Genomic DNA, 72089 nt, shown 5'->3' with positions numbered 1-72089 from the left:
CTATCTCCTTCAGTACTCTGGGGTGTAATTCATCTGGACCTGGAGACTTGAATTCATTTAGGTTAGCTAAGTGTTTCCTCACTATCTTTCTGTTTATAGATATCCTGGATTCTTCTATTCCCTTAATAGGACAGTGAAGAACAGTTGATGTTACATTTCCTTTCTTAGAGAAAACAGATGCAAAATAGGAATTTATAAGTTTGGCCTTCTCAACATCCTGTCTTACCATTTCATCATTTTCATCCTGTAAGAATCCTATAGCATCTTTGACTTTTCTTTTACGTTTGTCATATCCCCAAAATCCTTTTTTATTGCTTTTGACGTCTCTTGCAAGCCTCAATTTATTGTCAGCTTTAGTAATGTGCCCTGCAGATTCTGCAGACAGCATTATATTCTTCTTTAGATATGCCTCTCTCTTTCCATTTTATAAACATTTCTTTCTTCCTTTTTAGCATATGCTTAAGTTCTGTGTTCATCCATCCTGGTTTCCCTAAATGCTTCCTATTCTTCCCTCTTTTCAGAATTGTTAACAATTGTGATTTGAGAATTTCATTTTTCAAGATTTCCCATCCTTCCCGGACATTTTTGTCTTTAAGGATATCCAGCCATTGGATCCCTCCAATTCTCTTTCTGAATCCCTTAAAATCTGCCTTTCTGAAATCTAACCTTGACGTCTGAGTCTTCACAGATCTTCCTCCTCTAGTTATCCAAAATTCTAAAATAGCATGGTCGCTACCTCCTAGATTCCCAGCCACTTTTACCTCCTCAACCATTTCCTCCCTGTTTATAAGGATTAGATCCAAGGTAGCAGATCCCCTTGTTTTCTGCCCTACCTTTTGGAAGATAAAGTTGTCAGCAAAAGAGGATAAGAATTTCCTTGACCTGTTAGTTTTGCCTGAGAGAGATTCCCAACAAATGTCTGGATAGTTGAAATCTCACATGACAACTATGTCATTTTTTTGGAGAACTTGGCCATTTGATGCATAAAGAGTTCATCCATATCTTCAGCTTGCACAGGCGACCTGTAGTAAATGCCTACAATGGTGTCCTTTCCATTGTTCTGTCCTTGTATTCTAACCAAACAGTTTCCACAGAACTCCCAGTCTCTGAAGCTTCAATCTCTGTGCAGATATACGCGTTTCTAACATACAATGTGACACCTCCTCCTCGTTTATCAAGTCTGTTTCTTGCAAATAAGTTGTATCCTTCTAGCCTTGTATTCCAATCATGTGTATCATCCCACCAAGTTTCAGTGATTCCAATGACATCATATTTCTTTTCCTGTGTTAGTAGTTCCAATTCTCCTTGTTTGTTGCCCATGCTTTGGGCATTAGTATAGAAACATTTTAGTTTGTGATTGGTTTCTCTTTCTCCAATATTTTTATTATTTAGTTTCTTTTGTCTTTGTTCTTAATATCAGATCACAACTCTATACTTAGCCTTTACTGGCTATTAAAATGGGTGACCTTAAAAAAATGACATATGGCTCCCCTGTAATTAATAACCAGCAAAGGCTATGCAGACAGATGCAGGCTGATATTAAATGCCTAGGAAGAGGCCATGGATAATGCCCACTCCGTGCTAAAACATCAGCTCTCAGCCAACCCAGAAAAGGTGTATCTCTAAGATGTGTGTCACGCTTACCGCCTCCGCTGGCTCCACGCTCACCGCCCCCACCTCATGTTCGGCTCCTGCTGTCGCCTCCCTATCGGGCTCCGCGTCGCCCGTGGCCTCCGGGAGCGCCCGCCGCCTTCGGCGCGCTCCTGCAGCAGGCTCGCGCTCACCTGCACTCCTGCCCCTTGGCCCGCGTTCAGTCCCGGTGGTCTACCCGAGGCGCATGCGCGCCTTGCGCCTCAGATCCCAGTACATCAACAAGTATATCGTGGCACTACTGCGTTGGTGCACAAAAGAAGGTTCCCACACCAGTGTAAATAATGAAAGAAATTTTTGGCACTCAACTTGTCGCAAAGTGAAGATTTTATTTGCAGTCTCAAATTTAGACGTTTCGGCTTATACAAACAAGCCTTCATCAGTATGCTGCAAATCAGATACAGGTATAGAATACAAGTCAGATGCTACATAATGTACAATCAATATGGTTCAAACATCAAGTAAATACCAAAATAAATATTCAAAAAAGTGCAATAGTGATGGGAGGGATGGGTTGAGGTATGAGGGATTAGGGAAAAAGAAAAAAAAAGGGAAAAAGGCGGAAGTATTGTAACCTACCCAGACTGCTCTCTTGGAAAGATTTGCAATGTATCTAGAGTAAACAGTATATATATGTGAGATAATCGTATCAATTGTGTAGACGAGAAAGCGTAAACTAATCTTAGATTTGTTACTACTCACTTAATATCTAGTCACCACTATATTGATGGTGGGGATAGTGCGATCCTTTTTAAAGATTATCCTTGCGTTTATCTTGAAAAGATATAATGAAATAAAATAAAAACAAAGAAAAATGTCCACAATAAAGTGCTGCCATATGGTTGCACCTTGATAAAGTGCTAAGTGTATGTAAGATACCAACCGGCAATAATTTGTGGATGGGCTAGCAGGAAGTAATTCCATAAGAGGTTTAAATAAGAGGTCTGTAGATCAAAACAAAGGATGAGAGGAATTCACTCAATATGCTCAGAAATACATGATCATCATATCCCATATGTACCCACTCACTTGGTGTTAAGTCTGTTGTCGCTTAGGACTCAATGCTGCATAGGATCAGGTATGTCACTCTGAGTGATGTAGCTGTATGGGACGATATATATAGTGCATGAGGGGTTAAGTCTCCCTGTAAACTATTTACATGCCTGAATGCACGCAGAGGAGATGTGCTTACCGTTAGTGGGTGGCGGCGTAATGTGTCCTGGAAAACGCGGTATCCACCGCTTGTAGCCTGGGTGTACAAGGCCCATGATGTGATTGCTAAATAGGCGGTGGGCGGGACAGCCTCAGATTGACTGGGCCGCGTCACCGGAAGTGACGTTGCCGCCCATGTGAACGTGAGATCAGGCATAAAGAAACAGAGGGGCGTGTTGTGGGCGGTAACGCTGGACTGTACAGCGATTAACCATGTGTGTAACAGCTTTCATGCTGTCAGGGTTCCTATATTGGGAGGGAGCTTGTAGGAAAAAGAGAAGAGGGAACGCTCATGTATCAATCAGATTGAGTGGAGGCTATGTGTGAAAGACATGAACTGTGTATGAAATAATGGTAAATAACTAATTAATTAGTCATTGGGGATGATATGAAAGTGTCACACATGTATTGTACAATGATTAGACCAGTGGTGAAGGGGAATAAATTAAAGCTTCCTGTTACAAAGTGAGGAGGGATATATCTATTGATATTATAGAAAAAAAAAGGAAAAAGGACACAATTGAATACAGGAATCAAAAGGTAGTCTAGATATGCTGATAAGTAAAAGAATTAGCTTGAAGGAGGCGGGGAGGGAGAGTCCGAGGGAGAAACAAGGACAATCGGTGACAATTGCGTGTAGTTCAAAATCGACGACTCTGTAAAATTAAGAAAATATGTTAGTAATCCTGTAATGATAACATGACTCATTGACAAAAATAATGACCATCTAATTTCACCAAAATTGTGAAGAAGTATAGTCTTAGACCCATCATATGAAAGATAATAAATCATACTCTCTATTGAGACCTCTCGGTGTAAGAGTTTGTAATTCATGTATCCAGAAGGCCTCTCTTCTTTTCAAGAGTTGGATACGATTACCACCCCTCCGAGGAAAGGGTACGTGCTCAATAACACAAAATTTCAATTGAGGGATGGTGTTCCCAGCTGTAATAAAATGATATGGTAGGGGTAATAGTGTATTGCCACACCTGATTGTGGATTTATGCTTGCTTATGCGGTCCCTGATAGACTGGGTGGTTTCACCAATGTACAAAAGACCGCAAGGGCATTTGATCGGGTATACCACATGCGATGTATCGCAAGTGGAGTAGTCTTTAATTTTGTACCGTTTACCAGAGTGTGGGTGGTGAAAATAATCCCCTTTTAATACATTGCTGCATTGATTGCAATGAAGGCACTGATAAGTCCCTGTTTTGGGTGTGGAAAGAAATCTTTGTGTTGTTGACCTCACTCCTGGGCCTATATCTGCTTTAATCAGGGTGTCCCTAATGTTTCTGGGGCGTTCATAGCATGGTAGAAAGTTATGCTGAAATTCTGTGACCTCTGGATGAGCCTCCTTAAGGATGCCCCAATGTCTCCATATGGAACGGTGTAAAATCTGTACATATGGGTGATATGTATGAACGAAGGGTAGACGTCCTGAGACTCCACTGCGGTTTGGGGCCGGGGGTTGTCGTGCTTGATCAAGTAAACTTGAAGGATAGCCCCTCGAGCGAAATTTCTTATGCATTTCATTTAACCTAATGTGGCTAACTGACGGATCAGAAACAATCCGTTCAACCCTCTTGAATTGTGATATTCGTATGGATTTCTTGGTGGAGGGAGGGTGTAAGCTCTTGTAGTGCAACAGACTATTCCGGTCTGTGGTTTTGATGTGTAGGTCAGTACTCAAATATCCCTCCACACTCTTGATGACCTTAGTGTCCAAGAAACTCACCACCTGTAAATCCCTAGTCATGGTAAAGGCTAGGCCTGGCCAGGCCATGTTCAATTTATTATAGAATATGTCTAATGTATCAGCCGACCCTGTCCAAATGCAAAAAATGTCATCTATTAATCTTTTCCATAGTCTACAGTGGGTTTTAAAAAGAGGGTCAGAGTAGACAATATCCTCTTCAAATGTTGCCATAAATGTATTTGCATAAGGGGGCGCGACATTAGACCCCATCGCAGTCCCCTTGGTCTGTAGATAGAATGTATCGCCAGAGAGGAAATAATTTCTGGTGAGAACGAGGGTCAATAATTCAATACAGAAGTCAATCATGTCCCTATCCAACTCAGATCTCAGTAAGCATCTCTTTACGCAATCAATCCCCAATTCATGTGGAATTGATGTGTATAAATCTTTTACATCAAAGGAGACTAGAAAAGAGTCCCCAGGGACAGGACCCAAATTTCGTAGAGTTTTAAGAAAATCCCCTGTGTCTAATAGAAAAGAAGATGCTTGTCTAGTGAGAGGGGTTAGAATTTTTTCCAAAAGTATGGATAGTGGTGATAAAATGGAATCTGTTGACGCCACTATGGGTCGGCCCAGAGGACACTCCAATCTCTTATGAATTTTCAGAAGGATGTAAAATACTGGAGTGATGGGATCTGTTTTGATCAAAAAGTCACGTGTCTTAATATCAATTATGCATCGTGTAGTGTAATCTGTGACTACAGAATATATGCAGTCCCTGATTCTCCTCATTGGATCATGAGGAAGGACTGCATAAACAGAGCTGTCATTTAATTGGCGCAACACTTCATGCATGTAATCCTTTTTGTCCATTACAACTATTGCTCCCCCTTTATCAGCAGGTTTAATGATGATATTGGGATCTTGACAAAGTGCCTCCAAAGCCTGGAAGTCCACGTGTCAAGATTGGGGGAGACATGAAGATCGCCTCTCTCAATGCCTTGACGTAATTTTAGGAATGCCTTATCGATAAATTCAATAAAAGATTCGACCGCATGCGAGGCCGATAGTGGCCAATAGGTGCTCTTGTTACGAAGTCCCAAGCGATCAATTGAAATAAGGCATGGAGTCATGGGTTGAGGTCTGGGTATCTCCTTGTCCTTATTTGCAAAATGAACCAGTAGTCTGATGCAGCGGTAGAATCGCTGCAGATCCATGTCCATTTGAAATGTACTGAATTTGAAAGAAGGGCAGTAGGACAAACCCCTCTGGAGCAGATTATTTTCTGCTATGCTAAGGGACCTGGAGGAGATGTTGACCACTAGGGATTCCATACCTGGGATCTCGTTATCCTGTTCGTATCTGGATCTCTTCCTCCGTTGGCTGCGGCGAACTCTCTTCTGCGTGGACGTCTTCTTCGCTGGTCTAAAAAATACGAGGAGCGGTATTCCCTTCTATCGGTTTCAGAACCCCATGTGGATGGATCATTCGAGGATTGTTGCTCAAGCCTAGAGGAGGTGGAACGAGAGGTACTGTTATAACGCCAGTGATAAACCCTATTGTTATTGTAGTCATCTGTGTCCCTTTGGAACTTAATCCTCTTTCACTTTTCGGTGTCTCGTTTATGTTGGTCAATAATCCCTTTAAGTTTATCCTTAAGGGAGGTGAGTTCTTCGGATGTACTAGAAGAAGCCAATTGTGACTCTATATTTTTTATATTGTCACGGCTCTTGTTAATGGATGTTTGCAGGTGCTCGACAGTAAGAGTCATCAAATCAAAGGAGCATTTGTTTAATATCTGCTCGAATTTCTGGCAGAAGTCAGCGGAATCACTAAAAAGTGTCGGCCTTAACGGGACCCGTAGTCCTCTTGGAATGCGTTGGACTCGGAGATACTCTGATAGTGTTGCACAGTGTAGCTCAAGTTTCGTCTGGTGTCTTAATTCACGCTCAAGGTCTTTCCCTCTCGTCTCCTTGGGTGGGACTTTGAGAAAATCACTAGAAAAACTAAGCTTGGACAAAATTGCATTAGTTTCTTCTTGGTTGTATGAGAAGGTAAGGGAGGACATAGTAGCCAGCGTGCACACGTAAGGGTGAGTAAATCAACAAGTATATCGTGGCACTACTGCGTTGGTGCAAAAAAGAAGGTTCCCACACCAGTGTAAATAATGAAAGAAATTTTTGGCACTCAACTTGTCGCAAAGTGAAGATTTTATTTGCAGTCTCAAATTTAGACGTTTCGGCTTATACAAACAAGCCTTCATCAGTATGCTGCAAATCAGATACAGGTATAGAATACAAGTCAGATGCTACATAATGTACAATCAATATGGTTCAAACATCAAGTAAATACCAAAATAAATATTCAAAAAAGTGCAATAGTGATGGGAGAGATGGGTTGAGGTATGAGGGATTAGGGAAAAAAAAAAAAAAAGGGAAAAAGGCGGAAGTATTGTAACCTACCCAGACTGCTCTCTTGGAAAGATTTGCAATGTATCTAGAGTAAACAGTATATATATGTGAGATAATCGTATCAATTGTGTAGACGAGAAAGCGTAAACTAATCTTAGATTTGTTACTACTCACTTAATATCTAGTCACCACTATATTGATGGTGGGGATAGTGCGATCCTTTTTAAAGATTATCCTTGCGTTTATCTTGAAAAGATATAATGAAATAAAATAAAAACAAAGAAAAATGTCCACAATAAAGTGCTGCCATATGGTTGCACCTTGATAAAGTGCTAAGTGTATGTAAGATACCAACCGGCAATAATTTGTGGCTGGGCTAGCAGGAAGTAATTCCATAAGAGGTTTAAATAAGAGGTCTGTAGATCAAAACAAAGGATGAGAGGAATTCACTCAATATGCTCAGAAATACATGATCATCATATCCCATATGTACCCACTCACTTGGTGTTAAGTCTGTTGTCGCTTAGGACTCAATGCTGCATAGGATCAGGTATGTCACTCTGAGTGATGTAGCTGTATGGGACGATATATATAGTGCATGAGGGGTTAAGTCTCCCTGTAAACTATTTACATGCCTGAATGCACACAGAGGAGATGTGCTTACCGTTAGTGGGTGGCGGCGTAATGTGTCCTGGAAAACGCGGTATCCACCGCTTGTAGCCTGGGTGTACAAGGCCCATGATGTGATTGCTAAATAGGCGGTGGGCGGGACAGCCTCAGATTGACTGGGCCGCGTCACCGGAAGTGACGTTGCCGCCCATGTGAACGTGAGATCAGGCATAAAGAAACAGAGGGGCGTGTTGTGGGAGGTAACGCTGGACTGCACAGCGATTAACCATGTGTGTAACAGCTTTCATGCTGTCAGGGTTCCTATATTGGGAGGGAGCTTGTAGGAAAAAGAGAAGAGGGAACGCTCATGTATCAATCAGATTGAGTGGAGGCTATGTGTGAAAGACATGAACTGTGTATGAAATAATGGTAAATAACTAATTAATTAGTCATTGGGGATGATATGAAAGTGTCACACATGTATTGTACAATGATTAGACCAGTGGTGAAGGGGAATATATTAAAGCTTCCTGTTACAAAGTGAGGAGGGATATATCTATTGATATTATAGAAAAAAAAGGAAAAAGGACACAATTGAATACAGGAATCAAAAGGTAGTCTAGATATGCTGATAAGTCAAAGAATTAGCTTGAAGGAGGCTGGGAGGGAGAGTCCGAGGGAGAAACAAGGACAATCGGTGACAATTGCGTGTAGTTCAAAATCGACGACTCTGTAAAATTAAGAAAATATGTTAGTAATCCTGTAATGATAACATGACTCATTGACAAAAATAATGACCATCTAATTTCTACAAAATTGTGAAGAAGTATAGTCTTAGACCCATCATATGAAAGATAATAAATCATACTCTCTATTGAGACCTCTCGGTGTGAGAGTTTGTAATTCATGTATCCAGAAGGCCTCTCTTCTTTTCAAGAGTTGGATACGATTACCACCCCTCCGAGGAAAGGGTACGTGCTCAATAACACAAAATTTCAATTGAGGGATGGTGTTCCCAGCTGTAATAAAATGATATGGTAGGGGTAAGGCTACTTTCACACATCAGGTTTTCGGCGTCAGGCGCGATCCGGCGTCGTGCCGGAATGCCAGATCCGGCAAATGTTTTGTAAAACCTGAAGTGCCGGATCCGGTTTTCTGCTGGATCCGTCTTGTTCTTGACAGACAAAACCGGATCCGTCTCATCCGGTTCATCCGTTTTTCTATCCGTTTTTCGACGGATTACGCCGGATCCGGTTTTTAAAATTGACCCTTGTGGCCTTCCGAACGGGATTGGCTACTGGAAAACTAGATATAGCATGTTCCTACAGCCCTTCTTTGACAGGTTGTAGAGAAGAAAGTGCAGGTTGGAGAGAAGAGCAAGTTACTGGCGAAGATGGATGTTGTCATTGGAAATATTACCACTAGAAGTTCTGTGACGGTTTCAGGGACAATTTTCCAGTATACTTTATGTCACCTCAAGGCAGAGTACACTGGGATGACAGAGTGTGAAAGATTTGTGCCCTAAACTTGTGTACCTTCTGGACCAACAGTATATACCTTTGCCAACCAAAGTTGGCTATCTTGTCATGGTCTTACTATTTTTACCTTTAGGCCACAGGTGTGTACCTGGTTGTGTTTTATGCAAAGTATTTCACCTTTTAACAAAAGTTGTGTACATTGGTAGGAAATCACCAACAATAAACACAACTTTTTAGGTGAAATACTTTGCTTCAAACACAACCAGGAACACAACTGTGGCAAAAAGCTAAAATTTACCCACAGTTATATACCTGGTTTTGAATACCTTTTTACCTTTGAAATACCCTGTATTTAACCTTTTTTTAAAACATAGTTCGCCGCAGAAAGAAATGACAGACAACCATTGTGAAACGATAATTTAACTTTTATTTAAATTTTTTTTTTTTTTTGTAAAATGTTTTTAAAGTGCAAAAAACTTTTTTAATAAAGGTTTTAAACCCAATGGGCATTTTTATTACAAAAAACACACATTACAAATCTGTGTACTGTGGGGTGGAAATACTGCTGGAGGGGCTGCGGGACACTTCGACACTGGGTGTGTGGAGAGAGGACTGGGATCGTGGTGGGGAAGGAACAGTTAGAGGTGAAGGTGTGGAAAAAGCTACAGAATGGGTGGACATGTGGGAGGCAGAAGAGGTGGTGGGCGGTGGAGTGGAGGGTTGGGCAGGGACTGTAGGAGCAGATGATGTTGATGGAAAGTTGTATGGGGAAGGAGTTTGGTACGGGGAAGGAGTTTGGTACGGGGCAGGTTGCTGGAAGTGGGGAGATGTCTGGTACTGGGGAGGTTGCTGGTACTGGTGAGGTTGCTGGTATGTAATAGGAGGGGGAGGATGGAAAGTGGCTGGAGGGGGTGCAGATGTAATAGGAGGGGGAGGATGGAAAGTGGCTGGAGGGGGTGCAGATGTAATAGGAGGGGGAGGATGGAAAGTGGCTGGAGGGGGTGCAGGTGGAGGAACTACAGTGGTGGGAGGTGGAGGTTGGGAGGTAACCTGCTGTAGAGCACCGTGGCACGAATGCATTACATGCATCTGCTGGGTAGGAGATAGTGTTGCCATGCGCTCCACAACAGACCTGAAAAAGGTGTGGTTTGGAGAAGATCTTGCTTCTGAATGCATGGTTTGCAGAAGTGTCTTCACCTCAAGAATGCTGGAGTTTATCTGCTGAAAGCCTGCGGAGATTTGCTCTGACAAGACTTTGAGACAGTTCTGGAAAGATGCATTCAGATGCAAGAACTCTTGCGCATAACTCTTTTCCTGACCCCTCTGCCGCTGCCGCCCAGTACCCGCAGGTGTACTAGAGGTGGCAGGGGCAGAAGGGTGGGGTAAAGGGAAAGCGATCTCCTCACCAGCAGCTTCATGTAATGTAGGCGGCCACGATGCTCCTGTGCTGGTGGATGGGACAGATGGGTCGAATGTGTGGGAAGGCTGGGAAGGTGCAGATGTACCAGGGCGGTCGAAGTGTCCCTCGGTGCCGGTCTCCTCAGGGATCGCCTCAGAAGGGTCCAATCGTGCAGGCTCCCGAGTGCTGCTCACCGTGCTGTGTAATAAAGAGAAAAAAAACAATTAAAATACTGACATGGTATGGCCCTGGCTGAAAAAAAAAAAAGTTACATCTAACATTTTTTTCACATGTGGTGTGTAATATTTACCTTCTGGTGAGCATTGTTTCCCGGAGGAACGACAGGGCTTGTGCGTACTTGTACTTGCTCCTGCGTCCTCCAGATCCACTCGGGGCCCGCATCTCTTTATTGAACTCCTTCTTGAAACGATCCCTCACAGACCGCCACCGATTCACAATTCTGTTCCCTGAAACGAGAAAGGAGTGGTTAGTATACAACATCAGTGTTTCACAAACTCCAGTCCTCATGGTCCCCAGGGGTCATGTTTTCAGGATTTCCATAGTAAATAGAAATCCTGAACACATGATCCGTGGGGACCACGAGGACTGGAGTTCGGAAAACACTGGTTTACATCAAGCAACCGGTACTGTATATACTTACGCTCTTTAATCTGGGCCCGAGCTTCGAGGTCCTCCCAGCGGCCCACAAGGAGAGAACAGATTTCCTCCCAGAGTCGTCGGGTAACGATCAGGTCAGCGTGGCGGCGGTCAGCCATATTCCAGAGCGGCTCCCTTTCTCTGACGAGATCGATGAGGCGGTCCACATCAATCCCTCCATCCTCACCGTCAGAGTCGGGAGCACGCTGTGAAGGCTGTTAAAGAAAAAGACAAAAATAACATAATTAGCCTCCACAAAAGAAATGAAATAAAAAGTGCAAAAAAACAAAGCAAAAATATTTATACTTACACGCTGGTGACCGCCGCGTTGCTGTCGCCGACGACCCTGGGAGGCACTGCGAGGACCTCTTGGCCGAGCACCAGATTGGGAAGACTAGAGAAGAAAACAAAAAATGTTATGTCTTTGGATGTAGGCATTTGTTTGCTGTGTGTGGTCTGCAGAACATTGTTTTCTATGTGTTGTGTGTAGTGTGATGTTGTGTTTCTGCGTTTGATGCAAAAAACTTACCAATTGTGAGCCCACTCCAGGTGTCTGTCCACCCCTTCCTTCTTCTTCTGGGAGCTCCTCTTCATCTTGTGATTCCTGTTTTGAAATAAAAGTCAATGAATAGACATATATTACAGAGATGATGGATTTTGGAAATAAAAACTTACCGTCAAACGCTGACGATGCGAGGGAGGGCTCCCAGAAGAAGATGTGCTGTCCTGTTGATGGCCAGACTCCATGGCTGTGGGTATTGCTGCTGCTGTTGCTTCTGCCAGTGATGCCATTTCTGCTGCTGCTGCTGCATCTCTTTGGCGGCTGTTGAATAAAGAGAAACAAAGGGCCAATGAATATCTTGATATTCCATGGCCCTAGTTTGGAGGAATGGGGGATTTGATAATTACCGTCTCTCATCTGCTGCTGGACTCCCCTCCTCAGCATGTTCCATTTGCTGCTCCATTTGGGGTGGTGCTGATGGTGCTGCTGCTGCAGATGTCTGCTGCCTTCTCCTGCTCCTGGTTCTTGGCTTGGGTGGCATGTTGGGTGTGGCTGAGGGTCCCATTGTCTTGCTTTTATATATCTCCTGTGGGCAGAGCTACTGAGCATGCTCAGACCAAAAAACTGGATCCGGCGCATTGCGGCGCTCATAGGCTTTCATTGTGTGAAAAAGTCGGACGCGACGGATCCGGCGTGTCCGGCTTTTTCGCCGGAGACAAAAAACGTTACAGTAGACGTTTTTTCCAGACGCTGGATCGCGACACATTGCCGGATCCGGCGAAAACCGGATGAAACGCATGGCCATCCGGCGCGATCCGGCGCAAATGCAAGTCAATGGGGGGGAAACCGGATCCGGCATTGCATTTCGCCGGATCCGGTTTCTGTCAAAAGCGCCGGATCGCGCCTGACGGCGAAAACCTGATGTGTGAAAGAGGCCTAATAGTGTATTGCCACACCTGATTGTGGATTTATGCTTGCTTATGCGGTCCCTGATAGACTGGGTGGTTTCACCAATGTACAAAAGACCGCAAGGGCATTTGATCAGGTATACCACATGCGATGTATCGCAAGTGGAGTAGTCTTTAATTTTGTACAGTTTACCAGAGTGTGGGTGGTGAAAATAATCCCCTTTTAATACATTGCTGCATTGATTGCAATGAAGGCACGGATAAGTCCCTGTTTTGGGTGTGGAAAGAAATCTTTGTGTTGTTGACCTCACTCCTGGGCCTATATCTGCTTTAATCATGGTGTCCCTAATGTTTCTGGGGCGTTTATAGCATGGTAGAAAGTTATGCTGAAATTCTGTGACCTCTGGATGAGCCTCCTTAAGGATGCCCCAATGTCTCCGTATGGAACGGTGTAAAATCTGTACATACGGGTGATATGTATGAACGAAGGGTAGACGTCCTGAGACTCCACTGCGGTTTGGGGCCGGGGGTTGTCGTGCTTGATCAAGTAAACTTGAAGGATAGCCCCTCGAGCGAAATTTCTTATGCATCTCATTTAACCTAATGTGGCTAACTGACGGATCAGAAACAATCCATTCAACCCTCTTGAATTGTGATATTGGTATGGATTTCTTGGTGGAGGGAGGGTGTAAGCTCTTGTAGTGCAACAGACTATTCCGGTCTGTGGTTTTGATGTGTAGGTCAGTGCTCAAATATCCCTCCACACTCTTGATGACCTTAGTGTCCAAGAAACTCACCACCTGTAAATCCCTAGTCATGGTAAAGGCTAGACCTGGCCAGGCCATATTCAATTTATTATAGAATATGTCTAATGTATCAGCCGACCCTGTCCAAATGCAAAAAATGTCATCTATAAATCTTTTCCATAGTCTACAGTGGGTTTTAAAAAGAGGGTCAGAGTAGACAATATCCTCTTCAAATGTTGCCATAAATGTATGTGCATAAGGGGGCGCGACATTAGACCCCATCTCAGTCCCCTTGGTCTGTAGATAGAATGTATCGCCAAAGAGGAAATAATTTCTGGTGAGAACGAGGGTCAATAATTCAATACAGAAGTCAATCCCCAATGACTAATTAATTAGTTATTTACCATTATTTCATACACAGTTCATGTCTTTCACACATAGCCTCCACTCAATCTGATTGATACATGAGCGTTCCCTCTTCTCTTTTTCCTACAAGCTCCCTCCCAATATAGGAACCCTGACAGCATGAAAGCTGTTACACACATGGTTAATCGCTGTGCAGTCCAGCGTTACCTCCCACAACACGCCCCTCTGTTTCTTTATGCCTGATCTCACGTTCACATGGACGGCAACGTCACTTCCGGTGACGCGGCCCAGTCAATCTGAGGCTGTCCCGCCCACCGCCTATTTAGCAATCACATCATGGGCCTTGTACACCCAGGCTACAAGCGGTGGATACCGCGTTTTCCAGGACACATTACGCCGCCACCCACTAATGGTAAGCACATCTCCTCTGCGTGCATTCAGGCATGTAAATAGTTTACAGGGAGACTTAACCCCTCATGCACTATATATATCGTCCCATACAGCTACATCACTCAGAGTGACATACCTGATCCTATGCAGCATTGAGTCCTAAGCGACAACAGACTTAACACCAAGTGAGTGGGTACATATGGGATATGATGATCATGTATTTCTGAGCATATTGAGTGAATTCCTCTCATCCTTTGTTTTGATCTACAGACCTCTTATTTAAACCTCTTATGGAATTACTTCCTGCTAGCCCAGCCACAAATTATTGCCGGTTGGTATCTTACATACACTTAGCACTTTATCAAGGTGCAACCATATGGCAGCACTTTATTGTGGACATTTTTCTTTGTTTTTATTTTATTTCATTATATCTTTTCAAGATAAACGCAAGGATAATCTTTAAAAAGGATCACACTATCTCCACCATCAATATAGTGGTGACTAGATATTAAGTGAGTAGTAACAAATCTAAGATTAGTTTACGCTTTCTCGTCTACACAATTGATACGATTATCTCACATATATATACTGTTTACTCTAGATACATTGCAAATCTTTCCAAGAGAGCAGTCTGGGTAGGTTACAATACTTCCGCCTTTTTCCCTTTTTTTTTTTTTTCCCTAATCCCTCGTACCTCAACCCATCCCTCCCATCACTATTGCACTTTTTTGAATATTTATTTTGGTATTTACTTGATGTTTGAACCATATTGATTGTACATTATGTAGCATCTGACTTGTATTCTATACCTGTATCTGATTTGCAGCATACTGATGAAGGCTTGTTTGTATAAGCCGAAACGTCTAAATTTGAGACTGCAAATAAAATCTTCACTTTGCGACAAGTTGAGTGCCAAAAATTTCTTTCATTATTTACACTGGTGTGGGAACCTTCTTTTGTGCACCAACGCAGTAGTGCCACGATATACTTGTTGATTTACTCACCCTTACGTGTGCACGCTGGCTACTATGTCCTCCCTTACCTTCTCATACAACCAAGAAGAAACTAATGCAATTTTGTCCAAGCTTAGTTTTTCTAGTGATTTTCTCAAAGTCCCACCCAAGGAGATGAGAGGGAAAGACCTTGAGTGTGAAGTAAGACACCAAGCGAATCTTGAGCTACACTGTGCAACACTATCAGAGTATCTCCGAGTCCAACGCATTCCAAGAGGACTACGGGTCCCGTTAAGGCCGACACTTTTTAGTGATTCCGCTGACTTCTGCCAGAAATTCGAGCAGATATTAAACAAATGCTCCTTTGATTTGATGACTATTACTGTCGAGCACCTGCAGACATCCATTAACAAGAGCCGTGACAATATAAAAAATATAGAGTCACAATTGGCTTCTTCTAGTACATCCGAAGAACTCACCTCCCTTAAGGATAAACTTAAAGGGATTATTGACCAACATAAACGAGACTCCGAACAGAGAAAGAGGATTAAGTTCCAAAGGGACACAGATGACTACAATAACAATAGGGTTTATCACTGGCGTTATAACAGTACCTCTCGTTCCACCTCCTCTAGGCTTGAGCAACAATCCTCGATTGATCCATCCACATCGGGTTCTGAAACCGATAGAAGGGAATACCGCTCTTCGTATTTTTTAAGACCAGCGAAGAAGACGTCCACGCAGAAGAGAGTTCGCCGCAGCCAACGGAGGAAGAGATCCAGATACGAACAGGATAACGAGATCCCAGGTATGGAATCCCTAGTGGTCAACATCTCCTCCAGGTCCCTTAGCATAGCAGAAAATAATCTGCTCCAGAGGGGTTTGTCCTACTGCCCTTCTTTCAAATTCAGTACATTTCAAATGGACATGGATCTGCAGCGATTCTACCGCCGCATCAGACTACTGGTTCATTTTGCAAATAAGGACAAGGAGATACCCAGACCTCAACCCATGACTCCATGCCTTATTTCAATTGATCGCTTGGGACTTCGTAACAAGAGCACCTATCGGCCACCATCGGCCTCGCATGCGGTCGAATCTTTTATTGAATTTATCGATAAGGCATTCCTAAAATTACGTCAAGGCATTGAGAGAGGCGATCTTCACGTCTCCCCCAATCTTGACACGGTGGACTTCCAGGCTTTGGAGGCACTTTGTCAAGATCCCAATATCATCATTAAACCTGCTGATAAAGGGGGAGCAATAGTTGTAATGGACAAACAGGATTACATGCATGAAGTGTTGCGCCAATTAAATGACAGCTCTGTTTATGCAGTCCTTCCTCATAATCCAATGAGGAGTATCAGGGACTGCATATATTCTGTAGTCACAGATTACACTACACGAGGCATAATTGATATTAAGACATGTGACTTTTTGATCAAAACAGATCCCATCACTCCAGTATTTTACATCCTTCCGAAAATTCATAAGAGATTGGAGTGTCCTCCGGGCCGACCCATAGTGGCGTCAACAGATTCCATTTTATCACCACTATCCATACTTTTGGAAAAAATTCTAACCCCTCTCACTAGACAAGCATCTTCTTTTCTATTAGACACAGGGGATTTTCTTAAAACTCTACGAAATTTGGGTCCTGTCCCTGGGGACTCTTTTCTAGTCTCCTTTGATGTAAAAGATTTATACACATCAATTCCACATGAATTGGGGATTGATTGCGTAAAGAGACGCTTACTGAGATCTGAGTTGGATAGGGACATGATTGACTTCTGTATTGAATTATTGACCCTCGTTCTCACCAGAAATTATTTCCTCTTTGGCGATACATTCTATCTACAGACCAAGGGGACTGCGATGGGGTCTAATGTCGCGCCCCCTTATGCAAATACATTTATGGCAACATTTGAAGAGGATATTGTCTACTCTGACCCTCTTTTTAAAACCCACTGTAGACTATGGAAAAGATTTATAGATGACATTTTTTGCATTTGGACAGGGTCGGCTGATACATTAGACATATTCTATAATAAATTGAATATGGCCTGGCCAGGTCTAGCCTTTACCATGACTAGGGATTTACAGGTGGTGAGTTTCTTGGACACTAAGGTCATCAAGAGTGTGGAGGGATATTTGAGCACTGACCTACACATCAAAACCACAGACCGGAATAGTCTGTTGCACTACAAGAGCTTACACCCTCCCTCCACCAAGAAATCCATACCAATATCACAATTCAAGAGGGTTGAACGGATTGTTTCTGATCCGTCAGTTAGCCACATTAGGTTAAATGAGATGCATAAGAAATTTCGCTCGAGGGGCTATCCTTCAAGTTTACTTGATCAAGCACGACAACCCCCGGCCCCAAACCGCAGTGGAGTCTCAGGACGTCTACCCTTCGTTCATACATATCACCCGTATGTACAGATTTTACACCGTTCCATACGGAGACATCGGGGCATCCTTAAGGAGGCTCATCCAGAGGTGACAGAATTTCAGCATAACTTTCTACCATGCTATAAACGCCCCAGAAACATTAGGGACACCCTGATTAAAGCAGATATAGGCCCAGGAGTGAGGTCAACAACACAAAGATTTCTTTCCACACCCAAAACAGGGACTTATCAGTGCCTTCATTGCAATCAATGCAGCAATGTATTAAAAGGGGATTATTTTCACCACCCACACTCTGGTAAACGATACAAAATTAAAGACTACTCCACTTGCGATACATCGCATGTGGTATACCTGATCAAATGCCCTTGCGGTCTTTTGTACATTGGTGAAACCACCCAGTCTATCAGGGACCGCATAAGCAAGCATAAATCCACAATCAGGTGTGGCAATACACTATTACCCCTACCATATCATTTTATTACAGCTGGGCACACCATCCCTCAATTGAAATTTTGTGTTATTGAGCACGTACCCTTTCCTCGGAATGGTGGTAATCGTATCCAACTCTTGAAAAGAAGAGAGGCCTTCTGGATACATGAATTACAAACTCTCACACCGAGAGGTCTCAATAGAGAGTATGATTTATTATCTTTCATATGATGGGTCTAAGACTATACTTCTTCACAATTTTGTAGAAATTAGATGGTCATTATTTTTGTCAATGAGTCATGTTATCATTACAGGATTACTAACATATTTTCTTAATTTTACAGAGTCGTCGATTTTGAACTGCACGCAATTGTCACCGATTGTCCTTGTTTCTCCCTCGGACTCTCCCTCCCCGCCTCCTTCAAGCTAATTCTTTTACTTATCAGCATATCTAGACTACCTTTTGATTCCTGTATTCAATTGTGTCCTTTTTCCTTTTTTTTCTATAATATCAATAGATATATCCCTCCTCACTTTGTAACAGGAAGCTTTAATTTATTCCCCTTCACCACTGGTCTAATCATTGTACAATACATGTGTGACACTTTCATATCATCCCCAATGACTAATTAATTAGTTATTTACCATTATTTCATACACAGTTCATGTCTTTCACACATAGCCTCCACTCAATCTGATTGATACATGAGCGTTCCCTCTTCTCTTTTTCCTACAAGCTCCCTCTCAATATAGGAACCCTGACAGCATGAAAGCTGTTACACACATGGTTAATCGCTGTGCAGTCCAGCGTTACCTCCCACAACACGCCCCTCTGTTTCTTTATGCCTGATCTCACGTTCACATGGGCGGCAACGTCACTTCCGGTGACGCGGCCCAGTCAATCTGAGGCTGTCCCGCCCACCGCCTATTTAGCAATCACATCATGGGCCTTGTACACCCAGGCTACAAGCGGTGGATACCGCGTTTTCCAGGACACATTACGCCGCCACCCACTAACGGTAAGCACATCTCCTCTGTGTGCATTCAGGCATGTAAATAGTTTACAGGGAGACTTAACCCCTCATGCACTATATATATCGTCCCATACAGCTACATCACTCAGAGTGACATACCTGATCCTATGCAGCATTGAGTCCTAAGCGACAACAGACTTAACACCAAGTGAGTGGGTACATATGGGATATGATGATCATGTATTTCTGAGCATATTGAGTGAATTCCTCTCATCCTTTGTTTTGATCTACAGACCTCTTATTTAAACCTCTTATGGAATTACTTCCTGCTAGCCCAGCCACAAATTATTGCCGGTTGGTATCTTACATACACTTAGCACTTTATCAAGGTGCAACCATATGGCAGCACTTTATTGTGGACATTTTTCTTTGTTTTTATTTTATTTCATTATATCTTTTCAAGATAAACGCAAGGATAATCTTTAAAAAGGATCGCACTATCCCCACCATCAATATAGTGGTGACTAGATATTAAGTGAGTAGTAACAAATCTAAGATTAGTTTACGCTTTCTCGTCTACACAATTGATACGATTATCTCACATATATATACTGTTTACTCTAGATACATTGCAAATCTTTCCAAGAGAGCAGTCTGGGTAGGTTACAATACTTCCGCCTTTTTCCCTTTTTTTTTTTTTTTCCCTAATCCCTCGTACCTCAACCCATCCCTCCCATCACTATTGCACTTTTTTGAATATTTATTTTGGTATTTACTTGATGTTTGAACCATATTGATTGTACATTATGTAGCATCTGACTTGTATTCTATACCTGTATCTGATTTGCAGCATACTGATGAAGGCTTGTTTGTATAAGCCGAAACGTCTAAATTTGAGACTGCAAATAAAATCTTCACTTTGCGACAAGTTGAGTGCCAAAAATTTCTTTCATTATTTACACTGGTGTGGGAACCTTCTTTTGTGCACCAACGCAGTAGTGCCACGATATACTTGTTGATTTACTCACCCTTACGTGTGCACGCTGGCTACTATGTCCTCCCTTACCTTCTCATACAACCAAGAAGAAACTAATGCAATTTTGTCCAAGCTTAGTTTTTCTAGTGATTTTCTCAAAGTCCCACCCAAGGAGATGAGAGGGAAAGACCTTGAGTGTGAAGTAAGACACCAAGCGAATCTTGAGCTACACTGTGCAACACTATCAGAGTATCTCCGAGTCCAACGCATTCCAAGAGGACTACGGGTCCCGTTAAGGCCGACACTTTTTAGTGATTCCGCTGACTTCTGCCAGAAATTCGAGCAGATATTAAACAAATGCTCCTTTGATTTGATGACTATTACTGTCGAGCACCTGCAGACATCCATTAACAAGAGCCGTGACAATATAAAAAATATAGAGTCACAATTGGCTTCTTCTAGTACATCCGAAGAACTCACCTCCCTTAAGGATAAACTTAAAGGGATTATTGACCAACATAAACGAGACTCCGAACAGAGAAAGAGGATTAAGTTCCAAAGGGACACAGATGACTACAATAACAATAGGGTTTATCACTGGCGTTATAACAGTACCTCTCGTTCCACCTCCTCTAGGCTTGAGCAACAATCCTCGATTGATCCATCCACATCGGGTTCTGAAACCGATAGAAGGGAATACCGCTCTTCGTATTTTTTAAGACCAGCGAAGAAGACGTCCACGCAGAAGAGAGTTCGCCGCAGCCAACGGAGGAAGAGATCCAGATACGAACAGGATAACGAGATCCCAGGTATGGAATCCCTAGTGGTCAACATCTCCTCCAGGTCCCTTAGCATAGCAGAAAATAATCTGCTCCAGAGGGGTTTGTCCTACTGCCCTTCTTTCAAATTCAGTACATTTCAAATGGACATGGATCTGCAGCGATTCTACCGCCGCATCAGACTACTGGTTCATTTTGCAAATAAGGACAAGGAGATACCCAGACCTCAACCCATGACTCCATGCCTTATTTCAATTGATCGCTTGGGACTTCGTAACAAGAGCACCTATCGGCCACCATCGGCCTCGCATGCGGTCGAATCTTTTATTGAATTTATCGATAAGGCATTCCTAAAATTACGTCAAGGCATTGAGAGAGGCGATCTTCACGTCTCCCCCAATCTTGACACGGTGGACTTCCAGGCTTTGGAGGCACTTTGTCAAGATCCCAATATCATCATTAAACCTGCTGATAAAGGGGGAGCAATAGTTGTAATGGACAAACAGGATTACATGCATGAAGTGTTGCGCCAATTAAATGACAGCTCTGTTTATGCAGTCCTTCCTCATAATCCAATGAGGAGTATCAGGGACTGCATATATTCTGTAGTCACAGATTACACTACACGAGGCATAATTGATATTAAGACATGTGACTTTTTGATCAAAACAGATCCCATCACTCCAGTATTTTACATCCTTCCGAAAATTCATAAGAGATTGGAGTGTCCTCCGGGCCGACCCATAGTGGCGTCAACAGATTCCATTTTATCACCACTATCCATACTTTTGGAAAAAATTCTAACCCCTCTCACTAGACAAGCATCTTCTTTTCTATTAGACACAGGGGATTTTCTTAAAACTCTACGAAATTTGGGTCCTGTCCCTGGGGACTCTTTTCTAGTCTCCTTTGATGTAAAAGATTTATACACATCAATTCCACATGAATTGGGGATTGATTGCGTAAAGAGACGCTTACTGAGATCTGAGTTGGATAGGGACACGATTGACTTCTGTATTGAATTATTGACCCTCGTTCTCACCAGAAATTATTTCCTCTTTGGCGATACATTCTATCTACAGACCAAGGGGACTGCGATGGGGTCTAATGTCGCGCCCCCTTATGCAAATACATTTATGGCAACATTTGAAGAGGATATTGTCTACTCTGACCCTCTTTTTAAAACCCACTGTAGACTATGGAAAAGATTTATAGATGACATTTTTTGCATTTGGACAGGGTCGGCTGATACATTAGACATATTCTATAATAAATTGAATATGGCCTGGCCAGGTCTAGCCTTTACCATGACTAGGGATTTACAGGTGGTGAGTTTCTTGGACACTAAGGTCATCAAGAGTGTGGAGGGATATTTGAGCACTGACCTACACATCAAAACCACAGACCGGAATAGTCTGTTGCACTACAAGAGCTTACACCCTCCCTCCACCAAGAAATCCATACCAATATCACAATTCAAGAGGGTTGAACGGATTGTTTCTGATCCGTCAGTTAGCCACATTAGGTTAAATGAGATGCATAAGAAATTTCGCTCGAGGGGCTATCCTTCAAGTTTACTTGATCAAGCACGACAACCCCCGGCCCCAAACCGCAGTGGAGTCTCAGGACGTCTACCCTTCGTTCATACATATCACCCGTATGTACAGATTTTACACCGTTCCATACGGAGACATCGGGGCATCCTTAAGGAGGCTCATCCAGAGGTGACAGAATTTCAGCATAACTTTCTACCATGCTATAAACGCCCCAGAAACATTAGGGACACCCTGATTAAAGCAGATATAGGCCCAGGAGTGAGGTCAACAACACAAAGATTTCTTTCCACACCCAAAACAGGGACTTATCAGTGCCTTCATTGCAATCAATGCAGCAATGTATTAAAAGGGGATTATTTTCACCACCCACACTCTGGTAAACGATACAAAATTAAAGACTACTCCACTTGCGATACATCGCATGTGGTATACCTGATCAAATGCCCTTGCGGTCTTTTGTACATTGGTGAAACCACCCAGTCTATCAGGGACCGCATAAGCAAGCATAAATCCACAATCAGGTGTGGCAATACACTATTACCCCTACCATATCATTTTATTACAGCTGGGCACACCATCCCTCAATTGAAATTTTGTGTTATTGAGCACGTACCCTTTCCTCGGAGGGGTGGTAATCGTATCCAACTCTTGAAAAGAAGAGAGGCCTTCTGGATACATGAATTACAAACTCTCACACCGAGAGGTCTCAATAGAGAGTATGATTTATTATCTTTCATATGATGGGTCTAAGACTATACTTCTTCACAATTTTGTAGAAATTAGATGGTCATTATTTTTGTCAATGAGTCATGTTATCATTACAGGATTACTAACATATTTTCTTAATTTTACAGAGTCGTCGATTTTGAACTGCACGCAATTGTCACCGATTGTCCTTGTTTCTCCCTCGGACTCTCCCTCCCCGCCTCCTTCAAGCTAATTCTTTTACTTATCAGCATATCTAGACTACCTTTTGATTCCTGTATTCAATTGTGTCCTTTTTCCTTTTTTTTCTATAATATCAATAGATATATCCCTCCTCACTTTGTAACAGGAAGCTTTAATTTATTCCCCTTCACCACTGGTCTAATCATTGTACAATACATGTGTGACACTTTCATATCATCCCCAATGACTAATTAATTAGTTATTTACCATTATTTCATACACAGTTCATGTCTTTCACACATAGCCTCCACTCAATCTGATTGATACATGAGCGTTCCCTCTTCTCTTTTTCCTACAAGCTCCCTCTCAATATAGGAACCCTGACAGCATGAAAGCTGTTACACACATGGTTAATCGCTGTGCAGTCCAGCGTTACCTCCCACAACACGCCCCTCTGTTTCTTTATGCCTGATCTCACGTTCACATGGGCGGCAACGTCACTTCCGGTGACGCGGCCCAGTCAATCTGAGGCTGTCCCGCCCACCGCCTATTTAGCAATCACATCATGGGCCTTGTACACCCAGGCTACAAGCGGTGGATACCGCGTTTTCCAGGACACATTACGCCGCCACCCACTAACGGTAAGCACATCTCCTCTGTGTGCATTCAGGCATGTAAATAGTTTACAGGGAGACTTAACCCCTCATGCACTATATATATCGTCCCATACAGCTACATCACTCAGAGTGACATACCTGATCCTATGCAGCATTGAGTCCTAAGCGACAACAGACTTAACACCAAGTGAGTGGGTACATATGGGATATGATGATCATGTATTTCTGAGCATATTGAGTGAATTCCTCTCATCCTTTGTTTTGATCTACAGACCTCTTATTTAAACCTCTTATGGAATTACTTCCTGCTAGCCCAGCCACAAATTATTGCCGGTTGGTATCTTACATACACTTAGCACTTTATCAAGGTGCAACCATATGGCAGCACTTTATTGTGGACATTTTTCTTTGTTTTTATTTTATTTCATTATATCTTTTCAAGATAAACGCAAGGATAATCTTTAAAAAGGATCGCACTATCCCCACCATCAATATAGTGGTGACTAGATATTAAGTGAGTAGTAACAAATCTAAGATTAGTTTACGCTTTCTCGTCTACACAATTGATACGATTATCTCACATATATATACTGTTTACTCTAGATACATTGCAAATCTTTCCAAGAGAGCAGTCTGGGTAGGTTACAATACTTCCGCCTTTTTCCCTTTTTTTTTTTTTTTTCCCTAATCCCTCATACCTCAACCCATCCCTCCCATCACTATTGCACTTTTTTGAATATTTATTTTGGTATTTACTTGATGTTTGAACCATATTGATTGTACATTATGTAGCATCTGACTTGTATTCTATACCTGTATCTGATTTGCAGCATACTGATTAAGGTTTGTTTGTATAAGCCGAAACATCTAAATTTGAGACTGCAAATAAAATCTTCACTTTGCGACAAGTTGAGTGCCAAAAATTTTTTTCATTATCAGATCCCAGTACAGGCCAAGCCAGTCCTTCTCCCCGCCTTCCTGACCCTGCTGACCTGACCCGGAACTCTTGTCTCCATAAGAGGCAGCCTCTTCCTCTGAATCACTGCCTGTTCATCACTTGTGTCTCTTACTGTGACTCTGGCTCTCAGTCTGCCTGTCGTTTCCCGTGCTCCCTGTTTAACCTGGTCCTTGTGTTCCTCCCAGTGCCCGCCATCTCGTGTCCGCCTCCAGCCTGTGTCTTCGTCTGACCCGTGTTTCACCGTTCCTGCCTTGTCTGCCAGTATCCTCCAGCCTCCGTTCTTGAGTTCCAGTCCTACCGGTTCCGGTCCAGCTCTTCCATCTGCCTGCCTGTTACATCTCTTGTCGTGCCCTCCATCCTCCTCGGGTACCAGCTGCCGTGGTTAGTAGTTTCCCCTGGGCCTGTCCCTAACGCTCCCTGTATAGGGGGTGGTCCACCTGGCCCGCTCGCCCAGGGGAGGTTCGCTTACCGCGGTCCAGTGGGTACACCCTTGGGAACCATCACAGAACGAACAGGCCATGGACCCTGCTGGTACTTCGACCCCGACCCAAAAGGAACTTTTGTTCCTGCGGGAAAACCAAGCGAGGATCATGTCATTCCTCAAGTCCATGGAGTCTCGTCTCTCGTCATTACAGGCCTCGGATGCAGGGAGTGCCACCCAGATTGCTGGTCTCCAGCAGGAGCTTGCCCAGCAGCGCGACACTCAGGCTCATATACTGAACTACATGGCCTCGGTGGACAACCGCTTGCTGGCCCTCCAGACCGCGGCTGCAGCTCCGGCACAGCCTGCGGTGCCGCCTCCCTCCCCGCGTTTGGCTAAACCCCCGCGATATAGTGGTGACCCCAAGACGTGTAGAGGGTTTTTAAATCAATGCCAGCTACATTTTGAGTTGCTGCCACAACAGTACCCCACCGACCGTGCCAAGGTGGCCTTTATCGTGTCCCACTTAGAAGGAGAGGCCCTAGCCTGGGTTAACCCCCTCTGGGAACGAGACGACCCCCTGGTCACCCAACTCTCCTTTTTCCTAGACACCTTTCGTAAGGTGTTTGATGAACCCGGTCGCCTTGCCTCCACCACCGAAGCGTTGTTCAATCTTCATCAGGGCTCGCTCTCAGTAGGTCAGTACGCCATTCGGTTTCACACCCTGTCCTCAGAGTTGGGTTGGAACAATGAGGCCTTGGTGGGAGCCTTTTGGCGGGGTCTTTCGGGGCGAAACAAGGACGAGTGGCGGGTCGTGATACCCCCACCTCTTTGGAGGATTTAATCTCTTTGGCTACCCGCATCGACCTCCGCTTTCAAGAACGTTTCCGAGAGCTCGCTAGGGACAGGAGACCCCCTCGCGCTCTTCCGGCCGCTCGGAGTCCACTTCGAGTCCGCTCAACACCAGCTTCCACGCTCCCGCTACCGGAACCCATGAAAGTGGATCGCCTCAAACCGGTGGAGGAGCGTCGGAGAGAGAGGGTCGAACAGGGGCTCTGTTTCTACTGTGGGAGTGCGTCCCACTTTCTTCGCGCCTGCCCCACTCGCCCGGGAAACGCCTCCGCCTAGGACAGGTAAGAGAGGTCTTCCTAGGTAATTTTGACTCCTCTCTACCCTTGACTCTATCTGTCCTGGTTACCGAAGAGGTGGAGCTTCAGGTCGGAGCCTTACACCGGGAGAAGATAGTATTCTACGTGCTGCTTTCTTTGTCCCATGCCATCCTCCTGGGACTCCCCTGGCTAAGGATCCACGAGCCTATTCTGGATTGGCACTCTGGTGATGTTCTGCGGTGGGGCCAACTTTGTCAAGACAAGTGTTTACTCCCTGTACAGCTGCCGAAATTCCCACGTTCAACGTTGGTGTCAACCGAGTTACCCTCCGCCTACAGGGCCTTTTTGGATGTCTTTGACAAGAAGGAAGCAGAGACCCTGCCCCCGCATCGTCCATATGACTGCCCCATCGATCTGCTCCCCGGTTCTACGCCGCCTCGTGGTCGGATCTACCCGCTGTCTCCCTCCGAGAACCAGGCTATGTCCGAATACGTACAGGAAAACTTGGCCAAAGGCTTTATTCGCAAGTCTTCCTCACCTGCAGGAGCTGGGTTCTTTTTTGTCAAGAAGAAGGATGGGTCCCTGCATCCCTGTATTGATTATAGAGGGCTCAACGATATCACCATCAAGAACAAATACCCTCTTCCCCTCATTCCGGAGCTATTTGACCGTCTACGGGGTGCACGGATCTTCACAAAATTAGATCTTCGAGGGGCATACAATCTGGTCCGGATCCGCTCTGGTGATGAATGGAAGACCGCCTTCAACACCCGTGACGGCCATTATGAGTACCTGGTTATGCCCTTCGGCTTATGCAATGCTCCCGCAGTGTTCTAAGAATTTGTCAACGACATATTCCGAGATCTTCTCTATTCCTGCGTGGTGGTTTACTTGGACGACATTCTGGTGTTCTCCCCGGATTTGTCCTCACACCGAAAAGACGTGCGTCAAGTTTTACTTAGTTTGAGAACACATCATCTCTACGCCAAGCTGGAGAAATGCGCCTTCGAACAGTCGTCTCTGCCGTTCTTGGGTTACATCATTTCCGATTCTGGCTTGCGCATGGATCCGGGAAAAGTGTCTGCTGTACTCAACTGGCCGCGTCCTCAGGGAATCAAGGCAATCCAGCGGTTCCTGGGATTCGCCAACTATTACAGGCAGTTTACTCCGCACTTTTCCTCTCTGACCGCTCCCATCTCTGCTTTGATCCGAAAGGGAGCCGATCCTCACCACTTGCCTCCTGAGGCCGAGAACGCCTTCCGTACCTTGAGGCAAGCCTTTGCCACAGCCCCGGTGCTACACCGTCCAGAGGCTAACAAACCATTCACCCTAGAGGTAGACGCTTCTGCCACCGGAGCCGGTGCGGTTCTCTCTCAGAGATCTCCTTCCGGTCGCTTGGTTACCTGCGGCTTTTTCTCCAAGACATTCTCCCCTTCGGAGAGAAACTATACCATCGGGGACAGAGAGCTGCTTGCCATTAAGCTAGCCTTGGAGGAGTGGCGGTATCTTCTGGAGGGAGCTGTACACCCACTCCAGATCTACACCGACCACAAGAATCTAGCCTACATTCAATCAGCACAAAGGCTTAATCCTCGGCAGGCTCGATGGTCATTATTCTTTAACCAGTTCGATTTTGAGCTCCATTTCCGTCCGGGTGATAAGAATCTCAAAGCGGATGCCCTATCCCGATCCTTTCTGGTCACCGACAACGAGGAGGAGCCTTCGCACATTGTGGAGCCAAACAAGCTCATCGTAGTTGCACCGGTTAACCTGACTTCCTTGCCCCCCGGCAAGACTTTTGTCCAAGATGATGACAGGAGGCGAGTTCTACATTGGGGTCATGCTACCAAGTTAGCAGGTCATGCCGGCCTCAAGAAAACACTCTTCCTCATCTCTCGCTTTTATTGGTGGCCTTCTTTGTCCCAAGATGTCCGAAGTTTCATCCTCTCCTGCCCTTCGTGTGCCAAGAACAAGGTCCCACGACAGCCACCCTCCAGTTTTCTGCATCCACTTCCGGTTGCCTCGGCTCCCTGGCAGCATATCGCGATGGATTTTATTACGGATCTGCCTCGGTCCTCAGGTCACACGGTCATTCTGGTGGTCGTGGACCACTTCTCCAAGATGGCCCACTTCATCCCTCTGCCCGGTTTACCTTCCGCCCCTGACCTGGCGAGAATTTTTATATCTCATCTCTTCCGGATTCATGGCTTCCCCAAGCACATTGTCTCGGACAGAGGGGTTCAGTTTACCTCGCGTTTCTGGAGGGCCCTATGCAAGCTAATGGAAGTAACGTTGGACTTTTCCTCCGCTTATCACCCTCAATCCAATGGTCAAGCGGAACGCACGAACCAGATCCTCGTAACATACCTCCGACATTTTTCCAATGCCCACCAGAACAATTGGTCCAGCTTGCTCCCTTGGGCCGAATTCGCTTACAACAACCATACCAGTGAATCCTCCGCCAAGTCGCCTTTCTTTACTGTCTACGGTCAACATCCTGGTATACCTCTGCCGGTACTCCCGACCTCGGGTGTGCCGGCGGCCGATCTTCTGACCGAGGAGTTCTCCAGGGTCTGGCAGGAGACCAAAACCGCACTTAAGCGAGCACGTGACGGGTTCAAGAGGCACGCCGATAAGAAACGCCTGGATTCTCCGTTGTACCGCCCTGGGGATAAAGTTTGGCTATCCTCAAAATTTGTTCATCTCAAGATTCCCTCCTATAAACTAGGTCCCCGCTACATCGGACTCTTTAAGGTTTTAGCTCGTATCAATGACGTTGCCTACAAGCTAAGACTCCCCGCTTCTCTACGGATCCCTAATTCATTTCATGTTTCCCTCTTGAAACCGGTCATACTCAACCAGTTCCATGCTTCTACTGGCAGTACTCCCGCACCCGTGTCCGCACAGGATGTCTTTGAGGTTAAGGAAATTCTTGCTATGAAAAGATCTAGAGGTAAAACCTTCTTTTTAATTGACTGGAAAGGTTTTGGCCCAGAGGAGAGATCCTGGGAACCCCGGGAGAACATTCAAGCCCCCCAGATTTTAGCTAAGTTTCTTTCCGGCCTTGGGAGGAGGGGGCGTAAAAGGGGGGGTACTGTCACGCTTACCGCCTCCGCTGGCTCCACGCTCACCGTCCCCACCTCATGTTCGGCTCCTGCTGTCGCCTCCCTATCAGGCTCCGCGTCGCCCGTGGCCTCCGGGAGCGCCCGCCGCCTTCGGCGCGCTCCTGCAGCAGGTGTGCGCTCACCTGCACTCCTGCCCTCTGGCCCGCGTTCAGTCCCGGTGGTCTACCCGAGGCGCATGCGCGCCTTGCACCTCAGATCCCAGTACAGGCCAAGCCAGTCCTTCTCCCCGCCTTCCTGACCCTGCTGACCTGACCCGGAACTCTTGTCTCCATAAGAGGCAGCCTCTTCCTCTGAATCACTGCCTGTTCGTCACTTGTGTCTCTTACTGTGACTCTGGCTCTCAGTCTGCCTGTCATTTCCCGTGCTCCCTGTTTAACCTGGTCCTTGTGTTCCTCCCAGTGCCCGCCATCTCGTGTCCGCCTCCAGCCTGTGTCTTCGTCTGACCCGTGTTTCACCGTTCCTGCCTTGTCTGCCAGTATCCTCCAGCCTCCGTTCCTGAGTTCCAGTCCTACCGGTTCCGGTCCAGCTCTTCCATCTGCCTGCCTGTTACATCTCTTGTCGTGCCCTCCATCCTCCTCGGGTACCAGCTGCCGTGGTGAGTAGTTTCCCCTGGGCCTGTCCCTAACGCTCCCTGTATAGGGGGTGGTCCACCTGGCCCGCTCGCCCAGGGGAGGTTCGCTTACCGCGGTCCAGTGGGTTCACCCTTGGGAACCATCACAATGTGTCAATTCTGGCACTTAGCCTCACTCTTCTCATTTGCCCTGTAGCAGTGGCAAGTGGAGTGATAATTGAGTGGTTTGATGTCACCTTGTATTGTCAGGTGACATCAAGCCCCGAGGTTACTAATTAGGAGGCATCAATATGATGCCCCCATTACTAATACCATAGTCACATTGTAAGAAAACACAGACACCTAGAAAAAGTCCTTTAATTGGAAGAATAACACAGACCCCTTTAATAATCTTAATTAAACCATACTTATGACTTCGCTCATTCCCCCATGCCCTCGTCATCTGCAAAATAATTATAAAAAGCAAACAACAGTATTCCTCACCTTTCCGCAGAGATGATGAAAATCCATTTGTCACACGACGAGTTTAGCTCTGCTACATCTAGATGGCAGGCTGCATGGCGTGAGAAAGTTTCTGATGCCTTCAGAAAGGTCCTGGGAGTTCACAGCGAATGAACTCACTTCACCTATTTAATATTAGTGCAAACGACATTAGAAATTTTCCCACTGCGCTCTCGCTAACGTCAAAACGGTTCCGGAGATGTCAGTGCCTGTGTGTGTAAAACTTGCGGCACACGTGTGGCAACCATGTGCCGCATCAGTACCACACAGACAGGGATGAAGCGCTATAGTAAGCTCTTTTACCCGGCGTTGGATGCTGAAGACGACTCTCATTATTCTCCCCTGCTGTTCCGGCAATCAGCATGAGCAGGGGAGAATGATGAGAGTTATATTCAAGTGAGAACTATGACAGCAGGTGCTGGCTTTTGGGACTATTACTCACATGAGCTAATAACAGCGAGAGCAGGAGTGGCTAATGGGAGTATTCATTAGTCGCCACCTGCATTATAAATAATAGTAAAAAACTGCATGAGTTCCCCTGTATTTTTGATAACAAGCCAGGTAAAACTCACAGCTGAGCGCTGCAGCCCTCAGCTGTCAGCTTCAGCAAGGCTGGTTATCAATAATAGATGGATCCCCATGCCTTATTTTTAATTATTTAAGTAAATAATATAAACAAATGGCATAGAGTCCCCCCATTTTTGACAACCAGTCTTGCTAAAACAGACACCTGGAGGCTGGTATTCTTAGGCTGGTAAGGGACCATGGATATAGGCCCCCCAGCCTAAAAATAGCAGGCAGCAGCTGCCCAGAAAAGGCACATTTATTGAATGCACCAATTCTGGTGCTTTGCTAGGCTCTTTCCAGGTGACATCAAGCCCACAGATTACTAATGGAGAAGATAGGTGTCTTATAGATGCCTTAGGTAAGTTATATGTGGTATTTCCTGAGGAAGGGGTGGTATTCACCCTGAAACGCGTCAATTAAACGACTATTGAACTTCTACTATCTTGGAAATTTATTATTTGGGCAGCGTGGACAAAAATCAGCATCCTTTCTGCAGTATATTGCATTGTTTGGTTGGTGACTAACCTGTGGTTTCTGCAGCAGCCTATCCTCATTACATGTGGTCTGACCACCTATTGCCAGGTGAGCAGTTTTTTTACGAAAAAATGGACTAATGGATCACTAACAGATCACCATACAATATCATGTTATCAGCAGCACATCTACAGTTTACATCCCATAGTCCTCCATATAATATAATGTCCCCCATAGTCCTTCATATTGTATAATACACTCCCCAAAGTCCACCACATAGTATAATGCACTCCTCATAGCCCTCCATATATTAAAATACACTGCTCAGTCCTCCATATAGTATAATACACTCCTCATAGTGCTCCATAAAGTATATGCACCACCATAGTCATCAATGTAGTATAATTCACTTCCCATAGTATAATACACCCCATAGTTCTTTATATAATGTATTCCCCATAGTCCTCAATACAGTATAATGCAGCCCACATATAATGAGGGTTTGCTGCAGTGTATCAGGGAAAGCTTCCAGGTGACTTGGTGAGATGGGTGGGACCAGTTACTTACAAACCCACCCAGGGGAGTGTGTCTAAACGCCCATAGTAAGCCTGTATGTGTGTGTATGGCTGGGTGTCTGAAATAGGACCTGCGATGAGGTCATAGCCATGTGATCCGTATCTCACCAGTGGGCGTGGCTACAGACCATATAAGGTGATCAGGGTAGGTCACATGGGAGAGTGCCTGGATCTGATTGGTCCGTGTGGAAGGTCCCGGAAGGCCGGCGTGCTGGAAGGTGTGCTGCCTTCCTGAAGCGCACATGCAGAGGCCGCTGACCGGGTGAGGCCTGTGTGTAATGGCCTGTGTGTATCGTACAGTCCCCAGGAGGGAATGGATGTCCTCAGCGAGAAACACCTAAGAGGTAACCCCGGACACGGGGAATTAACCAAGAGACTGTAGAGCCTGATTGCTGGACAAAGCACTGCCTGTGTGAGCACAGGGCTAAGGGAGCGGAGCTCCATTGTGAATATTCGTTGGGTCTGCTGTAAGACTGTGATCGTTTCTTCATGCTGCTATGGTTTATGCCGTGTACAATAAACCATATGGACGTTTTTGTGGAAAAGCCTGTGCCGGACCTGGTTTATCTGCAGCCAAGTGAGTGTCCACCAATACACTCAGTGAGCGCTGCCATACAGCACCCTTGGAGATTTGTGTGCTCAGATAACTTTGACCAAGGTTTCAGACTTTAAGTAACCGATTAGGGCTATGGCTTATTCATTATCTTCATTTGGAAAGGCCAGTTGATGCAAATTTCTCAGTTGTATAAAAACCCAGCCTCCTCTAATCTTGCGCCAAAAAACAGCATCCATCGGTTCTTCAAAGCAGCTGACTAGCACTCTTAAAAAAAAATGGCACAAGCCCAGAAAGTAGGAGAAGGTTATAAGAATATGCAAAGTATTTTTAAGTTACCCTTTCAGTTTCAAAATGTAATTAAGTAATGGCAGTTAACAGCAACAGTGAAGGTCAAGATAAGGTTTGGAAGATCAATATAAATTTCAGGGAGAGCTGCTCATAAGATTACTAGAGAGGCAAATCAGAATCCCCACTTGACTGCAAAAGATCTTCAGAAAGATTTAACCTCTGCAGTTGTGATACATTGTTCTCCTGTTCTGAGACAACATCATAAATATGGCTTTCATAGAAGAAAACCTCTCCTGTGTCTAAATTCAGCATCAGAAGTATGCAAAGGAACATTTAATCAAGCCTAATGAATTTTGGAAACAAGTCATGTGGAGCGATGAGGTTAAAATAAAACTCTTCCGCCACAATTATTAAAGGTATGTGTGGAGAAAAAAGGGCACAAAATTTCAGGAAAAGAGCCAAAGCATTAAACGTGGGTATAGATCAAACATTCTCTGGGGTTGTGTTGCAGCTAGTGATGAACGAGTATGCTCGTTGCTTGGGTTTTTTCCGAGCATGCTCGGGTGGTCTCCGAGTATTTAGAAGTGCTCGGAGATTAAGTTTCTGTTGCCGCAGCTGCATGGTTTGCGGCTACTTGACAGCTTGAATACATGTGAGGAATGCCTGTTTGTTAGGGAATTCCCACATGTATTCAGGCTGTCAAGTAGCCTTAAATCATGCAGCTGCTGTGACAGAAACTAAATCTCTGAGCTCTTCCAAATACTCGGAGATCACCTGAGCATGCTCGGGAAAACCGAAGCAACGAGCATACGCGCTCATCACTAGTTAGGACCAATGGCATGGGAAAAGTTGATGGGTAGAGAGAAGAATGGATTCAATCAAGTTTCAACAAATTCTTGATGCAAACATAACACAATCTGTAAAATAGCTGAAGTTGAAAAGAGGATGGCTTCTACAAATTGATAATTATCCTAATCACAAGTCAAAATCCACAATAGACTACCTCAAAGGCTCAAGCTGAAGTTTTTACAATGGCCCTCACAGTGTCCTGAGCTGAACATCATTGAAAAAATATGTGGATATACCTCAAAATAACACTGCATGTGAGGAATCTCACAGAACTGGAATAATTTTCCATGAATGAAAATCCCTCAAACAAGAATTGAAAGACTTTTGACTGGCTACAAAAAGTGTTTACAAGCTGTGATACTTTCAAATTGGGATGCTACTAGATACTAACCATGCACGGTGCCCAAACTTAAGCATCTGCCTTTTTTCCTTTTTGTAATTTTTTCAAATTTAGAAGATGTCAATATATATTGTAAGATGGCCAATGGCCGCGTAGTCGATGGGAGGTATGTGTCACAGAGATGGCTGCTCTCTGTGATGTAACTCTGAGTACTTTCTCCAGTGCACAGAAGCACTAAGAGGTTTGTTTATTGCACCTGGGATCAGTTTACGGGTAGCTGTGAGAGATGGGTGGGTATAGCTACCCACATCTCTCACATATGGGTGTGGTTAAAAGCCTATGTAAAGGAGGCTGTTGTTTTTCACATGGTCTGTATGTTGGGAGAGAGAAGACCTCCTGTTTGTGTTTGTCTACAGGCTCAGCCTGAATACAGGATGCTACCCCAGCCTGCGTGTCATACAGGCCAGGCGGAGCAGAGACCTGCTAGGACCTGTTTACTTTTTTTGCCTGATCTAAAGGCTGTTTGTTTTTCTGTTTGACGTCTGGGTTTATGAATCAATAAACCCACATGAAGCTTAAAGGAACAAAGGAACAAGCCTCCTGTTTTAATCACGTCACACACAGGTGAGTAAAACCCCTACTTTCTTGGTCTTTTTTTTACGAGAATATGATCGATAGTACGAAACATTTTCTCTATTCATGGTTAGTGGTTGGGTGAGGCCATTTATTGTCAAACTACTGTGTTTTCTCTTTTTAAATCTTAATAACAACCCAAAACATCCAAATTACCCTGATCAAAAGTTTACATACCCTGGTCATTTTGGCCTGATAACAGGCACAGAAGTTGACACAAATGGGTTTGAATGGCTACTAAAGGTAACATCCTCACCTGTGACCTGCTTGCTTGTAATCAGAGTGCGCATAAAAGCTGAATGCGTTTCTGGGATCCAGACAGACTCTTGCATCTTTCATCCAGCCACTGACTTTTCTGGATTGTGAGTCATGGGGAAAGCAATAGAATTGTTAACAGATCTATGGGAAAAGCTAGTTGAACTGTACAAAACAAGAAAGGGATGCAAAAAGATATCCAAGGAATTGATAATGCCAGCCAGCAGCATTCAAACTGTGATTAACAAATGGAAAATTAGGGGCTCTGTAAAAACAAAACCACGGTCAGGTAGACCAACAAAAGTTTCATCCACAACTGCCAAGAAAATTGTTCGGGATGCAAAGAAAAACCCAGAAATAACATCAGCTGAATTACTGGACTGTCTGAAAACTAGCAGTGTGGCTCTTTCAAGATGCACAATAAGGAGGCACTTGAAGAAAAGAAAATGGGCTGCATGGTTGAGTAACCAGAAGAAAGCCATTACTGCACAAATGCCACAAAGTATCTTGCCTACAATATGCAAAACAGCACAGAGACAAGCCTCAAAACTTCTTGAACATGGTAATTTGGAGTGACTAGACCAATATTGAACTTTTTGGCCACTAACCATGAGTGGAGAAAAGGTTTTGGTGTTATTCATATTCTCTGAAAAAAGGCCAAGAAAGCAAGAATCCTGCAGGGGTATTAAAAAAAAAAACAAGAAAAAGAGAAAGGATCCTCCAAAGCCAAAAATATATACAAAATATATGCAAAAATTCAGATGTTGTATTAGTCTAGCCTGATGAAGAGTAGTCTTGAAAGCTTGCAATTTGTTACCATCTTCTCAGTTAGCCATTAAAAGGTATCAACCACTGAGGACTCTCAATTCTAAATATTCTTCTACAAAAATTCATAAATCTTTATTTAATTACCAATATAAATTAAAAAACACATCAAATAGCATAAAAACAAAGGCGATAACAACACATGCTATGCAGAATACGAAAGACACTGTGCAAAGATGTTCATTTGTAAGGCATATGATATTAGAGAAATTGGTAAAAAACCACATGCAAAAATACTTAGTTTTGCAGTAATAACCTATTAACAGATGACAAATATCCTGTTAACTACTTCAGAAAGCAGCATAATATATAAATTTCAGAGCAGTATTGTAAAAGTGTCAAATGCTTGATATGCAGAGATAATGCAGAGTGATGCTGGAGGGTGTCCTGAACCTGTATTGCGGATCAGAAGGGACGTATGTCAGGAATAAAGCACTATGGCCGGGGTCACACTAACCTGCGCAAAATACGGTCCGTAATTTACAGGCATAATACGGATGAATGACCCCTAAATAGTGCTCCGTAGGTCATCCGTAAGCAAGGTGCGGTCGCGTATTTTGCGCATGTGAGCATCCGTATGTAATCCGTCTGGCATCCGTATGCAATCCGTATGGCGAGATTTTCTCGCAGCCTTGCAAAATGGACATTTAACGGTTTTGAGGCCTACTAACTATTTAAATCATTAGCCTGCACTGTATTTATTGGCTCAGGAACAGGTGGCAGCCTCCATTCCGTTGATTTGTCACCTTGCCTTCACTAGGTGTGTTGCTGTGGTATGTGCAACATGGCAGACAGTCTGACTGTCATCACAACTGAGCAGGTTCTCTTCAACTGGCTTTTGTCACGTCGCTTTGGCCAACCATACCCAGTGATAGTGGATCCGCGGAGGAGGAGACGCATGTGTGTACATCCACTTTTGAGGCAACGACTCATAAGAGGTCATTTTCACCGCCTCTATTCTTCTCTGTGGGAGCATCCTGTCAAATTCTACCAATACTGTCGCATGAGCCTTGCAACATTTGCTAGACTCTTGGAGACAGTGCGCCCTGGGATAACCTTTCAGGATACAAGGATGCGCAAAGCTATATCTGCAGAGGAGCTACTTCTACTCACAATACGGTATGTACTGCACAATCACATTCTCTATGTTCATGATGTGTTGGGCAAAGTTTGAATTTTTGCCTTCTTGGAGTAAGTTTTAGGCCCTCATCTTAGGCCACATATGTTTCAACTTACAGACCCGAATGTTGTGTGGAATATGTACTGAATATCACTTACTCATTGTGCAAAGCAAGATGTGTGTGTTATTTGCTCTGAAATCTTACCAAGTTTGGTATGTATGGACCTGTTTGTTTTGTAAATATGTGCATTCGACAATCATCCATTTCTGTTGTTCTTCAGCTTCCTGGCCACTGGCCTGTCTTATGCTGCCCTCCACCATGAGTTTCTGATTGGAAGGTCAACCATATCTGGCATAGTCAGGTCAACATGTACTGAAATATGGACAAGACTATATCAAGTCGTCATGCCCGAGGCCAGGATGGAAGACTGGCTGAGGATATCAAGGGACTATGAGGAAGAATGCCAGTTTCCAAATTGTATTGGGGCCCTTGATGGCAAACATATCCGGGTGCGTAAGCCGCCGAACTCTGGCTCCCAATTCTTCAATTATAAACAATACTTTTCTGTTGTATTGTCTGGCCGACCCTCAATACAAGTTTATAATTGTTGACATTGGGGCCTATGGAAGGACGGGAGACTCTCGAGTCTTCAATACTTCTATTATGGCTCGGCGGCTACACACCAACCAGTTGGATTTACCACCACCACGCCAGCTACCAGGCTCCACTCAAGAATGTGTCCCTTATGTTCTTGTGGCAGATGAGGCCTTTCAGTTAACACGCAATGTCATGAGGCCATATCCCCGGCGCAACCTTCACCAAAGGCGCAGGATATTTAACTTGGGCCTATCACGTGCTTGGCGACTGGTGGAGTGTTCCTTTGGCATTCTTTGTGCCAAATGGCGGGTACTCCAGTCTGCCATTCAGCTGAGTGAACAAAATGTTAATGAAGTAGTGAAAGCCTGTGTGGTACTTCATAACTTCACCAGGATACATGATTGTTCCTCCTCTGCTGGTGTTGTGCGTAGGCCGGACAATGTGCGTAGGATGAGACCACCTATCAACCATCAACGTAGACCGATCTCTGGCCTCAAAGTGCGTGATCTTTTCAATAATTACTTTATGGCACCTCAGGGGGAACCTTCTTGGCAAGAGCATGCTGGATCTATGTTGGCAATGTTGGTTTGATGTGTGTCAAAATATATATATTTCTACCCCTTCTGAATCTATGACTGTTGATTTGATTTGGTAAGCGTATTTTGATATGGGTTTGGACAATTAAGACAGAGACGTAAAGTGTAGTTGCCAAATTTTTACTTTTGGCGTTTTTGTGGGGTTTTTTTTAGTTTGTAAGGCAAACATATTCTTGCTCTACAAAAAACTTGGGCAATGGCCAAATTGGGCTTTTGGCATATTTCAACATTGTTGTTCAAACAAAATTACAAACATATCCTACAACATACATAGTGCAATAACAACATTGCAACTGTACACATTTGGAATCCAAAGTAAAAAAGAGGAGTTATCCATCATCAAAATGAGCTACACAAGATAATACTAACATTTATTCAGAAGTAGTGTTGAGCGATACCGTTCGATACCCAAAAATATCGTATCGGATGGTATTGCCCGATACGAAAAAATTATCGGGTATCGTCGATTCCGATACCGGAAGTCCCATTCAAGGCACCTAGGCCAAAGGCTCTGGTGAGAACCAGCTGACAGTGCTGGCACCCGGATGGGTAACAGAAGGAACAAGAGCCAATGGCACTACTGAGGACCAACTGACGGTGCTGGACCACGGTTACTAAGCAGAAGGTACCTGTGCTAAAAAGCACTACCAAGGACCAGCTGACGGTGCTGGACTTCGGATACCGAGATGGAGGCACCTAGGCCAAAGGCTCTGGCGAGAACCAGCTGACAGTGCTGGCACCCAGATGGGTAGCAGAAGGAACAAGAGCCAATGGCATTACCGAGGACCAACTCACGGTGCTGGGCCACGGTTAATAAGCAGAAGGTACCTGTGCTAAAAAGCACTACCAAGGACCAGCTGACGTTGTTGGACCTCGGATACCGAGATGGAGGCACCTAGGCCAAAGGCTCTGGCGAGAACCAGCTGACAGTGCTGGCACCCGGATGGGTAACAGAAGGAACAAGAGCCAATGGCACTACTGAGGACCAACTGACGGTGTTGGACCACGGTTACTAAGCAGAAGGTACCTGTGCTAAAAAGCACTACCAAGGACCAGCTGACGGTGCTGGACTTCGGATACCGAGATGGAGGCACCTAGGCCAAAGGCTCTGGCGAGAACCAGCTGACAGTGCTGGCACCCGGATGGGTAGCAGAAGGAACAAGAGCCAATGGCACTACCGAGGACCAACTCACGGTGCTGGGCCACGGTTAATAAGCAGAAGGTACCTGTGCTAAAAAGCACTACCAAGGACCAGCTGACGGTGCTGGACCTCAGATACCGAGATGGAGGCACCTAGGCCAAAGGCTCTGGCGAGAACCAGCTGACAGTGCTGGCACCCAGATGGGTAGCAGAAGGAACAAGAGCCAATGGCACTACTGAGGACCAACTGACGGTGCTGGACCATGGTTACTAAGCAGAAGGTACCTGTGCTAAAAAGCACTACCAAGGACCTGCTGACGTTGCTGGACCTCAGATACCGAGATGGAGGCACCTAGGCCATAGGCTCTGGTGAGAACCAGCTGACAGTGCTGGCACCTGGATGGGTAGCAGAAGGAACAAGAGCCAATGGCACTACCGAGGACTAACTGACGGTGCTGGACCACGGTTACTAAGCAGAAGGTACCTGTGCTAAAAAGCACTGCCAAGGACCAGCTGACGGTGCTTGACTTCGGATACCGAGATGAAGGCACCTAGGCCAAAGGCTCTGGCGAGAACCAGCTGACAGTGCTGGCACCCGGATGGGTAGCAGAAGGAACAAGAGCCAATGGCACTACCGAGGAACAACTGACGGTGCTGGACCACGGTTACTAAGCAGAAGGTACCTGTGCTAAAAAGCACTACCAAGGTGTTATGAGTTCATTTTCCCCTTCACCATTGAGGTCTGATGAACTCTCTCTTCTGGTGAAGGAAGGTAGTGAGGCTGATTACCAAGCACCTGAACTGGGAGAGGTTGACTGGGCGACGGGGATCTCTGACTGGATATAAGGCAGCCGACACCCTTCTGCCTCGCTGGTGATTTCTCTGTGGAATTCTAGGAGACCAGTCTGATTCCTGCTCCTCAAAAGCTAAGTTTCTGCTTTGCCTTTTTGCATTTGTGTTTTGGTTTTAGTTTGCCTTGCTTTTCTGGATTCTGCCATTCCCTGCTGGGGTGAGCTGAATTCCTTTTTGCCTTTTTGCTCTGTCTCAGAAAATACCTGAGTACTGACATAGTCTTTTTGAAGCCTAGCGTCTTCAGGGCCTTTTTCCCTGTCAGTCTGTTGGCTCTTATTTTGATAGGGTTTTTCGCGGATTGCAGACAGCAGCTTTCCTATCCTGTCCTATCTAGTTAGCTTGGGCCCCATCATTTGCTCAGTCTATCTTTCTATCTGTGTTAGTGTTTTTTCTTCTTGCTTCACCGTCATTATATGTTGGGGGCTGCCTACTGCTTTGGGGTCTGCTCTGGGGCAGTTTAGATTTCCCTTTCTGTCTTTAGGCTATTTAGCTCTCCGGCTGTGATCAAGGGGTCTAGGGCACCGTAGGAACCCCCCACGGCTACTGCTAGTTGTTGTTGATAGGTTCAGGGATCTGCAATCCGATAGCTGCCAACTTCTCTGGTTTTCTGGACTTAGCTAGCATTTCTGTTTTTGCCTCCTACGGTGACTCATTCATAACAGAATCACCAGCCATACCGCAGATCCTAGGGTACTCAATAGCAGCGAAGAATTTTTTAAAAAAGTGTGTATATTTTTTCCTCTATATCTCTGAGGCCGTAGGGGGAATTTTTTTTTTCTCTCAATGGAGATAAAGCAATTGTCTGATCGTGTGGAGCAGCTCGCTGCGGAAGTGCGGGGAATTTCAGCCTACCTTGCTCATTCACATGCTGCTGAACCAAAGATCCCTACTCCTGATGTGTTTTTTGGGGATCGGTCTAAATTTTTGAATTTCAAAAATAATTGTAAATTATTTTTTGCCTTGAAGCCTAACTCGTCAGGGAGCGCCGCGCAGCAGGTTAAAATTGTCATCTCTTTGCTGCGTGGCGATCCCCAGGATTGGGCGTTTTCTTTGAAACCTGATGATCCTAGTCTGACTAATGTGAACGCATTTTTTCAAGCCTTGGGGTTGTTGTATGACGAACCTAATGCTATTGATCAGGCTGAAAAGACCCTGTTGGCATTGAGCCGGGGTCGAGATTCTGCAGAATTGTACTGTCAAAAATTCCGAAAGTGGGCGGTCCTTACTGCCTTGAATGATAATGCCTTGGCAGCTCTCTTTCGGAAGGGTTTGTCAGAAGCCGTAAAAGATACTATGGTGGGATTTCCTGTTCCCTCTGGTCTGGCCGATTCTATGTCATTAGCCATTCAGGTTGATCGGCGTTTACGTGAACCAGGACTGCACGAGAGGTGTTGGCAGCTGTTGAACAAGTGTCTGAACCTATGCAATGTGATAGAGTTTTGTCCAGGGAGCAACGTCAGGAGTTCAGAAAGCGTAATAAGCTGTGTTTTTTTGTGGAGATGCCTCGCATATTATTTCTGTCTGTCCTAAACAAGAGAAAAGTTTTGCACACACGTTTTCTGAGGGTGGTGTTCAACATAAGTTTCTTCTGGCAATTACTCTGATCTGCTCCCTGTCCACATTTTCCGCCAAGGCTTTTGTGCATTCGGGAGCAGCCCTGAACCTAATGGACTTGGATTTTACTAAACGTTGTGGATTTCCTATGACACCTCTGTGGACGCCTATCCCTTTGAGGAGGATTGATGCTACTCCTTTGGCGAAAAATAAACCTCAGTTTTGGACCCAGGTGGTAATGCGGGTCGCCCCAAACCGTCAAGAAAATTGCAGATTTTTGGTGTTGCATAATTTGCATGATACCATTGTTCTGGGATTTCCCTGGTTGCAAATTCATAATCCAGTTTTGGACTGGAAATCTGTGTCTGTGGTGAGTTGGAGTTGTCGGTGTGCCCTTAGTGAGGCTCCGGTTTTTTCCACCTCTCCTCAGTCGCATGATGTTCCTGACTATTTGGCAGACTTTTATGATGCATTTAGTGAGAATGAGTCTGCGTCTTTGCCTCCTCATAGGAGTTATGACTGTGCAATTGAACTGAGCCCGGGGTGTAAATTTCCCAAGGGTCGGCTCTTCAATTTATCTGTTCCCGAGCACGAGACTATGCGATCCTATATTAAGGAGGCGTTGGTCATTTTAGACCATCCTCTCATCCTCTTCACCATTAGGTGCTGGTTTTTTTTTCGTGGCCAAAAAGGATGGTTCATTAAGGCCTTGTATTGATTATCGTGCCCTCAACAAAATTACTATTAAATATCAGTATCCGTTACCCCTGATTTCGGATCTATTCTCCAGAGTTAAAGGTGCTTGCTGGTTTACCAAGCTTGACCTCAGGGGGGCGTATAATCTTATCCGCATTAAGCATGGGGATGAATGGAAGACGGTGTTTAATACTCCGGAGGGACATTTTGAGTACCTGGTGATGCCTTTTGGGCTCACTAATGCCCCTTCTGTCTTCCAGTGCTTCATGAACGACATTTTCCGAGACTTTGTGGATAAATTTTTGATTATCTATCTGGATGATATTTTGATCTTCTCCAAGGATTGGGATTATCATGTGGAACATGTTCGGACTGTGTTCCGGATCTTGAGGGAGAATTCCCTGTATGTCAAAGGATCGAAATGCCTTTTTGGGGTACAGAGGATTTCATTTTTGGGATTTATTTTGTCTCCGTCAACTATTGAAATGGATCCGGCCAAGGAACAGGCCATTTATGATTGGGTTCAGCCCACTTCTTTGAAGGCCCTCCAGAAGTTTTTGGGCTTTGCTAATTTTTATCGGAAATTTATAGCAAAATTTTCTAGTATTGCCAAGCCATTGACTGATCTGACTAAGAAGGGTGCTGATGTGTTGAATTGGTCTCCGGAGGCTGTTTCTTCCTTTCAGGAGCTGAAGCGAAGATTCACTTCTGCCCCGGTTTTGCGGCAACCTGATGTCTCACTCCCGTTCCAGGTAGAGGTGGACGCTTCTGAGATTGGTGCAGGAGCTGTTTTGTCCCAAAAGGATCCTGTAACATCTAAAATGAATCCCTGTGCTTTCTTTTCCCGAAAGTTCTCCCCATCTGAACGTAACTATGATGTGGGGAATCGGGAACTGTTTGCCATGAAATGGGCATTTGAGGAATGGAGACATTGGTTGGAGGGAGCTAAACATCAAGTCGTGGTCCTCACTGACCACAAGAATTTAATTTACCTGGAGTCGGGCAAACGCTTGAACCTAGACAGGCTAGATGGGCCTTGTTTTTTACACATTTTGATTTTGTGGTCTCTTTTCCTCCTGGCACTAAGAATGTCAAGGCTGACGCTCTTTCTAGGAGCTTCTTTGCTGATTCTCCTGTGGTGACCAAGCCTGCTACCATCTTAGGTGAAGGGGTGGTTCTTTCTGCAATCTCGCCCGATTTGAGACGTGCTCTGGAAGAGTTCCAGGAGGACAAACCTGAGCGTTGTCCCAGTGGAAAGTTGTATGTTCCTGACCAGTGGAAGAAGAGAGTGATGTCTGAAGTTCATTGCTCTGCTTTGGCTGGTCATCCAGGTATTTTTGGTACTAGAGATCTGGTGAGTCGGTCTCGTGATGTCAGGAATTTAGTGCAGTCCTGTGGGACTTGCTCCTGGTCTAAACCTTGTTCTCGCTCTAGTGGGTTGTTGATGCCTTTGCCGGTCCCCAGGAGGCCATGGACCCATATTTCAATGGATTTCATCTCTGATATGCCTGTCTCTCAGAGAATGACTGTTATTTGGGTGATTTGTGATAGGTTCTCTAAGATGGTTCATCTTGTACCATTCCCTAAGTTGCCATCTTCTTCTGAGTTGGTGCCCCTGTTTTTGCAACAGGTGGTTCGCTTGCACGGGATTCCTGAGAATATTGTATCTGACAGAGGAGTTCAGTTTGTGTCTAGATTTTGGAGGACATTCTGTTCCAAGCTGGGAGTTCTTCTCCTCTGCGTTTCACCCTCAGACCAATGGGCTGACGGAGAGAACAAACCAGACCTTGGAGTCGTATTTGAGATGTTTTATTTCCGCTGATCAGGATGATTTGGTTTCATTTTTGCCCTTGGCCGAATTTGCTTTAAATAATAGAGCTAGTTCTGCCACTTTGATGTCACCTTATTTTTGTAACTTTGGGTTTCATCCTCGATTTTCTTCAGGGCAGGTGGAGCCTTCTGCCTGCCCAGGTGTTGACACTGTGGTGGAGAGAATGCACCAGAGCTGGGACCAAGTGGTGGATAAGTTATCTCTCTCCCAGGAAAAGGCCCAGCAGTTTTCCAACCGACATAGGACCGTTGGTCCCCAGTTTAAGGTGGGTGATATGGTTTGGTTATCATCAAAAAATATCGCTATGAAGGTAGCTTCTCCTAAGTTTAAGCCTAGATTTATTGGGCCTTACAAGATTTTGGAGATCATTAATCCGGTCTCTTTTCGGTTGGCTCTTCCTGTCACATTTAAAATCCATAATGTGTTTCATAAGTCCTTGTTGAATAGGTTTGTTGAACCAGTAGTTCCTGGGGTGGCACCTCCGGACCCTGTATTGGTTGAAGGTAACATGGAATATGAGGTAGAGAAGATACTGGATTCCCGTCTGGCTAGACGGAGACTCCAGTATTTGGTTAAGTGGAAGGGTTCTGGTCAGGAGGATAATTCCTGGGTCTCTGCCTCTGATATTCATGCCAAAAGATTGGTGCGTGCCTTTCATCAGGCTCACCCTGATCGCCCTGGTGACGTGGATGAGGGTTCGGTGACCCCTCCTCAAGGGGGAGGTACTGTTATGAGTTCATTTTCCCCTTCACCATTGAGGTCTGATGAACTCCCTCTTCTGGTGAAGGAAGGTAGTGAGGCTGATTACCAAGCACCTGAGCTGGGAGAGGATGACTGGGCGACGGGGATCTCTGACTGGATATAAGGCAGCCGACGCCCTTCTGCCTTGCTGGTGATTTCTCTGTGGAATTCTAGGAGACCAGTCTGATTCCTGCTCCTCAAAAGCTAAGTTTCTGCTTTGCCTTTTTGCATTTTTGTTTTGGTTTTAGTTTGCCTTGCTTTTCTGGATTCTGCCATTCCCTGCTGGGGTGAGCTGAATTCCTTTTTGCCTTTTTGCTCTGTCTCAGAAAATACCTGAGTACTGACATAGTCTTTTTGAAGCCTTGCGTCTTCAGGGCCTTTTTCCCTGTCAGTCTGTTGGCTCTTATTTTGATAGGGTTTTTTGTGGATTGCAGACAGCAGCTTTCCTATCCTGTACTATCTAGTTAGCTTGGGCCCCATCATTTGCTCAGTCTATCTTTCTATCTATGTTAGTGTTTTTTCTTCTTGCTTCACCATCATTATATGTTGGGGGCTGCCTACTGCTTTGGGGTCTGCTCTGGGGCAGTTTAGATTTCCCTTTCTGTCTTTAGGCTATTTAGCTCTCCGGCTGTGATTGAGGGGTCTAGGGCACCGTAAGAACCCCCCACGGCTACTGCTAGTTGTTGTTGATAGGTTCAGGGGTCTGCAATCCGATAGCTGCCAACTTCTCTGGTTTTCTGGACTTAGCTAGCATTTCTGTTTTTGCCTCCTACGGTGACTCATTCATAAGACCAAGGACCAGCTGAAGTTACCGAACCCCACAGTCCTACAGGGGGTCCATGTCCCATTGGCACTACGGATCCAGCCTTCAGTGCCAGATCCCGCAGTCCACATAGGAGTCACCTAAGCTGCAGGCACCGTAGAGTCAGCTAACCAGGCCGCAAGACGACAGGACAACGGATTGGTGGCAAAGTGACCTTGACACTACCCGGAAACAGCTGGAGTGCTGAAAACAGCCTGGGCAACAGGGAGTACCCGTGCCAAAGACACTGCCGAGAACCAGCTGACGGTGCTGGAACCCAGATGGGTAGCAAAAGCTACAAGAGCCAATGGCACTACCGAGGAACAGCTGACAGTGCTGGACCACGGTTACTAGGCAGGAGGTACCTGTGCTAGAAACCACTACCAAGGACCTGCTGACGTTGCTGGACCTCAGATACCGAGATGGAGGCACCTAGGCCAAAGGCTCTGGCGAGAACCAGCTGACAGTGCTGTCACCCAAATGGGTAACAGAAGGAACAAGAGCCAATGGCACTACCGAGGACCAACTGACAGTGCTGGACCACGGTTACTAAGCAGACGGTACCTGTGCTAAAAAGCACTACCAAGGACCAGCTGACGTTGCTGGACCTCGGATACCGAGATGGAGGCACCTAGGCCAAAGGCTCTGGCGAGAACCAGTTGACAGTGCTGGCACCCGGATGGGTAGCAGAAGGTACCCATCCAAAGCAAAGTAGCCAGGCTGCAAGCCGGCCGCAGTTACCGAAACACACAGTCCTACAGGGGGTCCATGCCCCATTGGCACTACGGATCCAGCCTTCAGTGCCAGATCCCGCAGTCCACATAGGAGTCACCTAAACTGCAGGCACCGTAGAGTCGGCTAACCCGGCCGCAAGACGACAGGACAACGGATTGGTGGCAAAGTGACCTTGACACCACCCGGAAACAGCTGGCGTGCTGGAACCAGGCTGGGCAGGAGGGAGTACCCGTGCCAACTAAACTACTGAGCAGCAACTGGTGATGTTGGAGCCCAGGGACAATCATGGTGTAGGCCGAGGCCTACTTGGTGGCAGTATTATATAGGTTGTAGACTACAACAGACTGTCAACGTGCTCCAATTAGGCATCTGTCTCCACTCTGTTTCCAGGATTTCACCTGACCACCAACACCGCCAGTTTATGCGTACAGTAGCCGCCTGCCCAATCCACACGTGTTCCTGTGTTACTGGGGTTCTGTAACGTCACCAGATCCCCTGATGTGTGTCTGGCAATGTCTCCTGCTCTGTCCACATTCCCACCACTTGTATTGGGAAGGTGGACAGCGCAGGAGACAGTGCCGGACACACATTGGTGGATCAGCTCACGTAACAGAACACCAGGAACACAGGAACAAGTGTGGAATGCATGGACGGCAACTGTGAGCAGGAACTGGCGTGTTGGAGGTCATGGGAAATACTAGAGACAAAGTGGAGACAGAGGCCAAATCAGAGAATGTTTAAATCAGAAGTAGTTACAATTTGGAGGCAGCAGCAGTTTGCCCTCCACACAGCAGGGATCAGCTGACGTTACTGACCCCCACTTTCACATGAACGAGTGTTTTTTTCTGTGTGGACAGCACTTCCGAGCACCAACTGGCGTTGTTGGAGCCCAGGGACAATCATGGTGTAGGCTGAGGCCTACTAGGAGCCAGGTGTAAATCGGAGGTATTTTGACTTTGGAGGGAGCAGGACACTTTGCCATAAACACAGCAGGGGATCAGCTGACGTTACCGAACCCCACTTTCACATGAACGAGTGTTTTTTTCTGTGTGGACAGCACTTCCGAGCCGCAACAGGTTTTGTTGGAGCCCAGGGACAATCATGGTGTAGACCGAGGCCTACTTGGTGGCATTTTTATATTGTTTGTAGGCTACAACAGACTGTCAATGTGCTCCAATTAGGCATCTGTCTCCACTCAGTTTCCAGGATTTCACCTGACCACCAACACCGCCAGTTCATGCGTACAGTAGCCGTCTGCCCAATCCACACGTGTTCCTGTGTTACTGGGGTTCTGTAATGTCAGCAGATCCCCTGATGTGTGTCTGGCAATGTCTCCTACTCTGTCCACATTCCCACCACTTGTAGTGGGAAGGTGGACAGCACAGGAGACAGTGCCGGACACACATTGGGGGATCAGCTCACGTAACAAAACACCAGGAATACAGGAACAAGTGTGGAATGCGTGGACGGCAACTGTGAGCAGGAACTGGCGGTGTTGGAGGTCAGGGGACATACAAGAGGCAGAGTGGAGACAGAGGCCAAATCAGAGAATGTTTAAATCAGAAGTAGTTACAATTTGGAGGCAGCAGCAGTTTGCCCTCCACACAGCAGGGGATCAGCTGACCTAACTGACCCCCACTTTCACATGAACGAGTGATTTTTTCTGTGTGGACAGCACTTCCGAGTAGAGTTGAGCGACTTTTGGTTTTTTAGGGTCGCGTTTCGTTTCGTGAAACCCGACTTTTCCAAAAGTCGGGTCGAGCAAGATCGTCCGATTATAGGGAAAAGTCGGGGTCGTCCCGAAACACGAAACCCAATGTAAGTCAATGGGGAATAAAAGTCGGCAGTGAGAGGAGGACAGGAAACACACCTACAGTGCCCATTTGAATGCCAAAAGCATCAATTCTTCTTACTTAAGCTTGTCAACATTAATTAACTTCATAATACAAGTTACGCACTGAAAAATGGGGGTTATTTGGCTAAAGTTGTGGGGGGGTAGGGCTGGCTCCAGGTTTTCATGTGCCCTGGGCGAAAGAGCGCCCCTTTAACACATACCACAACTCATCATGCTCCGATACGGCAGAGAAATAGCGGTATAGTACAATGAAAAATACTTCACTTTTTACATCTCATGACGAGGCCCATCTATTTCTCCATACAGAATCATTGGTCCCATATAATGTTTGAAACAGTATATGATGAGCTCCACATAATGCTACAGTATATGTTGGTCCCCATGGATGAAGCTCCACTGTCTTATGGGCCCAAATAATGCTCCAAACATAATGGGCCCCATTTCTACTGCTCTAGTGTATAATGGGCCCTGTAAATGCTGCTCCAGTGTCTGATGTCCACCTTTGGAATGTTCCAGTGTATGGTGGGCACCATCTATCATTCTCCAGAGTATAGTGCTCCCCAAAAATTGCTGTCCCAACATTGAAAACAATCAAATAAGTCTCCTCGCTAGGGAATCCCTGTACTTGTCTGGACTCCTCGTCGTCCCCATCTTCCATCTCACTGCACAGTATTTCAACTTTGCAAGTGCTGTGATCCTGAGCAAGCGGGGGGGGCCCACTCGTTGGCGACGGCACTGGCACAGGGCCCCTGATAGTATGGTGGTGTGTCTGATGGCGGGTGGGCCGAACCTGCACTTTCATCTGCAGCTTCCTCTTTGTCACCGTGTAAGATGGAACTGTATATGGGAAGGGTAACCTGAGTTTCATCAGGGTCAGATTCAGGCCGAGTAGTGTGCGAGGGGAATGTAGTGGTCTGGGTCAATGTACCAGCAGATTCATCGAGCAGTGGCTGGGCATCAGTGCACTTGTGTCGCCCCCAGGAGTACGGTCGCCACAGTGGCATTACCTTCTTCCTAGGGAGTGTGATGTCATGCTTGGGAGCAACGAACGATCTCTCTAGCAGGTTAACTGATTGGGCGGCGTTATTCCCACGAGTCATGACCCTCCAAACAGCGTTCATGAAGGCAAAGTGTTTGTTTTACGTGGGCAGTATGGTTGCAAAGCTGAACCTTAAAGGAATGTCCAGAAGGGCACCACCAGGAGTGGAGCCTACGGTTAAATTCGACTCCACCTGGGAAACCTCAACCATGCCAGCTACAGAACAGATGCACACATTGCAAGCTTAATTCCGTTAACGAACGAGACTCCGTCAAGCCCCCCGGTCCGAGTCCGGCTTACTAGAGGGACACGTGAGGCCCTGGCACATGAGATTGGCCAATAACTGGTGTGTCATGCCATTACATGTCCGTGGCTGCATGTGCGCTACACTGAAAAGGCCAGCGTTTGTCGCTTACAGGTGCAGATAACCCGCTGAACAACGTTAGTGGTGGGGATCACTGATGACAATTATTACCCGCGAACAATGATTTCCCAGTAAGTGCAGGTCAACCGCAGTTCCGGAATTAGGCCTAACCGTCATTCCTGAAAAAAATGAAAAACTTACGTGTGCAAACCACAGGTGCTGTAGCTTGCTTAACAGCTCGCCAGCTGTTCTCACGCCCAGTATGGATTGCACGTGATTGCACAAAGGTTAGAAAGGGTACCGTATCCCCGGATAACATGTATGGATAGCGTACACATTCAAAATATATGTCTGTACATCAGGAGGCAGGCTCAGACGGTGTTAGGCCCAGTATGGATTGCACGTGATTGCACAAAGGTTAGAAAGGGTACCGTATCCCCGGATAACATGTATGGATAGCGTACACATTCAAAATATATGTCTGTACATCAGGAGGCAGGCTCAGACGGTGTTAGGCCCAGTATGGATTGCACGTGATTGCACAAAAGTTAGAAAGGGTACCGTATCCCCGGATAACATGTATGGATAGCGTACACATTCAAAATATATGTCTGTACATCAGGAGGCAGGCTCAGACGGTGTTAGGCCCAGTATGGATTGCACGTGATTGCACAAAGGTTAGAAAGGGTACCGTATCCCTGGATAACATGTATGGATAGCGTACACATTCAAAATATATGTCTATACATCAGGAGGCAGGCTCAGACGGTGTTAGGCCCAGTATGGATTGCACGTGATTGCACAAAGGTTAGAAAGGGTACCGTATCCCCGGATAACATGTATGGATAGCGTACACATTCAAAATATATGTCTGTACATCAGGAGGCAGGCTCAGACAGTGTTAGGCCCAGTATGGATTGCACGTGATTGCACAAAGGTTAGAAAGGGTACCGTATCCCTGGATAACATGTATGGATAGCGTACACATTCAAAATATATGTCTGTACATCAGGAGGCAGGCTCAGACGGTGTTAGGCCCAGTATGGATTGCACGTGATTGCACAAAGGTTAGAAAGGGTACCGTAACCCTGGATAACATGTATGGATAGCGTACACATTCAAAATATATGTCTGTACATCAGGAGGCAGGCTCAGACGATGTTAGGCCCAGTATGGATTGCACGTGATTGCACAAAGGTTAGAAAGGGTACCATATCCCCGGATAACATGTATGGATAGCGTACACATTCAAAATATATGTCTATACATCAGGAGGCAGGCTCAGACGGTGTTAGGCCCAGTATGGATTGCACGTGATTGCACAAAGGTTAGAAAGGGTACCGTATCCCCGGATAACATGTATGGATAGCGTACACATTCAAAATATATGTCTATACATCAGGAGGCAGGCTCAGACGGTGTTAGGCCCAGTATGGATTGCACGTGATTGCACAAAGGTTAGAAAGGGTACCGTATCCCCGGATAACATGTATGGATAGCGAACACATTCAAAATATATGTCTGTACATCAGGAGGCAGGCTCAGACGGTGTTAGGCCCAGTATGGATTGCACATGATTGCACAAAGGTTAGAAAGGGTACCGTATCCCTGGATAACATGTATGGATAGCGTACACATTCAAAATATATGTCTATACATCAGGAGGCAGGCTCAGACGGTGTTAGGCCCAGTATGGATTGCACGTGATTGCACAAAGGTTAGAAAGGGTACCGTATCCCCGGATAACATGTATGGATAGCGTACACATTCAAAATATATGTCTGTACATCAGGAGGCAGGCTCAGACGGTGTTAGGCCCAGTATGGATTGCACGTGATTGCACAAAGGTTAGAAAGGGTACCGTATCCCTGGATAACATGTATGGATAGCGAACACATTCAAAATATATGTCTGTACATCAGGAGGCAGGCTCAGACGGTGTTAGGCCCAGTATGGATTGCACGTGATTGCACAAAGGTTAGAAAGGGTACCGTATCCCCGGATAACATGTATGGATAGCGTACACATTCAAAATATATGTCTGTACATCAGGAGGCAGGCTCAGACGGTGTCAGGCACAGTATGGATTTGACGGCCCAGATTACACAGCGGAGGAGCAGGGAGAGGTAAAGATTGCAAATGCTGGGGCCCTGCCCAAGCAAGGGGGGCCCACTCGTGGGCGTCGGTACTGGCACTGGGCCCCTCATAGTACGGCGGTGTGTCTGACGTCGGGTGTGCACCACCACCGTCAGAGACACTTGATTGCACTATGAGGGACCCTGTGCCAGTGCCCGCACCCAAGAGTCGGCCTACCCACCTGTCCAGGGCAACGGCACTCGCTCGGTGTCGTGCGCTAGGTGGTGACCCCGGCCATGGGGGGGGAGGCAGCACAGTTAGGGAGTTTTAGAAAGTGGCATATGTTGATGTTGGACATTCAGCTGATGCAAAAGGCGAAATAGGTGAAGTCCCAGGAAGAGGTGGACCAAAGCAAGCCATTTTTCTGTCACCCTATGTGTCATCAGGGGAAGGTGGGACAAAATCCTTGGAAACCCATGCATGGTTCATTTTAATGAAGGTTAGATCATCCACATTTTGGGTTGACAGACGGGTCCTTTTTTCTGTCAGGATTGATCCAGCTGCACTGAAGACTCTTTCCGATAGCACACTTGCAGCTGGGCAAGTGAGCTCCTGTAAGGCATATTGGGCCATTTCAGGCCAGGTGTCCAGTTTAGCGGCCCAATAGTCAAAGGGGAATGACCTGTGTGGGAGAACATCGATATGGGAGGAAAAGTAGTTTGTAACCATAGTTGACAACTGCTGTCTCCTGTCACTTTCCATCGATGCAGTATTACCAGTTGTGTGAGCGGTATTTGAAAAATCAGTCCACAACATTGTCATGAAACCCCTGTCTACAACGCCACTTCTGCTGTGTGCACCACGAACACCTCTGCCAAGCTGCCCCCGGCCCGTACGGCTCGTGTGAGAACCATCACCGCTGCTGTGTGCTGGGAATGCCTCAAGCAACCGATGTCATGTCGGACGCTGTTCACACCACAGCATCCGGCAGGCAGAGGTAGTTCCACCTCCAGCCACTATAGCCTCAGTGGCGCCGGTTTGATCTTCAGGCTCTCGGGGGTTAATCCTGCTGGAGACCAGGTTGGAAGGTTAGTCACGCCCACGGTCTTTAAATAGTCATACTGGCATATGGGCGTCGCCGATTATAGCTTGTGTTTCATACCAAGTGGTTCCGGTCTGGAGTGGAGGTGTTCAAGAGAGAGAGATTCATATCTGGTGTCGTATGATCCGTCGTTATCCTTTCTCCTTCCCATATTTGTGTTTAGTTGTGCCCTGTTCACATTACCGTTTATTCCTGTGTGTGTGCGGCGCAGTGCAGTTTAAGTTCTCCCTGTCTGTCATTATTTGTGTGGGAGCTTTGGTGGTGTGACTCCTCACTGGGTGGAGGGTGGAGGGTTAAGTGCAGGGCTGAGCAGGAGATAAGGAAAGGTCGGAGGCTCAGGCATTTGCACCTTCAGCAAAAACCCTGGGTTGAGGGTCAGACAGGGTTTCCCCTAGTAAAAGGGACACCACAGGGGCCCCGGGTATTTCAGCCTTAGTTGAACTAAGCCCCCGTGACATTATAATCGGCCCACATTTTTTCAGGAGTCCATGGATCCATTAGATTCCATAACCCGCCAGTTGGCGGCGCTGTCCATACAGGTCTCCGAGTTGAAAGGGGCAGTTCAGCAGCAGGGCCTGGTAGTAGCAAAGGTGCAAACGGCATCTGCAGGTATCGGTGCAGAGCCGAAGTTTCCGCTGCCAGAACGATTTTCAGGCGATCGCAGCAAATTTGTCGTATTTCGGGAGGCCTGCAAATTATACTTCCGCATGCGGCCAATATCCTCAGGTAATGAGGCCCAGCGAGTAGGGCTGGTGTTGTCATTACTGAGTGGTGACCCCCAAGCATGGGCATTTTCCTTACCAGCTGACTCTGCTACATTTCATTCGGTCGATAATGTTTTTTCTGCCCTCGGGCTCATTTACGATGACCCTGACCGACTGGCTCTAGCGGAATCTAAAATCCGCGCCCTCCGCCAGGGGGAGCGCTTGGCAGAAGACTATTGTTCGGAATTTCGCCGCTGGGCTGTAGACACACAGTGGAATGACCCAGCACTGCGGAGCCAGTTTATTCATGGGGTATCAGGGAGGGTGAAACAAGCCCTCCTGATGTATGAGACTCCGGCATCATTGGAGTCTGCCATGAGTTTGGTGATACGTATTGATCGCCGTTTTCGTCAGGGGGCACAGGAGACGCTACCTCTGGGGGAAAACAGAGGTGCAGGTGTGGTTGAAGTAGATGAGTCCCCTGAACCTATGCAGATTGCTGGCGTGGCACAGGTTCAGCCTCGCGCTCCGGGATTCCGGAAACCCGGAGCATGTTTCTACTGTGGTAAAGGAGGTCATTATGTTAACGTTTGCCCGGTACTACCTAAGAGGGTCACACCGGCGGAAAACTGTTAAGCTCAGAGGGTATGGAGGAGACCCAACTGAGCGTATGCATATCCTCCATGATGGTATCTCAATGTATGCTCCCTGCCAAGGTTATTATCGCCGGCAGAGAGCTACCTATATCAGTGTTTGTGGATAGCGGTTCCGCCACCAATCTCATAGATGAGGAGTTTGCACACACCGCCGGGTTTAAGATCAAAAAACTTCCTCACCCCATACAGGTGGTAACCATTAATGCTGTTCCCCTCCCTCAAGGGGAGATTACTGAGTTTGTGGCAGAGGTGAAACTCCACATTGGGGTCCTACATTCTGAGTCGGTTACATGTAGGGTCCTCCGTAATCTCCCAGCTCAAATGGTCCTGGGTTTTCCATGGCTGTCCAGGCACAACCCGGTAATTGATTGGAAAACTCAGGACATAGTACAATGGAGTGGTTTCTGCCAAGACAATTGCTTGGCCACATGTGTGTCCGCCGTGACGCCCAGCCTGCCGGAGGCTTTGCAGGATTACGCGGATGAGAGACTGAGTACTTTCTTGACCTACTCATAGTATCTGATAGGGGTACGCAATTTGTGGCGAGGTTTTGGAAAGCTTTTTGCTCAAGGTTGGGGATCAAGTTGTCACATTCATCGGCGTTTCATCCACAGTCTAATGGACAAACTGAGCGCATGAACCAAAATCTAGAACAGTATTTACGATGCTTTGTGTCCGACAACCAGGAGGAGTGGTCTACTTTCCTTCCTCTGGCCGAATTCGCATTAAATAATCACCGCCAAGAGTCATCAGGAGAGTCTCCATTCTTTTGTGTGTACGGTCAACATACTCAGTTTTGTACCTTACGTCAGGGTGACTCCGGGGGTGTCCCGGAGGAGGATCAGCTAGGAGCCCAATTGTCATCAGTCTGGAGGCGGGTGAAACAGCGTTTGTTGAGCATGAGTGCCAGGTACAAACGGGTGGCTGACAGTAGACGCGTGCCAGGTCCGGACCTGTGTGTGGGTGAATGGGTGTGGTTAGCTACGAAGAACATAAAACTCAAAATCCCATCTTTAAAACTGGGTCCAAGGTTTATTGGGCCTTTTAGGATTTCTGCCATCATTAACCCAGTGGCTTATCGGTTGGAACTTCCTGCGGTGTACAGAATACATAACGTTTTTCACAGGGCTTTATTGAAAAAGGTGGTAGGCTTGGTGGACACGACGCCGATGCCACCTCCAGTCATGGTGGATGGCGAGTTAGAGTTCGAGGTCGCCAAGGTAGTGGACTCTCGAGTAGTGCGCCGTACTCTTCAGTATTTGGTGCACTGGCGGGGGTATGGTCCAGAGGAGAGGTCTTGGGTTCCAGCCTCAGACATACATGCGGATCGGCTGGTCAGTTCTTTTCACCGTCGTCATCCGGACAAGCCGGGTCCTATGAGTCTTGAGGGCCCTGGGGTCCCTCGTAGAAGACGGGGTACTGTCATGTCGGACGCTGTTCACACCACAGCATCCGGCAGGCAGAGGTAGTTCCACCTCCAGCCACTATAGCCTCAGTGGCGCCGGTTTGATCTTCAGGCTCTCGGGGGTTAATCCTGCTGGAGACCAGGTTGGAAGGTTAGTCACGCCCACGGTCTTTAAATAGTCATACTGGCATATGGGCGTCGCCGATTATAGCTTGTGTTTCATACCAAGTGGTTCCGGTCTGGAGTGGAGGTGTTCAAGAGAGAGAGATTCATATCTGGTGTCGTATGATCCGTCGTTATCCTTTCTCCTTCCCATATTTGTGTTTAGTTGAGCCCTGTTCACATTACCGTTTATTCCTGTGTGTGTGCGGCGCAGTGCAGTTTAAGTTCTCCCTGTCTGTCATTATTTGTGTGGGAGCTTTGGTGGTGTGACTCCTCACTGGGTGGAGGGTGGAGGGTTAAGTGCAGGGCTGAGCAGGAGATAAGGAAAGGTCGGAGGCTCAGGCATTTGCACCTTCAGCAAAAACCCTGGGTTGAGGGTCAGACAGGGTTTCCCCTAGTAAAAGGGACACCACAGGGGCCCCGGGTATTTCAGCCTTAGTTGAACTAAGCCCCCGTGACAACCGATTTACCAGAGTTGCTTGTTTATTAGCCAATATTAGGTCAAGGTTCTCCTGTGGCATGATGTTTTGTAATTTGCCTTTATAGCGTGGATCCAGGATGCTGGCCCACCAGTAGTCATCATCGTTCATCATTTTGGCAATGCGTGGGTCCCTTTTTAGGATCCGCAAGGCATAATCTGACATGTGGGCCAATGTTCCCGGTGTCAATGATGCACTGCGAGTGCTGGGTGGAGGAGCACTTTCTGGCAAATCCACATCCCTCCAGTCACGCACAAACCCTGTACCAGACCTTGCCACGCCAACATTTTCACTTGCCCCACGAGATGCATCCTCCTCCCCTAAGTAATCATCCCCATCATCCTCCTCCTCCTCCTCTTCTTCCTCCACCTCGTCCAGGAGAGGTCCCTGAGCAGACAATGGCTGAATGTCATCAAGGATTCCCTCCTCCTCTTCCTCCTCATCAACATTGGCTGCAGACGCCTGCTCCTTAAGGTGCGTCAAAGTTTGCATGAGCAGACGCATAAGTGGGATGCTCATGCTTAGGATGGCGTCGTCTGCGCTTACCAGCCGTGTGCATTCCTCAAAACACTGAAGGACTTTACAGAGGTCTTTCAGCTTCGACCACTGCACACCTGTCAACTCCATGTCTGCTCTCAAAGTGCCTGGCCGTGTATCCTCCCACAAATGCATTATGGCCTGCCTCTGCTCGCACAGCCGCTCCACCATGTGCAGGGTGGAGTTCCACCTTGTTGCAATGTCGATAATGAGGCGGTGGTTGGGAAGGTGGAGCAATCGCTGCAGCTTCTGCATACGAACGGAGTGTACAGGCGACCGGCGGATGTGCGCGCACAGTCTTCGCACCTTCTGGAGCATGGCTGTTAACTCCGGATAATTTTTGAGGAAGCACTGCACCACCAGGTTCAAGGTGTGAGCCAAACAAGGTATATGGCTGAGTTTTGAAAGGGCTATGGCTGCCACAAAATTACGGCCGTTATCACTAACTACCTTGCCTGCCTCAAGATGTACACTGCCCAGCCATGACTCAGTTTGTTGCTTCAAGTACTCGGCCAGCACCTCGGCGGTGTGTCTGTTGCCCAAACACATCATCTGCAACACAGCCTGCTGACGCTTTCCACTAGCTGCTCGATAGGGGGACACATCGTGTGCAACAGTGGCAGCTGCAGATGGAGTGCTCGTACGACTGCGCTCTGTGGACGAGCTTTCGCTTCTGGATGAGGAGGAGGAGGAGGGTCGAACGCCTACAGCCAACTGTTTCCTATACCGTGGGCTAGGCAGCACTGTCCCACCACCGCTGTCCCCAGTGGACCCTGCATCCACCACATTAACCCAGTGCGCAGTGATGGACACGTAACGGCCCTGGCCATGCCGACTGGACCATGCATCAGTTGTGAGGTGCACCTTTCCGCTCACTGACTGCTTGAGTGCATGGACAATGCGGTCTTTCACATGATGGTGGAGGGCTGGGATGGCTTTGCGAGAGAAGAAGTGGCGACTGGGTAGGTCATAGTGTGGTACTGCATAGGCCATGAGTTCGCGGAAAGCTGTGCTTTCCACCAACCGAAAGGGCATCATCTCAAACGAGATTAGTTTGGCAATGTGGGCGTTCAAACCCAGTGTACGCGGATGAGAGACTGAGTACTTTCTTGACCTACTCATAGTGTCTGGGAGGGTGAGCTGGACTTGAGAGCTGCATATGGTGGAAGTAGCGGTGGACAGGGCCGACTGAGAGAGGGTTGATGATGGTGATGGAGTTGGTGTTCTTTCTGTTGGCCTAGAATCAGTCTTTCGTTGATATAACAGTGGGATTCCCTGACTGCTGTGGCCTTGCAACGACACCTCAACATTTGCTGCTGTGCTAACCGGTGGGCTTACAGTGGGGGAAACAATGTAGCGTTGCTGACTACCTTCGTTGTGATCAGTTGCACATGTGGCACTTGAGGTTTGGTGTTGTGTCCAGGCTTGCAAGTGCATGCTGGTTAAATGTCTAAGCATGCAACTGGTATTCAAATTTTTCAGATTTTTCCCTCGGCTAAAGGTCTTTGCGCACTTCTTACAGATAACCTTGGCCTGATCATGAGGATTTTGGTCAAAAAAGTGCCACACTGCACTCTTCCTACTTTGGCAGACATTTTGCGGCCTAGCACGCTGTGATCTTTTGACCCTCTGGACAAGCTGTCCAGCAACTCTTTTGATGTTTGGAACCTGTCTTTGGAGTGCTCCGGGCCTGCCAGATAACAGCTGTTGCGATGTCGATGTCTGCTGTGGATGCTCCTCATCTGAGCTTTTGGAAGCAGCACCCTCTTCCCCCAATGGATGCAAAATCTGGGTCAACAACTGGGTCATCCATCACCTCCTCTTCTATGTCATGTGCACCTTCCTCTGTGTCACTGTGTATGGTGGTATAGTGTGTGGGAAGGGGCACCTGAGTCTCATCAGGGTCAGAATCTGGCTCTGTACACTGCGAGGACAATGTAGTGCTCTGAGTGAATGTACCAGCAGAATCATCCATCAGCGGCTGTGCATCAGTGCACTCCATGTCAGATTCATCTTGGCCTGGGTAATTCACCATTTCACTTGATAATCCAGGCATGGTATGTGAAAACAGCTCCATGGAGTAATCAGTAGTATGGCCTGCGTCATCCTTCAATCTTGGTTGGGGTGAAGGACACAAGGAAAGGTGTGGTTCATGAACATGAGCCTCCAATGACGACTCAGTGCTTTTACTTTTTACAACTGAAGAAGAGGAGGCGATAGAGCTGGAGGCTGAGTCAGCAATGTAAGACAAAACTTTTTCCTGATGCTCTGGCTTTAAAAGCGGTTTGCCAACTCCTAGAAAACTAAGCGTTCGAGGCCTTATGTAGCCAGACGATGACGCAGGCTCAACACCTCCTGCATTCGGTCCTATTTTGCTCTTGCCACTACCATCAGATCCACCACCAACACCATCATTACCAGCTGCCAACCCCTGCCCAATTCCACGGTCTCTTCCACCAGCCTTCCTCATTTTTGGTAGAAATGTAGACAAAATCCAACAAACTATATGGTAATGTAAAACAAGGTACAAGGTGTCTATAGGACAGGGGAGATTTTGAATTTCTGCAGACACTTGTGGACACTGGACACTTTTGGATTGTGTGAGGCCCAATGAATATCTGAGCGCTATGTGACAGGCTCGATGGCACAGCTGTGACAAAAGTGACGAGAGGATAAGGGAGATTTTGAATTTCTGCAGACACTTGTGGACACTGGACACTTTTGGATTGTGTGAGGCCCACTGATATCTGAGCGCTATGTGACAGGCTCGATGGCACAGCTGTGACCAAAGTGACTAGAGGATAAGGGAGATTTTGAATTTCTGCACACACTTGTGGACACTGGACACTTTTGGATTGTGTGAGGCCCACTGATATCTGAGCGCTATGTCACAGGCTCGATGGCACAGCTGTGACAAAAGTGACGAAAGGATAAGGGAGATTTTGAATTTCTGCACACACTTGTGGACACTGGACACTTTTGGATTGTGTGAGGCCCAATGAATATCTGAGCGCTATGTGACAGGCTCGATGGCACAGCTGTGACAAAAGTGACGAGAGGATAAGGGAGATTTTGAATTTCTGCAGACACTTGTGGACACTGGACACTTTTGGATTGTGTGAGGCCCACTGATATCTGAGCGCTATGTCACAGGCTCGATGGCACAGCTGTGACCAAAGTGACGAGAGGATAAGGGAGATTTTGAATTTCTGCACACACTTGTGGACACTGGACACTTTTGGATTGTGTGAGGCCCACTGATATCTGAGCGCTATGTGACAGGCTCGATGGCACAGCTGTGACAAAAGTGACGAGAGGATAAGGGAGAGTTTGAATTTCTGCACACACTTGTGGACACTGGACACTTTTGGATTGTGTGAGGCCCAATGAATATCTGAGCGCTATGTGACAGGCTCGATGGCACAGCTGTGACAAAAGTGACGAGAGGATAAGGGAGATTTTGAATTTCTGCAGACACTTGTGGACACTGGACACTTTTGGATTGTGTGAGGCCCACTGATATCTGAGCGCTATGTGACAGCCTCAATGGCACAGCTGTGACCAAAGTGACTAGAGGATAAAGGAGATTTTGAATTTCTGCAGACACTTGTGGACACTGGACACTTTTGGATTGTGTGAGGCCCAATGAATATCTGAGCGCTATGTGACAGGCTCGATGGCACAGCTGTGACCAAAGTGACTAGAGGATAAAGGAGATTTTGAATTTCTGTACACACTTGTGGACACTGGACACTTTTGGATTGTGTGAGGCCCAATGAATATCTGAGCGCTATGTGACAGGCTCAATGGCACAGCTGTGACAAAAGTGACGAGAGGATAAGGGAGATTTTGAATTTCTGCAGACACTTGTGGACACTGGACACTTTTGGATTGTGTGAGGCCCACTGATATCTGAGCACTATGTGACAGGCTCGATGGCACAGCTGTAACCAAAGTGACTAGAGGATAAGGGAGATTTTGAATTTCTGCACACACTTGTGGACACTGGACACTTTTGGATTGTGTGAGGCCCACTGATATCTGAGCGCTATGTCACAGGCTCGATGGCACAGCTGTGACAAAAGTGACGAGAGGATAAGGGAGATTTTGAATTTCTGCACACACTTGTGGACACTGGACACTTTTGGATTGTGTGAGGCCCAATGAATATCTGAGCGCTATGTGACAGGCTCGATGGCACAGCTGTGACCAAAGTGACTAGAGGATAAGGGAGATTTTGAATTTCTGCAGACACTTGTGGACACTGGACACTTTTGGATTGTGTGAGGCCCACTGATATCTGAGCGCTATGTGACAGGCTCGATGGCACAGATGTGACCAAAGTGACTAGAGGATAAGGGAGATTTTGAATTTCTGCACACACTTGTGGACACTGGACACTTTTGGATTGTGTGAGGCCCACTGATATCTGAGCGCTATGTCACAGGCTCGATGGCACAGCTGTGACAAAAGTGACGAGAGGATAAGGGAGATTTTGAATTTCTGCACACACTTGTGGACACTGGACACTTTTGGATTGTGTGAGGCCCAATGAATATCTGAGCGCTATGTGACAGGCTCGATGGCACAGCTGTGACAAAAGTGACGAGAGGATAAGGGAGATTTTGAATTTCTGCAGACACTTGTGGACACTGGACACTTTTGGATTGTGTGAGGCCCACTGATATCTGAGCGCTATGTGACAGGCTCGATGGCACAGCTGTGACCAAAGTGACTAGAGGATAAGGGAGATTTTGAATTTCTTCAGACACTTGTGGACACTGGACACTTTTGGATTGTGTGAGGCCCAATGAATATCTGAGCGCTATGTGACAGGCTCGATGGCACAGCTGTGACCAAAGTGACTAGAGGATAAGGGAGATTTTGAATTTCTGCAGACATTTGTGGACACTGGACACTTTTGGATTGTGTGAGGCCCACTGATGTCTGAGCGCTATGTGACAGGCTCGATGGCACAGCTGTGACCAAAGTGACGAGAGGATAAGGGAGATTTTGAATTTCTGCACACACTTGTGGACACTGGACACTTTTGGATTGTGTGAGGCCCACTGATATCTGAGCGCTATGTCACAGGCTCGATGGCACAGCTGTGACAAAAGTGACGAGAGGATAAGGGAGATTTTTAATTTCTGCACACACTTGTGGACACTGGACACTTTTGGATTGTGTGAGGCCCAATGAATATCTGAGCGCTATGTGACAGGCTCGATGGCACAGCTGTGACCAAAGTGACTAGAGGATAAGGGAGATTTTGAATTTCTGCAGACACTTGTGGACACTGGACACTTTTGGATTGTGTGAGGCCCAATGAATATCTGAGCGCTATGTGACAGGCTCGATGGCACAGCTGTGACCAAAGTGACTAGAGGATAAAGGAGATTTTGAATTTCTGCAGACACTTGTGGACACTGGACACTTTTGGATTGTGTGAGGCCCACTGATATCTGAGCGCTATGTCACAGGCTCGATGGCACAGCTGTGACAAAAGTGACGAGAGGATAAGGGAGATTTTGAATTTCTGCACACACTTGTGGACACTGGACACTTTTGGATTGTGTGAGGCCCACTGATATCTGAGCGCTATGTGACAGGCTCGATGGCACAGCTGTGACAAAAGTGACGAGAGGATAAGGGAGATTTTGAATTTCTGTACACACTTGTGGACACTGGACACTTTTGGATTGTGTGAGGCCCAATGAATATCTGAGCGCTATGTGACAGGCTCGATGGCACAGCTGTGACCAAAGTGACTAGAGGATAAGGGAGATTTTGAATTTCTGCACACACTTGTGGACACTGGACACTTTTGGATTGTGTGAGGCCCACTGATATCTGAGCGCTATGTCACAGGCTCGATGGCACAGCTGTGACTAAAGTGACTAGAGGATAAGGGAGATTGGATTGCTTTTAAAAAAGCAGTTTGCAGAGCAGTGGGTAAACAGCAATGCAGGAATGTCAGGAAGCCTTAGAAGGCAGCCCAACAACCAATACCACTGATACACCACTATATAGCCTCCCCTTGCACTGCACACACAGTGATTGGTGTGTTGTACAGGCCAAATCGCTAGCAACAGAAGCAGTTTTTTTTTCTTCTCAGCAGGACAAAAAAAAAAATTGGGATTGCTTTTAAAAAAGCAGTATGCGGAGCAGTGGGTAAACAGCAATGCAGGAATGTCAGGAAGCCTTAGAAGGCAGCCCAACAAACAACACCACTGATACACCACTATATAGCCTCCCCTTGCACTGCACACACAGTGACTGGTGTGTTGTACAGGCCAAATCGCTAGCAGTAGAAGCAGTTTTTTTTTCTTCTCAGCAGGACAAAAAAAAAAATTGGGATTGCTTTTAAAAAAGCAGTTTGCGGAGCAGTGGGTAAACAGCAATGCAGGAATGTCAGGAAGCCTTAGAAGGCAGCCCAACAACCAACACCACTGATACACCACTATATAGCCTCCCCTTGCACTGCACACACAGTGACTGGTGTGTTGTACAGGCCAAATCGCTAGCAGCAGAAGCAGTTTTTTTTTCTTCTCAGCAGGAGAAAAAAAAAAAAATTGGGATTGCTTTTAAAAAAGCAGTTTGCGGAGCAGTGGGTAAACAGCAATGCAGGAATGTCAGGAAGCCTTAGAAGGCAGCCCAACAACCAACACCACTGATACACCACTATATAGCCTCCCCTTGCACTGCACACACAGTGACTGGTGTGTTGTGCAGGCCAAATCGCTAGCAGCAGAAGCAGTTTTTTTGTCTTCTTCCCTGCCTAACGCTCTCCCTACAGAATCAGCAGCAACCTCTCCCTATACTGAGATTGGCAGAAGTAAGATGGCGGTCGGCGTGCACGCCCTTTTATACCCCCTGTGACGCCCACCAAAGCAAGCCAATCACTTGCATGCCCTTCTGAAAGATGGTGGTGACCCCTGCCTATGTCATCACGTTGCCCACAGTGTCCGTGGATCCTGATTGGCTGAAAAAGAGCACAAAACAAACTTTTGAAACGCGACTATGGTGCGTAAGTCGCCGACCTCGTGGCCGACATCATCCTAGGGTCGGGTTTCGTTTCATGAAACCCGACTTTGCCAAAAGTCGGCGACTTTTGAAATTTTTCGACCCGTTTCGCTCAACTCTACTTCCGAGCAACAACTGACGATGTTGGAACCCAGGGATAGTCATTTTGTAGGCTGAGGCCTACTTGGAGGCAGTTTAAGATAAGACATTGTTTGAATTTGGAGGCAGCAGGAGAGTTTGCCGTACACACAGCAGGGGATCAGCTGACGTTACCAAACCCCACTTACACATGAGCGAGTGTTTTGTCTGTGCGTACAGCACTTCTGAGCACCAAGTGGCGGTGTCGGAGCCCAGGGAAAATCAGGTAGTAGGCCGAGGCCTACTTGGAGCCAGGTGTAAATCTGAGGTACTTTGAGTTTGGAGGGAGCAGGACACTTTGCCATACACACAGCAGGGGATCAGCAGACGTTAACAAACCCCACTTACACATGAGCGAGTGTTTTGTCTGTGCGTACAGCACTTCTGAGCACCAACTGGCGGTGTCGGAGCCCAGGGAAAATCAGGTAGTAGGCCGAGGCCAACTTGGAGCCAGGTGTAAATCTGAGGTTGTTTGACTGTGGAGGGAGCAGAACACTTTGCCATACACTTTGCCATACACACAGCAGGGGATCAGCTGACATTACCAAACCCCACTTACACATGAGCGAGTGTTTTGTCTGTGCGTACAGCAATTCTGAGCACCAACTGGCGGTGTCGGAGCCCAGGGAAAATCAGGTAGTAGGCTGAGGCCTACTTGGTGGCAGTTTTAGATTGTTTCTACACTACTACTAACTGTCAACGTACTCCAATTAGGCCTCTGTCTTCACTCTGTTTCGAGTATTTCCTCTGGCTTCCAACCACGCCAGTTGCTGCTCTGATATGCCGTCTGCACAACCAACACTTGTTCCTGTGTTACTGGGGTTCTGTAACAGCAGCTTCCCCCTAGAGGTGAGTCAGGCAATGTCTCCTGCTCTGTCCACTTTTCCACTACAAGTAGTGGGAATGTAGACAAAGCAGGAGACATTGCCGGACTCACCTCTGGAGATGAGCATATGTTACAGGATCCAGGTAACACAGGAAGTGTTGATTGTGCAGACGGCACTTGAGAGCAGAAACAGGCGGTGTTGTAGGCCGGAGGAAATACTCAAAACAGAGTGGAGACAGAGGGCAAATCAGAGAACATATTAAATCAGAGGTAGTCAGAAGTTGTAGGCAGCAGGAGAGTTTGCCGTACACACAGCAGGGGATCAGCTGACGTTGCCAAACCCCACTTACACATGAGTGAGTGTTTTGTCTGTGCGTACAGCACTTCTGAGCACCAACTGGCGGTGTCGGAGCCCAGGGAAAATCAGGTAGTAGGCCGAGGCCTACTTGGAGCCAGGTGTAAATCTGAGGTACTTTGAGTTTGGAGGGAGCAGGACACTTTGCCATACACACAGCAGGGGATCAGCAGACGTTACCGAACCCCACTTACACATGAACAAGTGTTTTTTCTGTGTGGACAGCATTTCCGAGCACCAACTGGCGGTGTTGGAACCCAGGGAAAATCAGGTAGTAGGCCGAGGCCAACTAGGAGCCAGGTGTAAATCTGAGGTTGTTTGACTGTGGAGGGAGCAGGACACTTTGCCATACACACAGCAGGGGATCAGCTGACGTTACCAAACCCCACTTACACATGAGCGAGTGTTTTGTCTGTGTGGGCAGCACTTCTGAGCAACAACAGGCGATGTTGTAACCCAGGAAATAAAGTTCAGGTCATAGAAACATGAACACAACATGAGACCTGGATCCTGTTGACAGGCAATTATTTATTCTGGAAGAGGACTGGCAAATTCAGGTGAGATCCAGGCCTTGTTCATTTTCACAAAAGTAAGCCGGTCAACATTATCGGCGGATAGTCGCGTGCGACGGTCTGTTACCACACCACCTGCAGCACTAAAGACACGTTCTGATAATACACTGGCAGCAGGGCAAGCCAGCACCTCCAATGCATACTGCCTAAGCTCTGGCCATGTATCCAGCTTAGAGACCCAAAACTTGAATGGGGAAGAGCCGTCTGGGAGTACACTAACAGGGCAAGACAAGTAGTCTGTCACCATCTGACGGAAACGTTGCCTCCTGCTGACTGGAGCCGTCTGTGATGGTGTAGCCGTTTGTGGCGGTCCCACAAAACGTTTCCACATTTGGGCCATACTGGCCTTGCCTTGTCCTGCGGCACTGCCTCTGCTAAATCTTTGTGCAGAGCTTCCTCCACTGCCTCTACCCACATGGCTGCTTTGAAAAGCACTACCAGCAACACTTGCGGGGGGAACGGAGAACATGATGGCCTGCACAAGTGTTTCTTGGTACTCCCGCATTTTACGCTCCCGGTTCAACTGTGGTATGAGGCTTTGTAAGTTGTCCCGGTAGCGAGGATCTAGGAGGGTGTACACCCAATAATCAGCCGTGTGGAGAATGTTGCCGATGCGGCGGTCATTTAACAAGCACTGCAGCATGAAATCAACCATGTGCTGCAGCCTGCCAACTGGACCGGAAATGCTGTCCCCAGCTTGAGGCAGCATCTCAGCCTGCTCAGCATCACCCCACCCTCGCTGTACACACTGACTACTAGAGCCTTGTGTACCTCCCTCCTCTGGAGAGATGTGTTCCTCCTCCTCCATTAACTCCTCGTCATCCTCCTCACTAAGTGTCCCCTGCCTGGGCCTTTGTGTGGAAGCACGTTGTGCAGACTTGCCAGAAGCAGATGGCATTTCTGACTACTCATCCTCGACCTCTTCAAAAACCTCCTCACTTAGTGCTTGTACGGTTTTTTGAAGCAGACAGATAAGGGGGACAGTCATACTGACTAGTGCATCATCTGCACTGGCCATCCGCGTGGAGTCATCGAAGGCACGCAAAACTTGGCAGATGTCCCTCACAGTGGCCCACTCAGTGGTGGTGAAGTGTGTCCGGTGCACAGTGCGACTTGTTTGCGCCTGATGCAGCTGGTACTCCATTACTGCTGCCTGCTGCTCACACAACCGCTCCAACATATGTAACATTGAATTCCACCTGGTGGGGAGGTCACATATGATGCGATGTTCTGGCAGGCGGAATCGGCGTTGCAGAGATGCAATGCGCGATCTTGCCATGCTGGAACGCCGCAAGTGAGCACACTCTGGGCGAACGTTGTGCAGCAGTGCATCAAGATCCGGATAGTCCCTCAGAAAGCTCTGCACGACCAAATTCAGCACGTGTGCCAGACATGGTATGTGAGTGAGGTTGCCTATGCCCAGAGCTGCAACTAGATTTCGGCCATTGTCACTCACTACCAAACCTGGCTGGAGATTCGCTGGCACAAACCACACATCGCTCTCCTGCTTGATGGCATTCCAGAGCTCCTGTGCTGTGTGGCTCCGATTCCCCAAAGAAATTAATTTAAGGATGGCCTGTTGACGTTTGGCCACACCTGTGCTCATATCTGGCCTACCAGGCTCATGCAGTGCTGATTCCGAGGAACTAGAGTAGGAGGAGGACTCAATATGTACAGACTGCATTCCTGCAATCCTTGGAGTTGGCAGAATACATACAGAGCCACTCTCCAGATCTGTACCCGGCTCCACAACATTGACCCAATGGGCAGTGAGGGCAAGGTATCGTCCCTGTCCATGGCTACTGGTCCATGCATCGGTGGTCAGGTGGACCTTGCTACTGACGGCGTTTAGTAGCGCATTTTTAATTTTTCCCTCCACATGCTTTTGCAGGGCTGAGACGGCTTGCCTGCTGAAATAAAAGCGGCTGGGCACATTGTATTTTGGAACTGCCAATGACATCAAGTTCCGGAAGGTGTCAGTCTCCACCAGCCTGAATGACAGCATCTCAAGGGCCAGTAGTTTGGCAATGCCGGCATTCAGAGCCAGTGCTCGGGGATGGTTTGCCAAGTATGGCCGCTTTTTCTCCCATGCCTGTGCTACCGATTGCTGGTGAGTGGCCTGGGAGTGTGCTGATGATTGAGAACGTGGTTCAGTGGGGGGAATTTCACTGGGTCTCTGGACAACAGTGGCAGAGGTTCTTCCATGGCGTTCCAGTGAGGAAGCCGAACCAGCTGTGTGTGAGCTGGAGGAAGAGGCCCCAACAAGAGCTGAAGAGGTGGTAGGTGCTGCTGAAGGTTGGCCTACATCTTCAGTGTGTCTGTGTAACTCCACCTCGTGCTTGGTACGCACGTGTTTCCACATATTTGTGGTATTGAGGTTGCTCACATTTTTCCCTCGTTTAACTTTCTGATGACACAGCTTGCATTTGACAAAGCAAATGTCATCTGCAACTGTGTCAAAAAAAGACCACACACTGCAAGTCCTGGGAGCGCCCGTTTTGTGTTTTGGAAGAGGATTGCTCCTCACGGGTGCCAAAGTGGAGGCTACAGGCAACCAAGTCTGCCCCCACCCTCTCCCTCCTGTTTTGGCCATTCGGGGAATCTCTTCCTCAGAGCTGCTCCCACCACCTTCCTGTGGCTGACGCCATGATGGGTCAAGGACCTCATTATCTCCACTCCCCTCTTCAAGCACCGGCTGGTCCTGGGTTGTCTCGCCAGCACCGTACGCACCAGAAATTAGCAACTAAGTCTCATCATCATCAGATGAGTACTGAGGTGTGCTGACAATAGGCACTGGCCCACCCGCCTCTTCAGATTCCGAGGGACAAAGCAGTTGCGTATCACTGCATACTCCCTCTTCTTCACGCTCTAGAATGCTGCTTGGCTGGCCACCTCTTTCCAAGCCAACAGATTCTGAGAACAGAAGTAAAGATTGAGATGGCTCCTGTCCAGGGCTCTCAGACTGCCTGGGCAATTTGGCAGGTGGTGAAGAGACAGATGGTTGCTCTTCAGTGCTCTGGCCCTGAGAGGATGCGGAAGTTATTGAAGTGGATGCGTTAGCTGCCATCCATCCGACAACGGCTTCAATTTGTTCATCACGCAGCAGTGGGGTACAGCGAGGTCCTACAAAGCTGCGCATGAAGGACTGTTGCCTGGTAAAAGTGGGGGATGCCGGGTCACTGGTGGCCGCAGCAGACACCGAATCCCCACGTCCTCTCCCTGCTGAATCCCCCCGTCCTCTCCCTGCTGAAACTCCATGGCCACGACCACGTGCCTTACTCCCTGCCTTCTTCATCTTGGTAGACTGATAAAGATAGGCAGAAAAGTAAAAAAGGGGGAGCTTAGTGTTCTTTTTCCTGAACACCTGCTAACCAGTATAAGAAACACTAATTTTTCTAAGAGTGTGTGTACTACACTTTAATATGATCTAATGTGGCCTACACAACTCTAAAGTGGAGTGTTTGGTGAACTTTATTTCCTTTTTTTTTTTGGGGGGGGGAATAAAAGGATGTGACCAAAGTTTGAAAGCTATAGTATCACAAACTTTTTGGAGCGATTACAATGCAGGAAGCTAACCTACAATGCAATTGATGAGGCTCCAAAAAATAGGGTGATACTAGTCTGGCTGGCCCTGAAGGGCACAAGCCAGCAAAAAGGCTCCTCTATCTAATCCTATATAGTGTTTGCAACCAACCAATGACAATGGATGCGGATGGAAGCACACTAATATAGGAGCAAAAATTTGGACAAATTAGCTGCAAAAAAAGGACTATGTATGAGGCAGTGACGCACGCTGAGCGGACTACGACCAGCAGTGGCTGTAGAACACACTGTAACGTGAGCTGCACTCACACACAGAGAGACCTATCAGACAGCCAAAAACAGTGCAGAGAAATGGGCTATAGCACTGAAAGGCTGCTGAAAGGCTCCACTGTCCACTCCTTTAGTGTTTGCAACCAACGTATATGGATATGTATGGAAGCACACTATACGGGAGAAAAAAAAAGCAGCAATAAAAGAAAAATGTGTTTGAGGCAGAGACACACGCTGGGCGGCCTACAAGCAGACGTGCCTGCAGGACACACTACACAGCGTGGGTCTGCACTCACACAGCCCTTGCAGACAGCTATTAAAACAGTGCTGCTGGGCTAAAAAAATGCTTCAGTGGTGGATTATGTAGCCTGGGTAGAGCAATAGATATTTCAATGTGAAGCAAAAAAAGAAGAAATATGCAGCACTCACCTATGTAGCTGAAAAACTGTGAGTCTTTATTTCACATAATTTCCATCAAATGTGTGGACATGCAGGACGTGGAGGAATGCTAGGGGAGGGAGGTGCCGGACAACGGCCGTTTCGCGATTACTCGCTTCTACGGGTCCAGGTGAAGCGAGTAATCACGAAACGGCCGTTGTCCGGCACCTCCCTCTCCTAGCATTCCTCCACGTCCTGCATGTCCACACATTTGATGGAAATTATGTGAAATAAAGACTCACAGTTTTTCAGCTACATTGGTGAGTGCTGCATATTTCTTCTTTTTTTGCTTCACATTGAAATATTCATGTTTTTTCTTGCAAGCACCTCCATTTTCTGACTGAATCATATGCCGCAATACTTCAGATAAATAGTTCCGTCTGGTAATGTGGTGATTTGTGTGCCCTAGTATGCCATTCATCTGTTTGCTCTTTGCTGAGAGCAATAGATATGTTTGGTGATCGCTATTTCTAACTGTCCCTCACAGTCTTCAACAGCAGCCTGTCCCTAACTGAATTCACAGCAGAGTGAACCCGAAATGGCGGCTGCTGCGGTTTTTATAGTGCATCATGACATCATTTCAGCAGCCAATCACAGCCATGCCAGTAGTTAACATGCCTACATGCTTAACAGGATGTGCTCTAGCCCTGAGAGGATGCGGAAGTCATTGAAGTGGATGCGTTAGCTGCCATCCATCCGACAACGGCTTCAATTTGTTCATCACGCAGCTGAGCCTAACTGAATTCACAGCAGAGTGAACCCGAAATGGCGGCTGCAGCGGTTTTTATAGTGCATCATGACATAATTTCAGCAGCCAATCACAGCCATGCCTAACAGGATGTGCCCACACTTCTGAGGATCCCCATTGGCTGAATCAAATCGAGCGGGCTCCTAGCATTATGGGAAATTCCGATTCCGGTATTCGATATGAAAAAAGTATCGGAACTAAGTATCGGAATTCCGATACAGCTAATATCGGCCGATACCCGATACTTGCGGTATCGGAATGCTCAACACTATTCAGAAGGTTTTCAAATCATATTAATAAGCCACCATGACAGGCAAGGCTACCTTACGCGTTTCTGACACATATTACATGTCTGCAATAAACACAATATTTCACCGCACTACACTGGGAAAGTCAAAGGATCAAATTAGAAGACTGACTTGATAATACATAGAGAGAGCGTGATGGTCTTGAGGCTGTTTGCCTTGATTTTGGAATATAGTTAGCTGGCCTAAATTGTACTAAGAGAATATGGACAGCACGCCTTTTCTATGCATTATCAAGTGAGTACTCTATTTTGATCCTTTGACTTTGCCAGTATAGCCCCGTGAAATATTGTATTTTTTACAGACATGTAATATGTCTCAGAAACGCATAAGGTAGCCTTGCCTGTCATGGTGTCTTAATCATATGATTTGAAAACCGTCATAAGAAATGTTAGTATTATCTGTTTTAGCTCATTTTGCTGCTGGAGAAAACATCTTTTTTACTTTGCCTTGGGATTTTAACCACCAGTTCAAACACACTGGACATCTCCTCCCATCAGACCGGTTAAGAACACTCATGTACAGTATGGGTTTACTAATTCCATGTTTTAAGCCACTTATAAATTGTGGGATGTTGGGGAAGGAGAAGGCGGAGGAGCAGCCTGTGACTACTTTGAGCAACATCGCCCTGTGTGGGTGCATACTGTTGCCCATGCTGTTGGTACTGACCTTCCTCCTGTGATTGTTGGGGGTAGTGGCCATAGTAATACTGCTGAGGGGCATCTTGTTGGGGCGGGTAGGCCCGTGTCTCATACCCACCAATATAGCCATGTCGTCCCCAACCAGGTTGGGACCAGTCTCCAACACTGGGTGGGAATAAGTGGCCGTATTGGTGGGGTTGGCTAGAGCCAGAAATCTGTTGCTGCTGTTGGGAAGGTTGGGTAGGGGGAGGAAGGGGGTGAGGTGTAGGCCCACGTATTAGAGGATGTTCAGACCCTGCTTGAGCAAGCATCTGTGTGGGTGGTCTCATGCGCATTAGATTTCGGGGGGAAAGCTGCCACCTCTCCAGATATTCGAAAAGCTCATATGGGGTATTGGGGGGGGTGCTTGCATCAAGCAGGATCTGAAAACATCCCCTAATACGGAGCCTGACCTCACGGGAAAGGGCACGGAGATAAAGGGTCAGGCTACGTGAGTATGCCTCCTCCCCATCATCTGTAGTG

General features: G+C 46.6%; 4 long non-coding RNA genes across 6 annotated transcripts; 2 read left to right on the top strand and 2 right to left on the bottom strand.

The window, feature by feature from the left end:
• Positions 1 to 1881: 1881 nt before the first annotated feature.
• Positions 1882 to 3318, bottom strand: LOC141087961 (uncharacterized). The gene is made up of 4 exons (XR_012231783.1): positions 2843 to 3318; positions 2680 to 2751; positions 2353 to 2594; positions 1882 to 2263 (listed from the first exon to the last, which is right to left on the bottom strand). It is a non-coding gene; the product is annotated as an uncharacterized lncRNA (long non-coding RNA).
• A 3672-nt stretch (positions 3319 to 6990) lies between these two features.
• Positions 6991 to 7806, bottom strand: LOC141087960 (uncharacterized). 2 transcript variants are annotated; one of them, XR_012231782.1, is made up of 4 exons: positions 7637 to 7806; positions 7474 to 7545; positions 7147 to 7388; positions 6991 to 7057 (listed from the first exon to the last, which is right to left on the bottom strand). It is a non-coding gene; the product is annotated as an uncharacterized lncRNA (long non-coding RNA). The 2 variants fall into 2 exon arrangements; XR_012231781.1 differs by having other exon boundaries at positions 6991 to 7388.
• A 10372-nt stretch (positions 7807 to 18178) lies between these two features.
• LOC141087959 (uncharacterized) lies at positions 18179 to 19477 on the top strand. The gene is made up of 4 exons (XR_012231780.1): positions 18179 to 18843; positions 18935 to 19006; positions 19092 to 19333; positions 19423 to 19477. It is a non-coding gene; the product is annotated as an uncharacterized lncRNA (long non-coding RNA).
• A 3496-nt stretch (positions 19478 to 22973) lies between these two features.
• Positions 22974 to 24446, top strand: LOC141087958 (uncharacterized). Of its 2 annotated transcripts, XR_012231779.1 has the most exons (4): positions 22974 to 23638; positions 23730 to 23801; positions 23887 to 24128; positions 24218 to 24446. It is a non-coding gene; the product is annotated as an uncharacterized lncRNA (long non-coding RNA). The 2 variants fall into 2 exon arrangements; XR_012231778.1 differs by having other exon boundaries at positions 23887 to 24446.
• Positions 24447 to 72089: the final 47643 nt, after the last annotated feature.

This window comes from Dendrobates tinctorius, unplaced genomic scaffold (assembly GCF_039654945.1).
Source record: "Dendrobates tinctorius isolate UK_male_01 unplaced genomic scaffold, ASM3965494v1 ptg000036l, whole genome shotgun sequence".
Classification (NCBI taxonomy): Eukaryota; Metazoa; Chordata; class Amphibia; order Anura; family Dendrobatidae; genus Dendrobates; species Dendrobates tinctorius.
The sequence above is the reverse complement of the archived record's forward strand: the minus strand, read 5'-3'. Positions and strand labels throughout refer to the sequence as shown.